Here is a 72,089-nt window from a genome sequence, read left to right on the forward strand (position 1 = left end):
GTTATGTGCAGTGAATAATAACTTCGGAGGCTTATTGTGCATTAAACTTTTTTTAATATTAATTGTAACTTAGTTTATTTGATATAGTGTTAAAAGTAATTTTTTATTTACCATTTTGCGTTATTTCGAGTACATGGTCCACACTTTTTTTTTTTTTTTTTAATTTTCGAAAAACGAACGAATCGTATTATGATGAAAATTGCGCGTTTGAAGCTACGTTCCTGCCGCCTACCCCCCACGGCAGGTCCAAGTAGTCGGGTTTCACATTTAAATTTAATTTATTAATTGAATAATTTTTGTTTTGTATCTCTGAGTGTATGGACCCCTGCGTTGTTTTCCCAGAAGCACCGCAACCCCATGCACATAATTTAACAATTAATATTATTTGTTTGCAATTATTATTAAATTTAATTTTTTAATTATTTCGCTAAGTGGCCCATGGAAAAAAATAATTTTTTTTTAGATTTATAAAATTCTATTATAATGTTTTCAACTTACTTTGATTACTTTTCGTGTCGTAATGTAATGAACACAATTTCAAGAATTAACTTTACTTTTACTGGTCGCACAATGAGTCTCCTGGTGGAAGATGCTGAATTTATAAGTGGTTGAACTTGGCAATTTTCAGGACATGGTAAGAAACTCTGAGCTATGTACAAATCTTTTTAATATTGATAGAATTAAATAAAATTTTAATTTTAGGTTGAACACAGAAGTTACCAGAGGAATAGATCCTAAAACACTATTACTAAAACGGAAGAATGTTTACCAGGACGTTAGTGATTACCAGTGTACAAGGATAGAATGGACCACTTTGCAACCAGGAGCGCACAAGACCAGAAGAACGTTTGTTATATTCAGATAAGTTTGTTACTTACTAAGATAGATCACTTTGCTAAGTAGGATGGACCACTTTACCACCACCAGGAGCACACGACCAGGAGAACGTTATGTTGATAAGTATCTTACTTGCTAAGATAGATCATAAGATATTAGTTTTTTGCGATCATTTTCTATATTATTTTGTTATATTAAGATATGTATCTTACTTGCATGCGACGATAGATCATAAGATATTAGTTTTTTTGCGATCATTTTCTATATTATTATTATATTATATACTATATTATTATTTTATCGGGGCCCCATTTACGTTTTCATTCTTTATATTTGATTCGTGGACGGATTTATATACATATTATAAATAAGATATATTTTGGGCAAAATCGTGTTAAATACAGTGCCAGACAGTGTTGTGTACAATGATATATCGTGATATATACAGTGCAAAACCTTAATATTTACAAATCAAGATCAAGATATAATTCAAGATCAAGATACATACAGTGAAACATCAACATCAAGATCCATACGAGATGAAGATACATACAAGATTAGAACCAACCAGAAAATTGACTACAAAATTGGAGGACGTACACATGGATATATTATTAAGTTAAAATTAGGTTAGAATACATTAGGCTGGTAGTTTACTATTTTTTATTTTAAAAATGGGTGGGGAAGACGGCAAGGACCTTCCAGTTTGCATAGATTTCGCGTTTTTTCACAATTATTTAAAATTAATTCATATAACAATACTTAATACACAATTTTATGACCTTTATAAATGCACTCCTCTATAAGCTTCATAGTGCTGGGAACCTATGAAGTTAAAGTATTTACATGGTGGATCTTAGGGGGGTACATCATGTAAATACTTTTTTTTTTTTTTTTTTTTTTTTTTTTTTTTTTTTCTTCATTACAAAATTACCTTTAATTACAAAAGTACATTACAATTTTACCTTTAATTTCTAGCAGGTTCTTGCATCGTCTACGGTTTTTTCCTAAAGAAGATCTTCATATACATTTAATCATCTCGCGGGGTATTTTTCATGTTACATTTGGGTCATTTAAGTTAGGCTTAAATTAGGTTTAGTTAATTAATTTAAGTTATTTTGTAAGTGGACTAGGGCTGTACTCAATTTGTACGGCGACACCACATTAAAAAAAGCGCGCCTGGCAACTATACCTCCTGGGTGGTGTGGAAAATAGTTGCATCTTAGCTATAAGTATAATGATTATCAATTTAATTATTTTATTAATTATATTTAATTAATATATAAATGTGTAATGAAAAATGTAAAATACGCTGATGTTAAATGTCCAAATATTCAATATAATAAAACTTTTAAAATAATCTTTGTTTTTCAATCTGAAAATGTCCAATTTTAAGAACGTCTATATTACGTTTTGAACAAGTGTATGGTTTGGATAATAATATTATCATATTATTATGGATCATAATATTATGTTCAATTGTATTTTTTTCCATCATTTTTTTTTTATTTTGAATTTTTATGTTACTAATATAGAACTGACCTGATTTTTAGTACTTGTAACATATGTTACTATTAGTAATAGGAATATTGTAATTGGACATAACATTATAATCCATAATAATATGATAATATTATTGATTTTGCAATATTTTGTCATAAAATATTGGTTCGATACCATAACAATATCAGTATCCCAATTATTTAAATTGAAACTTATTCAAAAGTTAGTTTAATAATTTGCTTGCTTTCTTGTACTGAGATTAGTCCTAAGAAAAAGTATTTGCCATAGTAATCGGTATTATTATTTTTGGCATTTTGGCCAGTATTTCCGAAACAGTTGGACCTGTCTTGGCCAATAACTAATCAGCACGTCTCGCTATCAATAGAAATCGAATTATTCAAATAAAATTTAATTTTAATAAGTTTAATAGATGAAACTTAATAATTTTCAAAAAATTTCGACATATAAAAAAAATTTTCTTTGAATTCAATTTTTATCATTTTTCAAAAAATTTTAAAGCTTTTTATAAAATGTAATTTTCAGTACGGAAAGTTTCAGTAACTTGCCGTAAGACACATAATTAATTTTTTTCGGCGCTATGAGCTTGGAAGTGCACAAATTCGTCATCTTAAGAGGTCTCGAGATCTGAAGAACATATTTTTCTTAAAGTTTCAACTCACTTACGAATCTTTATATTAGCCAAATTGCCAAATTTTGCATTGCATTTGCATAATGTTTTGTTAATTATATTTCTTGAAATTAAAAATGTTATTAAAAAAGTGAGTTAATTATAATTTTCTTCTCACTATCCAAATTTTGCCGCCCCCGAAAATTTGCCGCCCTGGGCAGTAGCCCCGACTGCCCCTACTGTAAATCCAGCACTGTATATATATATTATAAGTATACTTATAAATCTTTTTATCGTATTGAAGAGTTAAGACAAGGATATGATAAAAATGAAAAAATAAACTTAAATAAAAACTGTTTTTAGCAAAAACAAAATGAATTTCAAGCAAACAATAAATTGCAAGATACAGAACAAATAAATGTATTACAATAAATAATAGTCAAGTCAATTTACAATCATCGATCTATACTCGTTCAACTAGGATTTTATTTTATGTTCAATATGAATTTTAGAGAATATAGTACTTATAGAATATAATTTGCTCCTACTTTTACATTCAAGCATTTTGCTAAAAATCTACTTAAAGATTTAATCTGTCTATCATAATATTATAATTATAATTATGCAAAATCTTTTATTACTGCCTTTCCAACTAGCTATTTTAATATGGTCTATTAAATATTTAATAATATTAGAATTATTGCAAATACTTTGGTCCAGTAAAAGAAAATAATTTACATCAAATTTTTACATAGAAAAAATTAAATGTATTGATTACTTTCTATGGCGCTTCGATTCTCTAAAAAGATAATAAATTAATAATAGGATAATAAATAATTTATATTATCATAGATAAACAAGTATATTATATACTATTGATTATTAATTTTCTATTTTGCTTATTAGGACTGAAAAGGGATTGAAAAAATCCTTGAAAGGAGAAACTACTGATGAAGTCGACACTAAATGAAATGAAGCACATATATAGGAAGACTAAAATTAGACTAACTATCAGAAAAGAAGATAAGTTGATGTCAAGCACTTACACTTCAACTTACATCTTATATACATGGATCCCAAAGGTATAATTTAAATGATTATTATAAATTTTCGATTAATAATATTCAACATTGTATATCTTGCATCTAACAATATAGTTTATTATATTTATTATAGTAATACTACAATTAAAAGTTTATTATTACAACTCAATTTCTTTCTATTATAGAAGACTCTAATTCAAGAATCCAGAGCAACATGTTCATCCACATTACCTGCTTGCTATAGACCATCCTGACCTCGGAGCATCTTGAACCCTATAGTAGCAGACCACTTCCAACGCAGACTTTTGGGATTTCTCTCAATTTCACACTGGCCCTATACCCACCTTTTCTTTACCTGATTTTTTTACATAAACATCTGTTGATAAAGTCGATTTAAAACAATATGTCGACAGATGAATATTATAATGTAACCTCTTCGAGAAAGAGTGAGATAAAGTAGACTGAATTTTAGTTATTATTTTATATAGAATTTTTATACCAGTGTAACATTTTTTGAGAAGATTCTTTATGAATTGTTAGAAACTGTTTAAAACAAAATTTAATACGTGATATTTAATATACAATTGCAACGTTGAGATTTAAATCATAATTCATTGTAAATAAATTATAATATATATAATATTATTTGTTATGTTCAAAAGTGGCATTATGTTTAGTAAAGTTTTATATGCAATTATAATTGTAAGTCAATTATTTTTGAAATTTATATTTAAGTAGATTGTGTATGATTGAACAGTGCTTAATAAGGATGATTTATGTGATAATTAGAAAACAAGTGTATCTATATAAGTAATTTTAGTTATAAATTTTCACTGTATTCCTATTTAATTATATTTAAGTTTGTACTTAAAATGATAGCTATTTATTGTATACATACCTACAAACTTTGTTAAGTGATTAATAATTATTTATATCAAAGCAATATTAAGTACATATTTGAAGAATGTAAATGATAAAAGATAGATATAATTTTGTAATTAGTCGATTGCAATAACAAATGCACAGTTAATGCAATCGATTGTGATATAATTTATATTATAATTATTATATTATTATATTATTATAATATATATTATAATAGTATTATAATATATATCATAATATATTATATTATTATATTATTATATTATATTATTATAATAAGAAAAAAAGTTGATCCTTCAGATGTATTATAAATGTATAGGATATTATCTATTACTCTCATTAAATGCTAGAAGTCGTCCAGATGACTATGTATTTGTAATATTAAAAGTGATAATGACAGTGTAGACATGTAAAGACTAGTTTTAGTTATTGTTTATAATGACTTTTTATCAATTCAAATATTTTTTGTAAATGATCTTCATGGAATATTTCATGAACTGTTCGAAACTGTTCACAACATATATAAGTGGATTATTGAGCTTTAGAGTTTAACTGGCAGTAATTAAAATAAATTGTTAATATGGTTAATAATAATATAATAAGACTGCCATTATGTTTTGGCAATTAAAATTGTACATGCATTTCTATTTATAATTTACTTAAATCTAAAATTTTAACTTAGGATGTGACTGTGTCTAACAGTTAAAATATACATATAGGACAAATTATATTAGTTTTAAAATTATATATTATTTGCAAGTTATTATATACAATAATGTAATCTTATTTTTGCCTATAAAGACAATAAAATTTTGTGAATTAATAAATTGAGTTTGTATTATTAAAATTAAGTATTTAAATTATTACATGTGAATAAACTGTTCTGAATCCAATAAGATTCCTAGGCCACTACGGTGATTGCTTGCAGCGCCTCTATGCAAAATTGTTCCTAATTCATGAGGAACTACTGGGTTCATATAAAACTAAATCCGTCGATTCTCATTGGATTCTACCCATGGATTTTTACCAAAACGCTTAAACGACCAGTGAAGAATGGTATGGAAATTGAGTATATAAATTTATATATTGATTCATACATAATTATATGTGTTCTTGCTTTTATAGTTTAAATGAAAACAGGATATATAAATGTATATATTGATATTTCTCCTAAACCGGAACCATAATAATATATCTAGTAGCGTATAAAGCGATATATAAATATATATATTGATATTCCTTCAAAACCGGGGCCATTATTATAAATCTAGTGGCGTATAAAGCGATATATAAATGTATATATTGATATTTCTCCTCAGACGGGACCATGATTATATATCTAGTGGCGTATAAAGCGATATATAAGTGTATATATTGATATTCCTTCAACGCCGGGACCATATTTATAAATCTAGTGGCGTATAAAGCGATATATAAATGTATATATTGATATTCCTTCAAAAGCGGGAACATAATGATATATCTTAGAGCGTATAAAGCGATATATAAATGTATATATTGGTATTTCTTCAAAACCGAGACCATAATGATATATCCAATAGCGTATAAAGCGATATATAAATGTATATATGGATATTGCTTCAAAACCGAGACCATAATTATATATCTAATAGCGTATAAAGCAATATATAAATGTATATATTGATATTTCTCCTAAACCGGAATCATGATTATATATCTAGTGGCGTATAAAGCGATATATAAATGTATATATTGATATATCTCCTAAGCTGGGACCATGATCATATTTCTAGTGGCGTATAAAGCGATATATAAGTGTATATATTGATATTCCTTCAAAACCGGGACCATGATTATATATCTAGTGGCGTATAAAGCGATATATAAGTGTATATATTGATATTTCTCCTAAACCGGGACTATAATAATATATCTAGTGGCGTATAAAGCGAGATATAAATGTATATATTGATATTTCTCCTAAGCCAGGACCATGATTATATATCTAGTGGCGTATAAAGCGATATATAAGTGTATATATTGATATTCCTTCAAAACCGGGATCATAATTATAAATCTAGTGACGTATAAAGCGATATATAAATGTATATATTGATATTCCTTCAAAACCGGGACCATAATAATATATCTAGTGGCGTATAAAGCGATATATAAATGTATATATTAATATTCCTTTAAAACCGGGACCATAATAATATATCTAGTGGCGTATAAAGCGATATATAAATGTATATATTGATATTTCTCCTAAGCCGGGACCATGATTATATATCTAGTGGCGTATAAAGCGTTATAATTATAAGTGTATATATTGATATTCCTTCAAAACCGGGAACATAATTATATATCTTAGAGCGTATAAAGCGATATATAAGTGTATATATTGATATTTCTCCTAAGCCGGGACCATGATCATATATCTAGTGGCGTATAAAGCGATATATAAATGCATATATTGATATTTCTTCTAAGGTGGGACCATAATTATATATCTATTCGCGTATAAAGCGATATATAAATGTATATATTGATATTTCTCCTAAGCCGGGACTATGATTATATATCTAGTGGCGTATAAAGCGATATATAAATGTGTATATTGATATTTCTTCTAAGGTGGGACCATAGTTATATATCTATTCGCGTATAAAGCGAAATATAAATGTATATATTGATATTTCTCCTAAGCCGGGACCATAATTATATATCTAAAAGCGTATAAAGCGATATATAAATGTATATATTGATATTTCTCCTAAGCGGGGACCATAATTATAAATCTATTGGCGTATAAAGCGATATATAAATGTATATATTGATATTTCTCCTAAGCCAGGACCATGATTATATATCTAGTGGCGTATAAAGCGATATCTAAATGTATATATTGATATTTCTCCTAAACCGGGACCATAATGATATATATAGTGGCGTATAAAGCGATATATAAATGTATATATTGATATTTCTCCTAAGCCGGGACCATGATCATATATCTAGTGGCGTATAAAGCGATATATAAATGCATATATTGATATTTCTTCTAAGGTGGGACCATAATTATATATCTAATAGCGTATAAAGCGATATATAAATGTATATATTGATATTTCTCCTAAGCCGGGACCATAATTATATATAATTTCGTAAAAAGGAATCCACTAAGATTCCTACGTCCTTAAGGCGATAGCATGCAGCGCCTCTATGCAAAAATGTTCCCAATTCGTGAGGAACTACGTAGCGACATCATATAAATATAAATGCGTATAAAGAATCCAATAAGAATCCACTAAGATTCCTATGTTTCTTAGGAGATTGCATGCAGCGCCTCTATGTCAAATCGTTCCTAATTTGTGAGGAACTACGTAGTGACTACCGGGTTCATATGGTTCTGTGTTAGATGGCGCCACCAAAGCACTGTCAAACGTTTGACAGTTCTTTGACAAAGTAAATTTAAATTAATTTATACATTATTAGATGTGTACATTTATAAACAAATATGTAGTTTTATTTTTTATTTATACTTAATTCCATGTGTACATATAAACAAATATGCAGTTTTATCAAAAATCATCATGTATTATATGAAAGAAAAGAAAGAAATCAAAAATATCCATACAAAGTGGTACAAAAGCAAGTACAAATTGATTATAATTATATTTCAAATGAAATCATGTAGTTATATTATATTTTTTATGTTAATTTCTATATTTATGTGTTTTTCTTAAACTAAGCTTTTGTTTGGTTTATTATAAAATTTAGATTATCTATTGAAAATGTATATTATCTGTAGATATTATTTTGTTACAAATTGTATATTCTTATTGCAGGTTACACTTATAAAAAAAAACAAGGAACATAAACAATTTAACTCAAATATGATATACTGATGAATTATGTAATGGTTTTCTATATCCTTCTATTTAAATTCTAAACAAAACAACAAGGATGATGAATAAAGATCACAGCATCGTGTAAGTTTTGTTGCATGTAAGATTTATTTATTCAAGTGAAAACTGAAATATCCAACTGCGATTTATATTTTCCAATGAATCAACCAACTCACTCTAGTATATTAAACTTCAGTTTTAATCACATTACTATTGGTTGAATAACTTTGAAAATAATAAGGAATTCTTATAGTTTATTCTACAAAACCAATTTTGTACAAAAGCACTTTTCACTCACGAGTATCTAACAAAATGTCAAATATGAATTAGTATAGTTACGCAGAATTCAAAAACAAACTGTAAATGATACAGAAAACAATTCAGGAGATGAATAAATTGAATGGTTTACTATACGTGATTCTAGATAAATTCCTTATTGAATCAGCTTTATTCTTACAATTATTTCCTAGGTGTACAAAAACAATTCTTAATTATCAATGAATTGATAATTGATGTTGATGTACTTTAAATAATATATTGCTTTCAACTATTAGAATACTAGAAACAACCATTAATTCTAAATATTCGATTAATAGCCATTAACATTGTGTAAATTTAATATGAACATATTGCTAATTATTTAATTATGTGCTAGTGATACTACATTTTATTATTTATGATTAAATCTGAATTTTGTCCATTATAGAAACTTCTGATAATCCAGAGCAACATGTCTATCCAGATTTCCTGACTTCTGAGTAACTTCTGAGTTGTGAATCTTACAATGAACAGCCTCCAACACAGACTTTCCGCTAACTGGATCTCTCACAGTTTCCACAGGCCTCAATGACACCTTTTTCTCTGCCTAGTTCATTTAGGCAAGCATCTATTGATAGAATTGATTTGAAATAGTCTATCTACAGCTTGCAGAGGCAACGAACTATGAAAAAGGATGAAGAATATTAAATATGTGATCATGAATGTTATAATGATGTACAAAGTTGAAAGGATTCTTTGTTCCTTAGAGAAGAAGTGGGACAACAGTGAAACAAAATTATATACAATCTATATTTTTTCAATTAAATTAATTATAGATATTGTTAAGATAAGAAAGTGCCATCATGTTCTGGCAAAATGTAGATACCATGCTAATCGTAACTTAATTATTTATAAATTTAAACTTTGAATATGTCTGATCGAACAAATAAGCTTAGTATTTTAAGATAATTAAAAAACAAATATATATATATATATATATATATATATATATATATATAATTTTAGTCATAAATTGTTACTTTTCTTGTTAGACTTACTCTCTCAGTATTTAACTAAAAGATCCATAATTGATTTATATTACATACTTTCAAAATTTGCTATTGTTTCGGAAATAATTCTATGAAAACAAGAAAAAATGTATTTAAATTCCTAATTTAAAAGTTAAGTGCATCTTTAAAGAATGTATATGATGGTAATAATAATATTATGTATTTAATAGATATTTAACAATTGCACTGTTAGTGCAAACGACTGTGATGTAATAATAAAAAAATTTAATTGTCATAGGGATCGTTCAAGTGTTACGTAAGCAGATTTAGTACAATTATTTACCTCTCCATCCCCTTTGGCAGCAAAAGTAAGCAAAGCTGTCACCAAAATGTCACCCAAAATAAGCAAATCAATACCCCTCACCCCCTATAGTGCTTACGTAATACTTGAACGGCCCCATATGTAACTAATATTGAATATAGTTTATAAAAATTATATATTTTAAAGTTATATATTATAAAGTTATATTAGTTGTTAATTATATTATAATATTTTGAAATTATATAAATAAATGTATAAAAATTTAATTTAATTCTTTTATTTTAAAATATATATGCATTTTAATGAACTTTTCAGGTTGCTTTTGGCAAACAATATTAATAGCCATATACAAATATTATTTTTAATCAATTTTAAACATATAATTACAATCATGGATGACAAGACATGTCATTTTTACTGATTTATAAACATTCATTTTTTTGTTTTACTATATTTAATATTCAAAATAATTAAATCTAACGTTTTAGAAGACGGCCCTGTGCAATACTAGCGCTATTTCATTTTCAAATTTGTGACTGTTACCCTGGTAGTATGGATCGATTTCAGTACGAAAAATGTTCGGCAAAATTAGTTTTCATCGTCTCAATCGATTACTCTGCCAGGGGAACAGTCACAATTTTTGAATTTGACAGCGCGCTGATATAGCACAGGGCCGTCTGCTGAAATGTTGGGGGTAAATATTTTGAATATTTATTTTAATTAAAAATGGAATTTGTTATTTAGGTATATTTTAATTAGTTTTGGCGTTGGGAATATTATTTTAACATTAATATTATTGTGTAAACATTGCAAATAATAAAAATATACAATAATTACAAAGTTTGTGATTTTGTTGGACTTTTTGTCGACGTTTTCTTAGAAACTGCTGTACTGATTATAATGTTTTTTTTATAATTAGCAGGAGAGTGCTACATTTTTTGTCCGCGTTTTGGCCAGAAGGTTCATAGATTTGCCGGGCAATTTTGTAGTAATACAATTTTTTTGTTAAATAATACAAAACAAAATTTATTTTGTTATTAGTTATAATCTTAAAAATAATACATATATCAGTAATAATATAATAAGTGCAATTATTACAATAATTCCGTTTGTTTAAATATTTTTCATGTTTGTTCAAAATATTTAAAGTTGTTTAAAATGCGGTCCTGATTTCTTAGTAAATTCGTCCTGCTTTTTGATTGGTTGGCTCCGTTTTGAATAATATGAATGCATTCAATTCCAATATTATCTAGGAATATGACATTTCTGCGCGCCTAATACAATTTGACAGCTGTTAAAACATATCAGACATTTATTGTTTGGCCGTCGATGTGAATGCATCGCTAGATTAAATTATTTAAGTTTGTGTTGGAGTTGTGTGTGTTTTAATTATTTCTAATCTCGCATTATTTACAGTGCCAGTTTTTAAGAAAAAAAAAAGGATAAAACATATTACATATAAAAAAATAGAACCGCCTAAAGCGGATATTGATGGTTAATTCTTTTGGAAAATACAGCTTCAAAGGCAGTCACATGCTGCAGAAATGCCAAGGAGTCCAATTTTTAAGGAAGAATAAATATATTTTTTGAAAACATTATTTTATTATTCATGTGAAGCAAAAATCTTGAATTCACTCTCAATTTCAAAATGATTCAACCATAAAGTGGTTAAATTAAGAGATGATCTTATCCTGACAGTAAGTGACAAAAACTTTTAATATGTCTTCTGTGAATATTATAATTAATTAAATATTATTTAATTTTCAAGACAGAGATCTATCTTATCATAAAGCAGCTGCATAAAATTTGGCTAATGGTGCTGACTTCTTTGAATTATCGAATCCTACAGTATTAAACTTAATACAAATCATGATACGAGTTCACCAAAATGCCAAAATTACAAATGGAGCTAATGTGAAGTAAGTTTTAATAGACAAAAATTTATTTAATAATTATTAAATTCTATATGAACTAAATAATACTTCAGTAAATAGCAACTATGGAAAAATAAATATATCTTATGAATAACAGCTGTATTGTTAGGCCAACTTGTGACTTTTTAATTATTTATTCTCAGAGGTGAAATACTTTATTGTGATATAATTACAATTAAACATCTTTGTTTGATGAAAAACATCTTTTAATAATATCGATACATAAACTTACATCATATAGGATGTACCTGTTTATCTGGAAATGCAAAATAAGAATAATGAATAGAAGGTCATTAGCATCGAGTAAGTTTTAAAACATTATGTTGTGCTCTTGAGTGTGCAAATACAATTATACGCCTGGTACTCATAAGTGTAATAAAAGCCTTTATTTATTTTGTTACACTTGAAAAACATAATTAGGTGGTTATGATTTTTATTGTGTATTTACCAATTCACATTTTGATCAAAACACAGATGTTTTGATGATTAATTTTAATTGATCAAGTAACAGATGAATGAAGGGATATTGGCATATGAAATTGTGCTGTTTCAATTATATAAACCACCATGCAATTCATCTTTAGATGAATCATATTTACTTCACGAGCATTTGCTTGTAGAAAAGTACTTTTCACTTACAAAAACTCAACGAAATAACAGTTATGATATGCGGGACATAAAAGCAAACTATAGATGATACAGAATTTTTCAGAATAAAGATAAATCATTTGATTTCTCAAAGAACTTGCATAAGTTCTTTATCGAATGGGGTTTCTTACTTACATCTCTTTTGTTGAACAAAAATTCAAGATATAATCTTACCAAAAGTTTGAATTTTTGTTTTTTTGTTTATTAATGTAACAAATAAAAGGAAAACCTTCTTCAAAGGAACTTGGCATGAAGGCATTTGAGAAATCATAACTTACACTTTCATCGATAACGTAAAAAGCATGTTTCTTTAAGATTTCATTAAGTAATTTGTAAATTTTTTTTTTCTTTTTCTAATTACCTTGAAGAGAGTTTATTAAAAAGTTAAATTCCTAGTTCATGTAAAGTATTGAAGAAATTAGAAAATTTTAGTGTAGGGCCCATTTGAAAGTTTATCTGTTGTAGCAATAATCGGGATTAAGATTTGAACCCAAATCATATTACTTGAAATTAATAAACAAATCATTTAAAGTAATTAATACAAAAATGCAAAAAGTGTTAAGATTTTTTATTTATGGAAAAAAGTCGACAAGAGCTTTATTTAAATCTATGTATTTTTAACTTTCCTAATTAAGGAGAATTTTACGTTTTTGCCAGAAAATCCGACTAGATAATTTTATGTTCTTTCGACGTTTTAAGCCATTCTGATTTGAATGATACCAAATTTAGAAAAGTATATTTATTGTGTGTATGTGATTCGTAAAATTTTTCGTCCACGTTTAAGTTCAAATTCTTAAATCAATAAAAATTCAAAGACTGTTCAAAAGAGGTAATCGCGTTGATTTAGTTTTTCGTAGAGATAGGCAGGACCGTTTCTTCAAAATTAAATGTTTAAACAGTTCTTTGATGACTTTGATGAAACTTTGTATAACGACAGATTTCCTAGTATGAAACATACAAAAAATATTATAAGCCTATGATAAGCGGTTGATAAAAATGTATCAAAGTTTATAACTTCGTTGCTAGCTTGAGCGATTCTAATAAGAATCTTTGCTGAAGCTTATGTACGGTCTTTGGTGTTTCGTAGGTAGCTACTGATTGCAGTTGACGTCTTACAGATGACGTTAAATGTTTCAAACACATTAAATTAATATACAATTACATGTATTATAAGTATGTTTGAAAGACATCAGTTGGAAATCTCGTATTGATTTTTTTCAGTGAAAGCGAAAATTTTATTTTTGAATTACCAGTTGAACATTTTACACAAATAGCTGAATCTCAATTTCTATTAAGTTGATTAAGGCAAAATCTACTTACAACCAGTTCATCAGTTCATTATTTCGAAGTACAAGTCCATGTGGTCCATTATTAAGGCGAACGTCGCCGCAGCAAAATTGCAGCTGACATCGTAATAAATGCTGCTCTCAATTTTAACATATACTGAGCAGTATTTAGCGGTTGTTAACAAGAGCAAAACTGAATTCATTTAGTGCTTTAACATACTGACTTAATTACACTTTAGGTGGAAACTTACATGCTGTAATTGATAGTGCACTTTAGTTAATTTTATTAGAGGGAAAAACGAAGTAATGATAATATATACTCTGCAACTTATTTCTTCTTGGTAAAGACGAGATCTTTTAAGTACAAAAACGAAGTACAAGCTTTTCGTTGAACAATTAAAGAACAATCAGGAATAAATTAATTGGGAGAAACAAACTACGAATGTAAAATTTTTAATAACTTGACAATATGCTGCTGCTTTTATTATGAGATTCACATTTTGATCGTATTTATGCAAAATCATAAATCTTTAATAAGCTCTTATAAATATCCTACTTAAATATTATCTCATAGCCGGGTATTAGCATGTTCATTAATGTGAAGAGCACTTCATAAATCTTAATAAGTCTATCTTTCTATAATATAAGTAACTATCGATTTTGCTAATTCCTTCTTATATGTAAGAAAAGTTTATAATGCTCAAGTTTAATCTTATTATAATGATAGAAAATGCTTTTTGCATGTAAACTTGCGATTTTTCATTACTATATTAATCTCTCTAAGTACTTTTGTTGCACTTTGTTTAAATAGTTTAATGGATTGTAGAATGTATAATGAAAATGCATATTATTATTTCACAGTAATGTTTTCTGTGCTGGATTATGAGAATCAACATGGTTTTCTAATATTTAGAATAATATTGTAATTATTTATATAAAAAAGTGGGTTTCTAAGAATTTATTATTGAGTTCAAAACTGCATTGAAATATTTTTTGTATAATTGAAAATGAACTATTGCAATAATAGATTTGAGAAATTGCTTTACATTTTCTATCTATCTATAATTGGGTTTAAAACTATACATGAATTAATTACACATAAATATATTTTCATACTATGAGATAAATTTTATCTCACAAATAGCAAATTCATTACTCATTTCCTGGGCTCTATTTTTTATGCAACAACATTTAAATGAAAAGAAGCATAAATAGTAATTTGTAAAGTAATTTAAGTATATAGTTTGCTAACTGCATATTTAGAATTATTTATGAATATTTTTTGCATAAACTTTTTAAAACAACAAATTCAGTTGATTGAATTTTAATGCAATGGTTAATGTTTTTATTAAACAGTAATGTTTTATATTTTGTAAGCAAAAACGTATAATATCACTAATTTTAATCAAATCTATATGTTTTCATTAAATGTATCTGAATATTATTTGTAATGTCAAGTTTGTGCGCTCTTTATGAAGTGAATGTCGTTATTTCAGTTACATGAATAAATTTATTCTTTATAAACTGTTGTAATAAGCATGATTAATCAACAATTATAGCAAGAACATATGTACAAATTTATATTGGAAATATCCAACAAAAATAATTTTTATTTATTATTCGCCAATTTAAAAAAAAATCTAATGTTATTACCAGTGATATGTTCGGAGGCCCTGTTATATTCCTGGAATGAAATGAAATCATATCACTAAGCACAAATATATTAGATATTCAAAAATAAACGTGTGTAATTAATTTTTATAAACAAAAAGGTAAAATTTTTTGAATTTAAACTACTTTTTCATTAGCGGCCATTTTAAACGAGAGTAAAGCAACTGACGTCTAATGTGCTATTATTTTGTTGGTAGCGCTGACAATCAGAACCATATGAAGTTGTAGTTATTGGCCTCCGAGTTGTCAATGTCAGACTACTGTCAAATTATAGTACTTACAAATGTATTTATTATATTAACTAAAAATATAATTTAGGGCAATTGTTTGCTACATCAGCTTAATGTAGTATTTTAAGTAATTCTAATTTGATAATTCAGTAACTTAATAATTAAGGATAAGAATCACATGTGATATTAAATCAGTGGTACAGTCAGAAATTTTGCATTGATTTTATTTAGTTTTGATATAAAGAATTTGGATTAAAAACCAATGCCGCACTTGGCATTTGTGATAAATAATTACAAGACGAATTTATTTTTAAATAAATTAATATTTTAAGGTAAGTCATTTACATTATTTCTTTCATTTATCATATTTATATAGATGCACTTAAAATTTGTGCTTTGTTATTTTAAAGTGTAATGTTTAAGTAGATATTTGATTTAAGTTTAGTATCATTTTTATATAAATTTATATCTATAATATGTAAATATCATCATTTTCATAGAAGGTCCCTCATTCACCTTATGTTTCTTTGTGACTCATGTCCACTTCATGTTAGAATCATTTCATTCTGTATATAAAAGTATATAATTTGAATTAATAGTTTATATATGGTTATGTACATAAGATTGTCATTTATTTCTATCTTGTCTCATTTGACTTCTTTTAAAAATTATAGAAAATGATAGGAATACATAAGAAAGAGTTAAACTTTTGTGATGAATTATTGCTCATCGTGAACATTTAAATATGAATTTCAAGTTACTGGGCTACCTTATAATATTGTGTATTTCTAATACATTTCTGCAGAATTTTAGGCACATTCACAATATAGTGATTCATGATCACTAAAGTATACAAATATAATATTGAAATATAACCCGATGACTTTCAATTACAATCAACACACAGACTTTATTAGAAAAAAATCTAATGAAAGGACGTGCAATAAATATAAAACCTTAATAAAGGAATAATGTACAAAAATATAAGTAATTCCTATATAAGATTTCAGTACCATTACTGATTCCTTTATACATTTTGAAAAATTCTAAGATATCACATATCTTTCGATTATATGTGTTGGAAAATACTGAAAAATTAAATACATTATCTAGCATAAATGAATTCTGAAAATAATACACTTGGATATTTATTGATTTCGATACACTATATAATAAAATCTTTGATGCTATACTCGAAGCGATATTGTTTAACGATTAAATAGATTTTGTTATTGACCAGATAATTTACAACTGTCCTTAATGAACATCTATCAAATATAACAAAGAAAATATACTATGTATATAAATGAAAATGAATAGAAATTACCAGTATTACTTGAACTTCAAATAAATTAATTAAGTAAGAGTAAGAATAAATTTCTATATGAAAAATAGAAAATAGGTTTAAGATTAATTTCTATTCGTAGCAGAATTTTCGTGGATGTCTTCTTTAAGTCGTTTTAGATGGTATTTTTACAGCTGTTAAGGACTTTTAGCAAATTTGATAATTTACAATTGTTTGTTGGACGAAAGTCATTGTTTTAAATTAATGCCATGTTGAAAAATCAACTCAACAGTTAATTTTCCATTTGATAGATATAAAAACACGATAATCTATTGATTGTAATATAAAATTATAAGGTATTCTTTCAATTAACGAAATAAAGATTGATTAAGAAAATTGTTCCAATAAAATATAAATGTTGGCTTAGATCGAGTGGTGATTTTCTATTGTAGACTTCTGTTAATAGAGAATTGGATGACTGCTAGGAAATTTTGATGACTGTTAAGTTTGTCTCTGATTTTTTGTTGATTTGATAGATAAATTACAATATGATTACATTACAAAACTGATCTTTTGGGCTTAGATCGAGTATTGGCTAGGATTTTTTTTTTAGATAATTAACAGAAAGGTATTTGGAATGGGAAGTCAGTCTTTCTAATGTTAACCTTGTTTTATAATCTTGCATATTGACCTTCTGGTAGGTTTATCATTGAAGAAAGTACTTGACTTTTATTATAAGCTGGTGATCCACGTATCTAGATTTGAAATCATTTTTTTACCAAAACATAGCATTCTTAATCAAATAGTCTATAGATGCATGCGTCAACAGATAAGGTCGAATGATAAGATGCGCGTCGATGTCTCTCTGTACACATCGTGACATTCTTAAAGTAGTGTGTAGTTTGTTCTCATTTATTATAAAAAAAATTAAAAAATCAGTTGTTTATAGTTGTGAAACGGTTTATTAAAGGTTCAGTGTGATTTTCGCTAAGTTCTAAGTGGAATCCTAAATGGAATAATAGTAAAAACCAAATCTAATCAGGATAAAGGCACAACCTTAAATAAATATAAACATTGAGCACTAATGTTTGATTTAGCTTATTTTGTTTTTATATCATATAATATAAATTAATTTTTCAATAATTGGTAAACATTGTATTGTGATTTTTACTTAAAATTAGTTTCAAGTGGCAATTTGAATAAAAATATAGCAGAATCCTAAATCTAATCAGAATAAAATCGCAACGTTAAATAAACGTAAACATTTAATTTTAAAGTTTCTAAAGTTTTATAAATCGAACAGACCAATTTATTAAATATTACTGAATATAATTAAGATAATTTATACTGTATTGTATAAAGTAGTTCAAAGTCTTTTTAACCTATAAATATAAATATACAATGTTTAGAATAACGATATGATTGAACACAATTAATTATTATCAATTCATTGTAATTCATAATAACCGATTGATGGGTTTATTATACTATATTAATTGCAATTAATTACAATGAATTTGCATTATTAATTTATGGGATTTTCAATAAATCTTTTAAAGTTCATTACTTTACGAATTTGTTAGTAGCAAGTCATACTTCTTTGTTATCCCATTTTAAATAAGAATTAAATTTGTATATATCAAACTGAATGCATATAATAGTCATTTATTAGTGCAACAATGTAGCTATTTATTTCGTAAACAAGATTAAAATATTAATAAATATAATTCTTCTGTAAATATGAGTTAAAGTCTTCGTGCAACGTTCTACGATGTGCTCGCCATGAAAAAAATATATATGTTAATTTGATTTCACATTTCAATACAGTTTTACTGACAAAGTATTTACCTTTCTTAACACAGTTATTTTCCGTAATATATCTATAGTGTTATACAAATATATAGAAAAAATCTCTAGGGTTGTTTGGACTAAAGATATTTAAAACATGAGTGATCAGTATAGTTATAGTGTTGATGTGAAGAGTTCGGGAGTTGTTATATTAAAATTATTAACTCGTTCTGTGATCAGTTAATTAATTTGGCAATTTATTATTAAGTGGCAGTGTAAATATTTTGTAGTTTCAATAAAAATGTTTTCCGGATGTAAAAATCACAGGATTCGCGAAGAAAGGACACCTCTTGTTTTAGGATCAAGAAGAGGTTATGGATCTGTTGCGCACTACTATAATTTCTTGAGATTGTCATCACAAAGATTTTCCCTCATGAATTCTTCCGCAGTGGTAAATAAATTATTAAATAATAATAAATTGTTCGAGACATTAAATAGTGTAAAAATTCACTTGAAAATATTCCTTAATAGTAGTAACTGATTTTTGAGCAAACCATTATAGAAGGCGTGATTTAACAAATATGGTGAAGAAATTCTGATCCACGAATATAAAACGTACATTATGATATTAGGTTGTCAAATATCTCCCTTCCGCTTTTCTGCTCTTGGTTTAAAATACAAAAAGGCGGAAGGGAGATATTTGACAACCTTATATAATTGATTGAATATAATTTACATTCGTGCTTATATCGAAAACTATATTTCATCTGATAATTTTCTATATAGATATTGAAAAGAACAAGATTTTTTAAATTGATACCAGTAGTATTCTAATATTTGCAAAATTCATGAGATATTAGGATAAGGAAGGTTTATGTTTGGCAAACAATTATGGATCTTGTTGCTATCTGCATATCGGTATTATAAGCTTGTTCAAATCGACAAAAATTGTAAAAAACAATCATCTCAAAAAATTTTGTTGTATATTAGTTTGAGGCAATAAAAAAGTTTCAGAACGATGATTGTACAACATTTTATTTATACTAAAAAGCATGTGGTTTTTTTGGTTCATTGCTTGTAAGGAAGGAAAATCAATGAAGAATACTTTTTATACATTGTACAGTTTTTCAATATTGATAGACAAGTACAAATTTAATCGCTGAAATATTTGCATATCATATTAATTGTATGGGGCTCTCCGTGGCACAGGGGTTAAAGCTTTGGTCTTGCGACCACAAAATATCAGGTTCGATATCCAACTCGGACAGTGATATCAACAAGTAGTGATATATGTTTTCACTTGAAACTATAGATCTCAAAAATGTTTTCAAATGAAAATAATTTTATTGTATCACTGACATTGCTGCATAAAATTCAAAATATATCATTAATATTAGTGAAATAGAGGGGGAAGATTCAACACAACACCTCGTGGAACTGTTGAAGAAATCAGTAATTAATTAGATTGTGGTATTACAAAAAGAATCAAGTAGTTATCTATTCTAGTTGTGACATATTTGACTAGCATTTTGCTTCTTATTCTTTTTGCAACAATCCAACTTTTTCCAAGGGCAATTTCCACTTGATATCATATTTTGGATATATAGTCTCAAGTAAAATTCTGATTAATATCAAACTGATCGAAGTGGTTTTCCAACCTGAGACCAGTTGTTGCTGACCCACAGTTTTACCACAGAGGCATACTTCTTCAGAAATGTCGATAAATCATTGGCATTATTGGCATTCATCTGAAATACGTTTTTTCTCCTAACATCAAAATTGTGAGTTTTCACGTACAAACTTCTAGTTTGTAAAATAAAAAAATAATGACGCAGGAGTACACATTAAATTGATACTGAACCAAGAGCCAGTGAACCTTTTAAATAAAGTTCCTGCAAAACTAAAAAAAAAAAAAATACTAGTGATTCTTAGCTTCATTTAGTCATTGGAAGTCCTATGTAAGTTCTTCTCCCAAGTCTGTAAATTTATCTAATCACTTTTATTGCATTAATCATACTCTTTTGTATAAAGATCAAGTGTAATGCAACATATAATACGTGCGATAATTTCTTATGTACATTGTTCATGTAGCATTTTAAATTTTCATAGATAATGCAACTCCTGGCACGTGGATATTTTGACATTTCGATAGGGCAATACCAACTACATTCTTGTCAGAAATGTTTATTTTCGACCATCAGTTTCGGTCTGCTTCTCTAATTGAGTTAACAACAAATTTTTCTGCAGTAGAATTATTTGTTTCTAAGTGTTGTGTGATGTTTATTTTGTGGTGATTGTTTAGTGCTCCGGCCATGTCTCTGTACACAAGACTATGGAATCGTTGCGAATTTATCTCGGTAAATATTTCGGACAATATTTGCACTGTTTTCGTCTATGTGAAACAAAAATGTTTGCCTTGGAGCTTCTTTTATGTGTTACTAATGGATTTAGATAATCCCTTCGTATTTGTTTTGGCTTGGTGTATCATTAATTGAATATATTTTGAACAAGAAGTAGCATTTGCAGAAGCGAGGAATTATATTTATTTATTTACATATTTTTTTTGTTATACTTTTAATTGCAATTTGTCATCCTAGAACATTCAGTAATTGTTTTTTATGTTATAATATGGCTTCTTGAATGGATGGCAACCCAGTAGTTGACCAATTCATTTGTATGTATTAGTATAGTATTAACTATACTCGAAGTATTTATTAACATTTTACTTATTTTTTGAATATTTCATTTTTATATTTCATAATTGGTATATAACAAAAATTGGCAAATATTGTCATTTGCATAAAATTCTTATAAATCATAAATCAAGAGCGAGAGTTGTGTGATTATTGCATATGTTATTGGTTTATTAATTACAAAGCATATTATTGTAACAGAGATAATTTTTTTTTTGATTACTTTAGGTTTAACTGAAATTCTAATTTTAATTTAAAAAATCGCAACATCGAGTATTGAAGAATTATATAAATTGAAATATCTAATAAAAAAAATTCTTAAGATTTTAAGGATTTGAAAAGAAACATTTGGAGAGTATTGGTCGTGGAACTGTTTATGGTTATTAAAATTAAAATTTGCAATAGTTTCCGTAGTAAATTTTTACTCAAATAATAACTTAATTTATTAAATAAATTAATATTTTAATGTGTTCTTGACAATATCATGATATAATGATTTATATAGTTTTATACAGTATAGTAATTTTCATGTAAGTCCTCGGTAATCGTATAAAAAACTGAATTATTTAATAATTTATTCACATTAATGCACATGTGCAAAAAATAAAATCCATCATTTTTACCGTGTGGTTATATGCTAAATTTATGCAATTAGTTGTCGATAATAATGGTTGTTAATATATGAAAAAAGTTGTATTTTATTGTACACCGGTTCACAAGATATTCGAAACTTCTTAAATTGCTCCAGGAGCATTAGATTCGTAATATTTAATTAACAAAATATATGTTAAATAAAAACCAAATTAATTAATAAACTTTATATAAACAAATATTATGCTATAAATATTTAAAAAAATTTATTATTTAACCAATATTTAATTAGATATCTATTATAAAATAATGGTAAATTAAACGCAAAAAACATGGGAAATATAGGGGACTAAAAAGTTCTATCTACCGAATAACATAATTGTAAGAAATTGCTTAAAATGCATTCCAGGATGAATTTGAAACGTTGAATTTATTTTTTTTAAATTTATTTCTTCTACAGCTGAAATTAAATTTATAGCTAATTTTATTAGATTCTTTGATATAAACAAGTAACTCTTGTGTACCTTAGCAATTATTTTCGTTGGCGGAATCTAATCAGAAAATTAAAGTGACCCTGATTATTTGGTTGGCTAATATGGGCAGTGTAATCATAAAATGTAAATATGCTCAGTAAACTCACAGGTGAATTATTACTGAAAAACATATTGTTTTTAGAGTCGTTTAGGCTATTCAAATATTCGCAAAAGGTAAACTTGAAATGCATCTTTGGAAATGTAAATCTTTGGGTACATTATAATGGAAAATGCGGAAGGATGAATCAGTAATTCGATTTACTGTAAATATTTGTCAAGGATAATAAATTCTTGGTCGTATAATTAAAAAATAAAAAGAAGACTATGGTGTAATCTGGTAAAACGAATACAGAATTTGGATAATTTGAACAAAAATAAAATGATTTTTTTTCAAGATGCTAAGGATTTCAACAGAAACAATACGAGGGTATTAAAATAAAAAAAAACAGTGATAATACTAAAATGAAAATTTAGAAATAAAACTTTGATTTTGAAAATTAAGAGTAGACTGTCATGCAAGAAAAATAAGGATCAGGGATTTTAAAATAAATTTTGCTGTTGTTCCATTCATATATTTTTTTTATCAAGAAGAAATGATAGCCCGAAAACATATCGTGGATATCAATTTAATGGAAAACTTAAAACTAAAATAAAATTGAAACTTGAGACGTAACTATTAGTTGCATTTTTCAACCAACTTTTAGTATTTCTGTGATTATTGAATCGGGTACTAAACAATTTAAAAAGAAATCCAATATAATTATCATTCAAAATAATTTTATATGAAATTATTTTGAATAAAATAAAAATAAAAATGTGATATTTATTAAAATATTTCATTATTTAATTAAAATATAGTTAAGCTTTTATGAGCATTAAAGCTAGAGAGCCAGGAGATACATAAACCAGAGATTATTTCCAATTGTTAATATAAAAGACTATATATATTATAGCTATTATAATTGTTACTATGATGAATCAAATAAAAAAAATTTAAAAATTCTTTTTATATTTTAATTATATGTATGATCTGTATCAATAACTATAGATCAACTGTATAAATATTAATTACTCTTCAAATTTAACTTAATCCTGTTATCACGAGATAAAATCTATATTCTTACTGTTGACAAACAGTTTGAGAATTACTTACATAATTAGTAACTTATAAAAACCCCAAGCAACTCCGATACGATTTTTAATAGTTCGTGACTCTTGCACTAGTTAAGACGTGAAGATGTGACAAATCTTAGAAAATTTGGTTAACAATTTTATATCAGAAATAAATTAAATTGAATTTTTTAATTTTAATTATTAATTTTATTAAGTGACAATGTTTAAAGCAATGCGAAGACACCACAATCAGCATGAGCTACAGGTGAACCACAGTAGAGTAGTTTTGACTAATTTGCACTAGGTTGAAAACATTTTTTTTAAAATTTTTTAAAATTAATTAATAAACACATCACTAGTAGAACTGTTCACAACAAATATTTTATATATTACATCAGATTCGAGTAAACTTTAAATTATCTTCACTGGATTGTGTGCCTTAGAGTCTTGTTTCCAGTATTTGTTAAACTGTAATATGGAAAGTACAAAGGGCGATCACCATATCTCTCTGAGTAAGATCTGTGTTACAGAATTTTTATTTTGATTTTATTATTACCACAATTTTTGGTAAATGCTTTCACGAGAAAGTATAAAAATTAATAAAATCAATTTTTCATTACAAAATTATTTAAACATATAAATAATCATTATTGATCTCTGTGAATTAGCAATTTTTTTTTATAAAAATTTGACTATTTTATTTCAAATTGATGTTTTTTTACATAATGCAATGCATAATGCAATTGTAATTAAACAATTAGCATCGTTATATTACGAAGTGCTAAGCATTTTATGTCATAATATATTCATTAATTTTATGCATAAAATTTTGTTGGATCAATTTTTATTAATTTAACAGAAAATATTCTTTGTTTTTGGTAATGCTAGTGTTTTTTTTTTGCTAATGCGGTTTAATTCTTATAAAACAACTTGACCACAAGTAAACATTCCACTAAGTTTGAAATAAAGTCATCCATAAATTTAATCAGAAAATGAATAATGCAAATTTATTTGGAGTTTTGGAACATGTACTATGACGGTATAACATAAAAGAACTTTTCACTATCATTGCTTTCAGTAAATTTTTATATTTATTTATTTTTTGACGAAACCTCAGTAGCTTACTGTTGCTCTAATTGAGCCATAGTTTTTAGAAGACATCCATTAAAAAAGATCACCTAAGTTGAGTTTAATTTTTTTTAGTATGACATCTGTAGGTTTTGAGACCCAGTTTGACCCTTCTTCTGTGGACAAAGCTCACAAATTACTTAAAAAATGAAAAAATCAAAACAATAAACGAATGACATCATTAACAGTCATTTACGTGGGAAACAAAAATAATTATTCTTTGATAAAGAAAAACAACAAATTGAGTTGAACGATGTGCCTGCTTAAAATCGATTTCTGTAAAATGATTTTATTATTACAGTCGTTCTCAACATAATTTCATTCCAGTATATTTTTATTTCTTTGGTATTTTAATTGATTCCAATTGTCCAGCTCGTGTTTGAGAATCATTTCGAAGCCATTGTGACATAATCTGTAATGTAACTAAATTAAAAACGTGCTTTATTGCCAAACAGTTTGATCAATATAATAACCATGTGATCGTAAACGTTCTCAAGCTATCGTATTATATATGAATACTTTATATACTATGTCACTATATTTGGATAGTATTATCATGAATGATGATTAAGTTGAATGTTTATTGTTATAAATGTCAGTAAATTTTTATTCCGAGAATTATATATCAAATATTTGCGCCAAAGGGGAACTATACACAACTATCGATAGTTCTCATGGTTTTCTTCTACTGATTATAATTTTAATTATAACCAGAATCTGTATCATTTATAACGTTTACCGGAACCAGAATGGTGTAATGGTTAAGAACGTGGGCTAGCACAAACTAGTCCTGGGTTTGATCCCAACTTCGACAAGCTCGATATCAAGCAGTATGATGTCAAATTTTCACTTGAGGTTATAGATTTCAAATATAATATCAAGTGAAAATTGCCTTTTGTGGACATTGCTGCAACATAGAGCACGTAATTCTGATCGCTGTTACTGGCTTAAATCAATAATTTTTAACGTATAGCAATAATTCTAAAAATTTTGCTACCCCTTCGATATTATATTTGATTTGTAGTTATTATACTACTGATACTAAATTTTATTTGCAATTTTTAATAAACAGTAGGTCTGATGGAAAATATGCAAGAAAAATATATATTCATATCAGTTGATAATTAAGATCAATTGAGAAGTGTATTTCTGCTGATTATTTCTATAAATTGACCGATTAGGAAGCACGTATGCTTCGTATAAGATTATTGTTATAAAATCAAGTAAGTTCAGTTTGTTTTGTATTTTATGTAGAATAAAAGAATTTAGTGTAAAAAATATAGCCAGAGATAAAAGTTGATGAGATTAAATATGCTATTTGTATATTAAATATTATGGTGAATTAATATGTAATTTTATTTATGTGGATTACGAAAATTTATGCCTTATGAATTTTTTTCCATTGAAATATTTTCCAACTAATCCTTTTTGGTTCAATTAGTCAAATAAAAATTGAAAACCAAAGTGTAATATTAAATATATAGAATCGTTAACACTGCGAATCGATTAAAGTAGAATTAGCAAAACCTTAAACTTGTTAAAGGTGATATAATTGATTTAAACGTATATAAATAATTCTCTTAATTTAGTTCCTATCTTATAGTGATTTTTTTGAGACTAACGATTTGAAATGAAATTGTCTTTGAATCGAGTATCCTATGCGTTTTCTAAAATACTTCATTTAAACAATCATTGCATAACATCAGCGTCCCAGTATTTTTCTACATCTGTTATACACAAATATTGCCCATAAATCATCAGTTTTACTATGCCGTCTGGTGCCCAAAGAAGAGCAATTTGATCACGTTCGGGCTCTTGTTCGTGGTCTGCACGGCCCGACACGCAATGTGGCACGTCCAGGAACGCCAGTGTTGCCCAATTGCCTGCACTTCCACAACCGACTCAGGTTTATAGGCCTCTGCGTCTTGAGATACCAGAAAGGGGCACCAGGTTCCCGCCCTTGACGGTTTACGGCACCAGCCAGCGATGCGCAGAATAGGCGTTTTTCGTTCGGCCTAAGAAGGCAGAGCGCGGTTCGATGAATTAGCTATTTGATTTGATAGCACGTTGGTTTTTTTCGCTGTGTGCGTTTGGTTATTGTTTTGTTTGTTTTTTTTTTTGTTTTATGTTTTTTTTTTTTGTTTTGTTTGTTTTGTTTATATTCGAATACTTTTGTATGGAAAACTTGCATGAGATTTTTTCTGGAAAACTTGTTTTTGTACCAAAGTCGTGTCCAACGACACCTTTTACATTCCAAATGCTAAAATAATGTTAATAATAAAATTTTACACAAATATTTTTTTAGACTCATGCAAGTTTTCTGTTATTTTTGAAAAATTGAAAAATTGTCGCCTGATCTTCGATGTTGACGAGCAGCTACTGCTGCTTGAATAACATGCGTACCTAATTTTGTATTTACTTCTATGTTTTTGGTGATGCATATGCGAAATTTTTACAATTAAGAAGTTAATGCTTTATTTATATATTTGAAGAGTTAACAATATTTTTAAGCATTTGTTTTAACTCTTGTTTTTATTTCACACCAGTCAAAAAAAATATTGTTCCGGCGAAAATATATTATCTTGTATTTTAGTATGTATATCTACGAAGTCTTCTATACTTGGATCATCAAAATATTTTTTCACTCATTATTTTTTTAATACACGTATTGTCTAAAATAAACCAATATTTAAAATTTATGTAGTCTATTTGTCAGTGAGATAATTTTTAACTCAGCACTAGAAGTAAAAAAGTATTATTTTTGGCAGCAACGTTTATTCAACAGGTATGTTTTTGAAGTGCTTTTAAAATATTTTTGCTTGCCAGAATTGTCAAACTTGATTAGTTAGTTACCTTACATTAGGATCATTCTCAATTTTTTTTTTTCAAAAACATGAATCCAACGGTTTTACAACTTTAGTAACTCGACAGGTTATTTCTTCTAAAGAAATGAAATTTACTTGTTTTTATTGATTCACATTATATTTTCAGTTTTTTCTATATATATAGCATAATGAAAACGTGCATTAATAATGCTTTTTATCCACTCCTAATTGATGTAAAAAATATAAAGAATGTACTTATAGCGTTTGATTCATTTTCAATTGTACAAAACTCTGTTTGCCTTGATTGAAAAGTTTTTTTATATCATTAAATTTGAATCTACAATACAACAAGGCTCTTATTAGCAAATATCTTTTGTTTTTTGACTTACTATGTTTTCATCAGATTGTTTAAGATCTGATTCAGTGTGACTAAGTTTGTTGTTATGCATGGCCACAATTAATTACAAATACACTTGGAAAATTTACTACTTAGTAATAAAGCGCTGAAATTATTCTCGTTTCTAAAACATATAGACAAACGTTTTCAATTGTTTGTATACAAATGTTACGAACATGTCGAAGAATGAGTGATCTTGATTATGGCAACTCTCAGCAACAACGTAAATTTAATACTAATTTAACTTTGTGCTATTTGATTAATGAATTTTTAAATTTGTTCTTAATGTTTTCCGTGGTTCTGATCTTTTTATTCTATTGAATGGATGCAGTAGTATGCAGCAACCTATTTAACACATTCCTTTTTAGATTAAAACAATAACAGCCTTGCCAAGTATTTCTAAAAGGTAATTTGGCGCGAGAGAAAGGAAGCCCAACGTCGGGGCATTGCTTTAAGAGCAACAGCATTTACGTATCTAGTGCTTCTCTTGTTCAACTTTTTGAAGTGTTTTTATTGAAGTTTATTTGAGTAAAAACAATCGTGTTTCAAATGGAATCGTATTCTAAGTGCGATTATAGCATTGTGGCCTATTATTTGGAAGTTACGATCGCTTTGTTCTGAGTGGAAATAACTATTTGTCTGGACAAACCATAATATTGAACTAACCAGGTTTGCATACGAAATGTATTAACACAATCGCTTTAACAACTGGGAATATATTTATAAATTTTATGTACCAAATATTTGTGCCGTTTATCTTTTTGATCAAAATTAAACAAGGGTTAAGTATAAACCAATCATATTATATTTTATTAGCATAAGTTACAACCAGCGTTTGCCAAAGTCACACTTAGTATGCAATCAGAAATTATTGAAAAAGTAATGTTTCAAGCTTTGGTTGCATTTTAAATTTGTTTCTCTTGGTCCCATTATTCAGGAACATATACTTGATGTGGGGAACTATAAATTATTACAAAATGTACATTTATAAGTTCCTTCTTCTATAAGCAGATGGTGACATCAATAAAAATATTTATTTCTATTGTTTTTGTTATAATCATCTTCTTCGTGATGTATCAAGCATATCGTAATGTAGGATTTAGATGACCTAAAATCTTAAAAATTCATTGAAGATTCTTCAAAAATACTATTTTTATGATTGCTTAATATAGCATAATTGAGTGAAGGAGGTGGTGGTAATAGAGTTAATGTTTTTTAATATAATTTATTATTTCCAATTAATGAATATTTCCAACTTCAGTAAAACGTTTTGAAATCTCTGCGCGTTTTTATTAATATACGCTCGTATAATTCGTTCGATTGCTACATATTTGCCAAACGTCATAACAGAAAACTAATCCAATAATCATTTTCCTCTAAACGTATCAGTTTGCAACATAAAATTGTATTTAATTTTAGTACTATTTAAATGATTTGTGAGAATTCCTGGCAACGAAGACTGCTGAATTTTGTATATCTCGTTTTAAATTTCGTGCGTTTCATTCTCATTTGATCTCGTTTTAAACGGTTATGGTTTCAGATGTTGTACGTACTGAAACTTACAAAAGTGGGTAAAAACCAAAAAAAACTAAAAATCATATTGTTTTTATTTGTGAATTTGTACTAACGGACTGTATGATTGTGTCATGTGCATTGAACATTACCAGCTTGCTTTGCGGAATATTGCGGATTGCTCGGCAAGTTTTTGGGTGTGAGAATGAATAATAGATTATTTGAAAAATAGATTGATTTTGTATAACTAAAACTTATTTTTTAATCTTAAAATTGTTACTGCTTTTGAAAATTAATCCTTGATTCATGTTTTGAACAAAATCTTGTTTTTTTTAACACATCTCAAATATAATATGCCAATGATAATGCATATGCCTATGTTTGTAATATTTTATAAATTCCAATAAAAATATTGACAATTATATCGAATGCGATTTGATTCTAATCGTGTTTAAAATACTGTGGAAATTTTACTGAATTTACCATGGTCAATATATGTGCTTTTTTATTTAACAGAACTAATGCATTTTTAAAGTTTGTGTGTAATAGCCTCTAATTTAATCTAGGCCATCGACCGTTCGGACCTGATGTGTTCGTTGGGTCATAGGACACTTCTTTCGTACCTGGATGCCGGAGATGCTCAGGCACTACGAGATTTTTTATCCAGTAGACAACATCAAGTAGATGACAGGGACGAGGTAATGATAAAATTTACAATATCTATATATTTCTATTATTTACCTTGATATATTTTTATTTTTCAGAATGGAACCACCATTCTCATGTTGGCAGCCTCGAGGGGTTCATCGCCTTTCTGTCGCGAGCTTTTATCTCTTGGAGCAGATGCCGCAGCCGAAGATCATGATTCCTGGACGGCGATGCACTTTGCGGCCCGCAACGGTCACGCCGCGCCGCTGCGGGCCCTAATTGAGCATGGGGCGCCAAAGGAACACCGAGACATGGGTGGTTGGACACCATTGTTGTGGGCTTCATACAGGTAGGAGGAATGGAATCTAAAAATAGTAATAGAGTTGATATATGTTAACAACAAACGTTTAATATATTTAGTTTGACTTTGAAAGCTTCATTATAATTTTTATTTTTATAGGGGGCATACAGAATGTGTTCGCATTTTATTAGACGCAGGAGCAGACGTGCAAGCAAGAGGTGGATACAACTTAAGTGCATTGCTTTGGGCCGCAGGAAGGGGGCACACTGAAGTCGTCAGATTACTTGTTGAACGAGGTGCCAAAGTTAATGTGGCTGATAAAGTATGTATAACATAATATAATCATGATCCTTCATATATTATATTTACTTTTTCAAACTTATGAAATTAATATTCATATTTATTTATTTTAGTACGGAACCACAGCATTAGTATGGGCTTGCAGACGTGGGTGCTTAGAAATTGTGGATATACTTCTGAAGGTAAACAATATATATTTTTGCAATGACTTCTTGTATAACATAATGCAACCATAATATTAAGCAAATATATAAATGTGTAATATTATGTATTTTAAATTCAAACTGGTGTCTAGAGAATTAACCATTAAAATCTTTCCCCTTTCTCTTAGGCGGGTGCTAGTGTTGATTCTTCCGGAATGTATTCCTGGACGCCATTGTTAGTGGCTGTTCAAAATAGGCATCAAGAAGTTGTTTCACGTTTACTTCAACATAAACCAAATGTGAATGCATTAGACTCGGATGGAGCCACAGCACTTGCCATTGCCTGCCGGGAAGGCTTAGCAGAAATTGCTCATATGTTAGTAAATGCTGGTGCTTATGTTAACTTGCAGGTAAAGTTAAATTATATATAATTGTAACTGTAACAAATTTAACGAATGATTTATATTATATTTTAGGACAGGACCGGTGATAGTCAATTGATTCATGCAGTAAAAGGCGGCCATCGTGGTATTGTGGAATCGCTCTTGAAACGACATGCTGATCTAGATGTTCCTGGTCGGGATAGAAAAACTGCCATATATACAGCGGTAGAAAAGGGTCATACTGCAATAGTACGGCTCTTGTTGGCTGCTAATCCTGATCTTGAGATACAAACTAAGGTATGTATTTGAAATATGTCATAACATAAAATTTAGAATTTTTTTTAAACTTTATATTTTAGATTTTTCTATTTTTTTTTTTTTTAGGATGGGGACACCGCACTTTTAAGAGCTGTGAGAACTAGAAATGTAGAAATTGTAACATTGCTATTAGATAAAAAAGCTAAAATTAATGCTGTAGACTTCAAGGGAGATACATGTCTTCACATTGCAATGAGAGCGAGATCTAAAGTATTTCGATTAGAATATGTTGATAATAAACTTAATAACTATTGGTTACTATGTTCCAATTTTTTTTAGGCGATAGTGGAAGTGTTGCTTAGAAATCCTAAGCATAGTCAGTTGCTATACAGACCAAATAAAGCTGGAGAAACTGCATATAACATTGATATGCATCATCCAAAAACAATTTTAGGACAAATTTATGGAGCCAGTATGTTTATTAATCATTTAATTAATAATAATTAATTAAGCTATATTAAATTGATATTTCCGTTTTCAGGAAGACTCAATACAAATGAGGATTGTGAGGGAATGCTTGGATATGAATTATATAGCAGTGCTCTTGCAGATATTTTAAGCGATCCAGGGCTTACTATGCCTATCACAGTTGGATTATATGCTAAATGGGGTTCTGGAAAATCATTTCTGCTTTCCAAACTTAAAGGTAAAATTTATATAAAGGGGAGAAGTTTTTATTTAAACAAAAAAATTTAAAAAACTAAAGAATAACAAAATTTAGCCTATCCTATAAAACTTTATATACATTGAGTATATAGAAGACTTTAATTAATAATTTGCTTTATCTGTTATTTCTCTAAATGAAAATTAGTTTAATTCAATTTTTAGAGGAAATGAAGAGTTTTGCACGTCAATGGTGTGAACCAGTTGCTGGTGCTCCTTGGTTAGCAGTATGGCTTTGCGCTCACCTCGCATTGTTAGTTGGTCTTGCTACTGGATTGGGTACATTTTCTTGGATATGGGGACTTGCTGCTGGATTGATTACTGTTGGAGTGTTACTTAGCGCTTATTTATCGCTCAGAGTTGCCAGCAATAGGTAATAACTATGAAATAAATAGTACTTCTATTTTGCTCTTCAAAGATTTTTAAAAAATCGTATCGAAATTTTCTCTTGATTTAAATTTTTCTTTAATTTGTAGATATGATTGCTATTGGCCCTACAATCTGAACGTGTCAATAAATCGACGTTTGAATTCTTTGAAATTGTTACTGCAAGTGTTATTCTGTCACCCACCTGGACCAAGAGCATCGTCAGCACCATCGGCTGACCCAGTACATTTTTACTTTGCAGATCAAAACAAAGTACGATAATATTATTCTTCATTATGATTGATATAAATTATTCTAATATTTTTTATGTTTTCAGGGCGCAGGCGCAGACGGCGAAGGAGCCATGGTACACATGTTAACATCTTTATTTGAAGTGATAGAACGCGATTATGGTCTTATTTCAACGCGCTTATTCCGAGCATTTCGACCACGACCTTTTAAATCCAACTCTGGCTGGCGATTTCGTCGTTTTTGTTGTTTTCCTAATATCTTATTGTTTGAAGTCACTCTGCTTGCTTTTATAGCGACCGCAAGTCTTGGATTATACTGCTTGCTGGATGCAAATCAATCGATAAGTGATTCTAACTTAACAGTTGTACTTATGGCTCTCGGACTTGGGTTGGCTGTTATTTTGACGGCTAATATTCAATCACTAGGAAGAGCCGCTGTTTCATTGATCTTTGGCCCTAAACACCATCTGCAGAATGCAATTAAGAATAACAGCGATCCAATTACTGGACTAGCTAACGAAGTTGCACTTATGAGTGATCTGGTTACGTGTTTGGATGCTTTTACGAATCAACAGAGCAGACTAGTTGGTATCATAGATGCTTTGGACAGTTGTGATGTTGAGAAAATAATTGCTATGTTGAATTCTGTACATCAACTGTTATCGGAACCTAAGAGACCGTTCATAGTACTCTTAGCAGTGGATCCGCATATTATTTCAAAGGTATATTTGATAATTAGCACCATAAATAGTATTATTATTGAACCTTAAAGTTAAAATGAACACTTGCAATATATTTTTAATTTCAGGCAGTCGAATCCAAGAGCAGGCGTGTTTTCAGCGAAGGCAGTATAGGAGGTCACGATTTCTTACGAAATTTAGTGCATTTGCCAGTTTACTTACAAAACTCTGGCTTGCGTCAAGCTCAACGCGCCCAAAGTACTGCTTTGGTACATCGAAGCAGGAATAAAGAAGATGATGGTGAAATGTTAACTGGATCGGTTAGTACTATTGTTTTATTCAGATTTTGTTTGGATTTAGTTTATAATTAGGATCATAATTTATTTATGTGTAATTTTATAGGTATCCAATCGTCGTCTATCTTCGGCTTCAGAACTAATGGCATCTCAAGAAAAACTTCGACCGCCAAGAGGATCTCGTAAACTACGTCTTTCAGATTCTATTGCAAGTTCCATAGGTTCTAATTTGCATCGCGTTGGAACTGCAGGTGGTGCTGGTAGTTCTACTCAGCCGCATTGGGATTTATCCAAAATGCTTTTGGCGGACGATTACTTTAGCGATGTTAATCCTAGGAGTATGCGTCGTCTGATGAATGTAATATACATCACAGGTCTGTAATCATTTTTCTAATATCATACATTGAGCAACAGGTTCCGGTAATTATTCATAAACTAATAATTTGGTTTTTGTTGCAGGTCGATTGTTAAAAGCATTCCATATTGATTTTAACTGGTACAGATTATGTTCTTGGATAAATCTCACGGAACAATGGCCTCTGAGAGCAAGCTTGATAGTCTTATATCATGACAACATGGGAGATAGATTAGATGATAATTCTTCATTGCACAGTTTATATGACAAGTAAGCATCAAAAACTTAATTTAATATAATTATGATCATCAATTTAAATTTACTTACTGTTTCTTTTTAGGGTTCGGGCACAAGTACCAGCTTTGAAAGAAGCGGCGCCTTTATTGGAACTTGATAGGGATGAGCGCAAATTAGATGCCTTCTTGTCTCTGCATAAAACAACCTTGCAAGTTGCTGATTTGAGAGTTTTTATGCCGTTTACAATAAATTTAGATCCATATTTGCGCAAAGTACTTAAAGGTAAAAAGAAACTCATATCGCTTATATATTATTTTACTGTAGAATATCAAAAATTTACATCGATTAATTTTTAGAGGATCAACAAAACATGGAAGACGAATCGGTAGTAACTAATGTTCGATCTCCGCCGACTGGTATTTGGCAACCGATTCCCAATGTTCCTCAAATGCCGTGGATGCCACAACAGATGATCAGACCGACTTTGGTACCACCAATTATTAATGCTCCTCAGCAACAACCTAATATGCAACAATGGTGGCCTGGACCAATGCAAAATGATCCAAGAAACTACGAGCCGCCTTTTAATTTACCGGTAATTAGCAATTTTATAACATCAAGAATATTTTTAATTGTTATTTCTTTCATTCTTGTCCAACATGTTTTATTTTTAAAATTCTGTATTTTTTTCAGATTGACATTCCTCCTTGCCGTTTGTCTTCATTGAGTTGCGATGATATAGAAAAATTGATGTTGCAAGTGGATGAATTAAAACCATTAGTACCGAGTGTTGCTCCTAAATTACATCAAAATTGTGTAACAGGACGTGTACTAGCAAACTGTGATCTTAAGGTAAGTGTAATAGAAACAATGCAGCTCAACTGAGACAAGCTACACAACAATTTACTATATGTTTGCTTTTCAGGAATTAAAAAGCGTTTTAGGCATTACATTTGGACATTGGGAAGTTTTCCGAATGTTTGTTGAAGGATTGCGTGTAATGGAAATGACCCCACAAGCTCCTTGGAATTGTCATCAACGACCCCATCAAGAAGAGGAAGAAATAGCTCATACCATTGTCCCGCCAAGAATCAAGCCTGATACTATTGAGAAACAGGTTAGTGTTTTTAATTTAGAAAAAATTACAGTAGTGTATTAGGAAACAACACATGAATGAATTGATTTACTGAAGACATTATAGAACAGCATTCACAAAATTATGCACATGCGTTTATTTGAAGAAATTTCTAAATAATACAATTGGTGACTTGTTGAATAGTTAACATTTAAATTATTTCAAAATTGAAATATTCAGAGAAAATTGTAATTGTAATTCTCCTTAAAATTTTCATCAGGCAACCAATTTTATCATTACAATTAGATTTTTGCTAACATTTAAACACACAAAATGTACTTCTGCATTTAATAACATTATGCAAAAATGTTTTGAACACAAGAAGCTTTTTAATTATCACTTTCTACTTTTGCTATCAGTTTACACCGCAGGAATATCAAGTAAGTTTGGTAATGAGTGATTAGATTTTTTTCTTTGGCATGTGGTATATTTTGATCAAAAAGTAGGTTTGTGATAGATTGCATTTTTTATTAAATATTGCTAGCACCTTTCTTATGTGATATATTCCAAATTTTTAGCATTTCCAGCTTCGAATGTAAAATTTTCAGCCTTGCTGAGTAGATTTAGAGGAATTCCATTAAACAGATTTTCGATTAAACTTTTTGCACGATCTTCTTATATACTATTCTACTCCTTATGCTTGCATGTTATTAAAATATTTCTTTAATATGAATGATTTTTAGTCATATTTATATGGTTAGAAACGCATGCAACATCATGAGACAACATTTGCTCAATTTGAGTATTTTCTACTCAATCCGTCGAAATTTTCAAAATTATATTTTTGAAAAAACATTTATTCAAAAGGCAAATTTTATTAAGTTCAACTTATTTGTTTCTTTAACGAGTTTCATTAAATGGATTATAAATGTTTGAAATCGGTGCAGCTCTTTTTTCGGAAGGTCACACTATTGCTCAAATACACATACTTATTTCAAATTTGGGGAAAATAGGTTCTAATTGACTTGAAACATCCAGAAAACATAACTATGAAGTTAGATATCTGGAATTTTTTTTTAAAAAATCGGAAAGCTAGTAATTGGATTAATAAGAAAAAACGGTTTTTATTAATTAATCGGCCATTGGTTGATTGTCTGTTATATTACCGAAAGCGCATGCATAGCACGTTGGTCCATATTATGCTATTTTTTTATTTCAATCGTTATAAGAAAATTCTTTATTCTATCAAATACATATTTTTACTTTGAGATTTTTTTTCCATTCTGCTTATTAATATTTTCCAATTTTCAATTTCCAGGTGACCCTAGAAGAGCAAACAATATGCGGCGCATTGCAAACTCTTAACGAGGAAGCATTGGAGGATGTCCTCAGCGGCGATTCTTTGCCGAAAACAAATGGAACCGGCAACGCAGGTGAGACAACAGGGGTGGTCAATCCGTTTGTGGCGGGCCACCAAAACTCAGGATACAACACTCATCTGTTGACATCGCCGATATCGCTAAATGTGTTCACGGATGACGCACATTTGTAAATCTGCGAACACATTGTCGACCGATGATTTTGTTTTCTTTTCATATTATTGCTTTTAGATTTTATTTGGTTTATTGGGTTTTATTTTAATTTTTCTGCTATTTGCTCACGGTTTGGATTGATTTGGTAGAGAGTCACAGTTTGTGGTGCGCTGCAGTGATTTTGTGAATAAATGAGCTTTAATATTTATCATTTTTACTTATTAATATAGTTTAAAATAATAATGAGTTATAAAGCCAAATTGGAATAATATTCAGATACCCTAGTATATTTTTATTGGGCATAAATACTGTCCAATGTAATTATACTAGTAAGCCAAAGTTTTAATACACGAATTTAGCATGTGTAGTCTTTTACAATATGTACTTAAGTAGACAATTAATTCATTCGAAAATTATTACTACTATTTATTATGCAATCAATTTGTATTTTTATTATATTTTATTGTCAATTAAATTGATAGAAAATTTGTTCAAAGTAATCTGCGATATTAAATTTGGCTTCAATAGGATATCTTTTTAAAACTGCTTCATATTTTAATGCTACACTTGTACTTGCATTACTTTCGTATATTAAATGCACGTTTTATTTCTCTAATGTAGTTTTATGAATATATTTGATTATGCAAAAGTATGTAGGCTACATACAATTATTTATATCTATATTTTAAGTCAAATGTGATTGTCCGTAGTTATCTCTATTATTGCATTTTTGATATCGATTAGTATATCGTGATATATTTTGTGATTTTTTTTTTAAATTTGCATTTATAGAAAATTTATTTAAAGTATGGTACTAGTATATTTATATATCAATTTTAGATTTTTTAATTATGAATATGATTATATTTTTAAAGTAGGTTCTGTATTAATTAATATTTGTGATTATTGACCACCGAAATGTCTAAATAATATTGCATTTATTTAAACCTTATTTATGATAAATAGTTATTTTGTATATTTTACATTGCATCTTAGGCAGTATTTTAAAGTTTGAACAAAAATAAGATCTATTTGTTTTTATATCAGTATAAAGTTATAAATGTACGTATGTCTTCCAAATATATATTAAAGAAAATCTGCAATGAATTAAATCTAGCTATGCCAAAGTAAATAATTGTATGCCATTAAAATTTGTTCGAATTAACAATTTTGCGACTATGTATCAAATCTTAAATTTGCGTTCATCTTCGTTTTTATTCAAATTGGATTGTTCATTTATAGATGATTTTTTTTCATAAATAAATGCGGCAGAATATTTTAAAAATTCGTACAACAAATAAGTTTTCTAAGTTTTAGTTGAATTTGTTAGATTTTGTTAGACAGCTAGATTTTAATACGTAAAATGTTATATAATTAATAATCTCATGTTTCTGGCATATTCTTAGTTACGTAAAAAAGTCAATAAATAACTAAAATTTGTCAATTAGTAAATAAAAATAATTGAATCTTATTGCATGGAAATTAAATTTCAAATTATGCTATTGCTTATAACTTTATATCTGAAGTTTGGTGCACATTTTGTTTGCTTATATGAATGGCAATCGACTTATAAATCCTTTCATACTTTGTATCTTAAATTGTACTTACATTTATACTTCTTTTTGTGATTTAGTTTTAAATCGCTGTAACTTGTATTGTACTTATATATATTTAGAAATCTGTCAAAGTATTGTCTCAATGTTAAAAACAAAATCTCAAATAAATCTATATAATTTTTTGATGTTTTATTTATTCTTTTACTTCTAGACTAGATTTTTCTAATGTTTATAAACTAATAATGTAAAAGTCTATTTATATCTATAATTTTCTGGTTATAATGGTGGTTGTATACTTATTTATTTACTCATGCTATCTTTAATATAAAACGAATGACTGTTTGCATAAGATTTGCTTTCACTTGGTTGTGGTGAGTTTTGTTTGTTATAACAGTGGAGGACTTTTGGGTATATTTCTTAAATAAAATAAGTGGTTTTAGTGGATAAAATACTATTTAGTGCTTTTTAGTTATAAACTATGTTTGCCAAGTAAATATCACTATAATAATAAGAATCAGAATTTTTTTCTTTTGCCTGGTTAACTTTTAATACGTCACTGTTTTTCTTTATTTAACATACTAAAACTTAATTAATTTTGAACTTATTATTTACATATATTATTTTTCCTTTACAGATGAGACTTATGCCGTGCCTGTGTCAAATGGAGGAAGATCAGCTCCCAGTACACCTCCAAATATTAAGAGAGAACTCTCAATTTTAAAACATTCCGGAAGCCTAAAGATCGGACCAGGAAAACACGTCTCTTACGAGTCCAAAACTACTAATGGCGAAGTATGATTTTTGATATTTAAATTTCGTATAATATTAAATCATAGATTACATCAAATTATTAATATTTTATCATAATCACACGCGTCATTCGGAACGTGTTTTGACGTCAATAAACTATATAATTTTGTTTCAATAAAAAATAATCGTTTGTAATCTGCCGGTTTTTATCGCGTTGATAAATTTAATTAGCTATAAATTTTGATAAGTGTAGGAAATCGATTTTGATATATTATTAGTCATGAGATAAGTTACTTTTTTACAGATACTATTTGGAACACTTAAAGATTTTGGAACTCCCGAAAATTTAAGAAATTCCATCACTTTATCGTATAAAATAAACGCTTAATTTAAGAAAAGTTGTATTTTTCTATATATCATGAAAAAAATTCTCAGATGTTGAGTTTAGGTTATATAATTTTTTTTATGTCAGTAAACGAATTTGATAAAAGAAAGTTATCATTTCTATGAAATTTGATATATTTTTATATATAGAGTATCTAATTATTTAAGTATATCAACATGTTTAACATACTAATTGCGACGATAATATAAGAAAAAATTTATTTGGTAACTTTATTAGATAATTTAGTAAAATTTTATTAGATAATTAAGTAAAAAATGTATAACTTAGAGTAGTCTTAAACCATATTCTCATTAATAATTTAATTTCTTTATTTTTGATAAGCAAATTTATTGTTCTACTGAATGAAGGCTGAATCGTAAGAATTTTAGAACGATTTTGCTTAAAAATGTTTTTAATTTACGCTACAATGTATTATAAAATTTATTAGACTTTGTTAATAAAGATGTCAACGTCAAATTGTAAAATTGTCGGGCGATGTGAGTGAAAATTAGTTAGTCCATAATCTTCCTGGTCAAAAATAGATTTTATACAATATTGCAATGCATTCACGTATATTTTATCATTTCTATCAATTTTCTGATTTTTATTTCCTTTCCTCTATTTCAGTTTTCCGAGGATAAAATAGGAAATTCGCACCACGGACGGCCAGCTACCTTAACGTTAGTTGTTCAATCAAGGCGCGACAGGTCGCACGATTTGGCCTCAGACGACGAATCGGCTCCGCTTGTCACGCCTTTGACGACTGCCTCATCGGAGGCTCTGGAACCTCACATAGTACCCACTGTCTAATTAGAATGTAAGATACAAATAGAAGAGTTTACTTTGAGATTATAATTGCTTTGGTAAGTTATTAGATACGTACTTAAATCCAAAGATATTGAAGTATAGATTGTTACTTAAACTATGTTGAAGCTGGTTTTCGAGTGAATTATTTCGATTAGTGTGTAATGTCGCCATGAATTTGGTGAGATGAGGATTGATATTGGCTTGTTTGTTTATGGCATTTTATTTATTTAAGTATTTAGTTAACGGTTTTTATATAAATATTTACCAACCAATTATTTGTTGATTTATAATCCGACTTCAACAAAAATATTGAGTTGAAGAGCATTTTAATTAATGCTGTTGGGGTAGTTACATATTTGTTACCATATAGCTTTAAATATATTTTTTTATGAATCCGTATTTATTTTATATAACTATAATTATAAATAGTTTAGTTATTTTATACTGTGAAAGTACATAAACATTATTTAGAAATCGGTATAATTTTTACATACTTAATCCGTAAATATTACTATTTCTAAGATTTTAGTTTACGCTGCATAGTTTTTTTATGTATTTGAGCTAATGTATTTGATTAATATGATGTAGAAAAAATATCATAACTAACGTTCGTCATATGTACATGAATTAAACATTATATTTAGATAATGTTATAAATTTTAAGTCAGGTAAAAATAGTTCATAGAAGTTTTTAGCGCACAAATCAAACTTATACAATTTAGAAAATATTCGCGTATATATCTCAACATTCTTTCTTTAACTTTTTTTAATAACATATTATTATTAAAATTGCATTATTCTTATATAATATTATCGTTAGAATCCAAAACTACATAAAATTTTAAACTTAGTGTTTTTTATCATTATTGTTATTTTCTGATGAACGTATAGTTTTAATTATGAATGTTAGTAGGCCTAATATTTGCTATGAGGCCTGTTCTTATATTATTTAGGAAAACATGTGTGATTTAATGAGTCTCTTGACCTGTTAATTTAATTTAATAAGTTATATAAAACATCGCATAATTATTTAACAATGATGATGTTCATATTTTGTTAATAAATCACATACAGATACATATACAAATGTTTTAGCATTCGCGATTTATTTGCAGCTTTCCCTTCATTACTTCAATTAGACCAACATTTGCTATGATATGTTAAAAATATTGTTTTGACATTCGAATTTCTTTTGTATGCACTTATAAATTTTTCTGTCATCTAAGAATAGAATATTTAAGCTTTCTAATGATATAATTTAGTATTGAAGTTTTCTATTTTATAGTGAGTTTTATATTTAGCGATTCCATTCGCAAATATTTGCATAAGCGTGCATAAAATTAAATTAATACTCATCAACGCAAGTAATTATCACATTACAAAAACTCTTAATGTAAAATATTGAGTATAAAAATGTCTCTTTTTACTATATGCATAACCCGGCATTTAATAGAACCATAATACTATGAAATAACCAGTTACAAATTCCATTGCGATTTATTCATCTCATTTGTTCTTTCATTAACCTTGTCATTGATGAGTTTCTCGGGTATATAGAAAGTGCTAATTATTGTCGTTTTATTAATATCGCAAATGGTAATTGAATAATCATCAATTTGTATTAAATGTACGTGGAATAAATTAGTGAATGTGGTTTTATTTTACTACGACACATTCGGAGAAAATTAAATAAGGGGCGTAATAGGAGGAAACTAAATTAGAAAATTAGGATTCAAAGACAAATTTCGTTGTGAAGAATATTTATATAAAATTATGCTGAAGCTAATCTGGATTCAATATTCATCTTTGAGGATGCACCAGGAGAAGTAACACTAATATTCTACGAAAACACCAAATAAAAATTTGACTTACTTGTTTTTGGATAATTTACCAAGAAGCAGAACTTGAGAAAAAAGCGTTGGCTATACAGAAGAAAACTTCTGTATTGAGGACAAAAAGAAGATATAAAAAATAGTTATAATAAATTTGCTTTATTATTATTACCTAGTGTGCAAAACCTAAAGCCTGCCTAATAAACAACATTCGTTATGCAAATTTACCTCATTAATGATGGATATTTCAACTGGCATCTAAGAATCTAATAAAGCAATAAGGATTATCAACGGCCGCAAAAGTTCAAATGTGGATATACCCATAGGTATTAGTTCACCATAGATATTTCCCATAGCAAAAAATAATTAATATTCAGTTAAAGTAATGCTTTTATTTATAATCAATTTGTGCCGCTAGTAACTGGGAGTTCTTAACAAGAAATATCGAATCACAGAAAATACACATTTGAAAAATAATTTACAAAGTATAGATAAATTTTTCCTGGTGTCGAAAGTTATTACAGATTCTACAGAAAATTCTCTATAAGATCTGGCACTAATTAGAGATTCAAATTTATTAAGTATTTATTAAACTACGACAGAGACTAATTTTATACTGCCAAAATAAAATCGTCAACGTGCTTCTAATTTTACATATATTATCAGAATATTATGTGAGGTCTCTCTGATTTTATATCACGAAAAACTTGATTCTGGAAATAACATTGATAAATCAAATGGTCATCCTTGAAAAATGCGTGAATGTTTTCAAACATGTTAATTTATTTTACGTTTATTGGCATTTTCGTTAAAAAAAAACTGCATAGAATTTGTTTAAAATTTGTAGGTGTTTTATCTGGTTTACACATCTTGTCTTTGAGCAAAATAAAAACTTATCTGTAAATCTTATTATCTTTAATCTTTATAGTATTGAAATGAGTATAAAAACGAATGAGAATTCATGACCTAGTGAAAGTATATTGAAAATCTTTAAAATTATGTCGTAAACCTTGGCACTATATCGAAATAAAGAATACTCAACGAAAATAAAAACTTTGAAGTAAATATAATATATATATTATATATATATATATATATATATATGAAATTTTTTAGGCAATCACCTATCCAGTTAATAAAATTGTCTTTTGTATGTTTTGGATCCTAGTTTGGCTCCTTATTAATGATTTGTTATTGTAGGTTTTGTTTTATTTTGATTATGCCGGGGGTAATAATAAAAATACTTTGATTTTCTATTTCTATTTCCTACAATATCATAAATAAAAATTAATTTATTATTCCATTATTATTTATGAGCTTCGGCACATAAACGATAATTGTAAACACATAAAGTTACATCTTTGACATTATAAAGTTTAACGCTTAATTTTTAAACTTGATTTTGTAAAAAATGTAAAACTGAAATCGACCTTGAATCTTTTTTTGTATTTTATGGTAATCGTTGTGATTATTTTATTGTATTATATACAAACTTGTTATAAAATCAAAAATATTCAGTTTGAATAAATTATTATAATATATCCGCGAACATGATGAGTTTATGGAAAGTATTTTTGTATTCTCGAGTGATACTTATTTGCTAAATTTGTAAATAACTGAAGTATTGGCATTAAAATATAGGTCGTGCGTAGGTTTTGTACTTTATTACCTAATAATGTCTGGAAAATAATTGTCATCGGATATTTATTCGCATAAAATTGAATTAACGAATAACAAAATTACCCGGATTGAATTTTTATTCAAGCAAATAGATGTAATATTTTTTTAATTTTAAATATTAACTAGCTGTAAGTGGAATTCTATCTTGAGGCAATTATGGCATCGTGCCTTAAGGCAAATTGCTGGAACTTCCCGTACCGTAACGAAATGTTCGTGGAATACTGAATGTTTTCAAATAGATTATTCTAAATATTGTAACATTGTCAATATTTATAAGAATTATATAAACTGTATTGCAGAGTTGAAATTATTTGTAAAGTATATTAGAACTATAGTCAGAATTAAAAATGGAATCTGAAATATTTTCGATATAAAAAACTAAAAAAAAAACTAAAAAAAAAAAAAAAAAAAAAAAAAAAAAAAAAAAAAAAAAAAATGAACAATTTTTTTTTTTCCAAAATCAATTATTTTGTTAAGACAAGCAGAAAGTTCTTTGAATCAATTGAATCGGACGCTTAGTTCTCTCAAAAACTGCAATTTTTTGTACATTTAGCTCTGTATCTCCGAAATGGCTGGGCCTGCCTTTGCGAAAAACTAATAACCCCTTCTCCCAATCATTACTAATTGAATGTTTTTTAGATCATTCAAATCGGATGCTTCGTTCACTCAAAAACTCGATTTCTATTTTCTGCACTCTTTGCTCCGTATCTCCGAAACGGCTGGACCTGCCTTCGCCAAAAACTAATCAGCTCTTTTCCCTATCAATAGGAATCGAATGTTTTTTAAACCATTCAAATCGGTTGATCCGTACGCCCGAAAACGTGGACGAAAATTTGTATCCATACATACATACACACACACACACACACACACACACACACATCCATTTTTTCTGAAGTATGCCAAAACGTTCAGAAACCTTCAAAACGTCGAGAAATGTAAAAATTTTCAATTCCGATTTTCGGCCCATTACAATAACTTACCCTACGGGAAGTTAAAAACTCAAATGTATTTTGTATTTGAAGTAACACTGACTATTTCTACTATTGTCATTTAGTTATCATATGTGATTTAACAATCTTATCTTCAAATTTACTAGATGTCGATTAAAAACAAAAACAATACAATTTTCGGAAATTAACCAAAATGATGGAATGATATAAAAAATGTAAGGATAGCTAATTACTTTTATGTATATTTTTACATAACATTTCATATTAATTTATAATGTGATATTTATATCATTATATCAGTTGAGTATTTTTGAAATTAAATTGTAAAAAAAAATTACAGGGTCGCAACATTTTTTTTTTTGTAACAACGGGGGGCGCGGTATGAAAACTTTAGAAACAAGTGTATATACATAAATACAAACATGTTAAATAAGTAATTAAACAATAAATACAATAAATTAATTATCTTTTTATAAAAATGGTTATAATTACTGTGTTATTAAACGAGGTTAGACTTTTTTGCAAAAAAATTCGAGGTCAAAATATGCAAAAATAAATTTCATTGGACAATTTTGCTTTCGCTGTGATATGACCCGTAGCATCACAATGAGAGGAGATTACGAAACTCGTACATCTCTTGTCTAATGCATTTTGTACGTGGGTTCAAAGAATGTATTGGTAAATCGCAAAACATAGTGTATGTCATGCTTTCTATCTTAAGCTATGACAATTAATGATCATCGATAATATATTATTATTAGCATCCTTTGTTAATGCCGCGGTTTATTAAATAAATGTTGTTTATTTAATACAGGGAAAATGTGCGATAGTTTGTTCTGATGTCGATGCTGTAATTCTTTAGATGTCTCGTGTAAGAAGGATAATTTATTTTTACTCCTTGCATTTTGAAGAATAAGGCTTTATAGGTTAAGGCAGTAGTTTCCAACCTTTTCGTGCCGCGCCCTCCGTTCTTTTAAAAAAACATTGTTGCACTCAAACAATTCAATATTCGACTGATAATATATTTATCAGGATCAAATTATTATTCAATATTATGTAAAAATATACATAACAAATGATTTCTTATTCATTCATTTTTTACAGCCTTAAGGCAATTGAAAAATAGTATGAAAATGGATAATATATTAAATGTGTACATGGGTGAAGCTAGGATTTTGGATTCAGAAAAAAAACATTCGAATAATCAATTGCTTTACAATGCCTTTATAACAAAACAAAGAGGCATCCACCTAGATTTAATTTAATTACACATACAATTTAATAGTCAATACGTTTTGAATCCTATAGTTTGACTCTTTTCTTTGCATTAAAAAGACAAATTATTTGAAAAATAGAAAAAAACCTTAAAATATTATAAATAAAAGACTTAACAGTCATATTTTTTAAATATATATATATATATATATATATTTATAAACGATCGACCTAACGACCATTTGGTTAAAGATAAATAAACTCTTTTTCACTGGCAGTGATGTCAATTTTCCTAATTTTAGAAAAAAATAGAGAAACGTGTTAACCGAGAAGGGTGTCATAAATAAATATTGTTAACATATAACAATAAATACCTCTTATAATATTAGTCCAATTATCATTTCTTACAACAAAATTTTCTATGATTTTTTCCTTTTTTACTAGCATTAAGCGTTTTGATATTTAATATGTCTATAAGTAAATACCAAAGTTCATTAAAATTGTATATTGAAGTCTAAGTATATTACTTCTACAATAAATCATACCGTAATTTATCATCATTCGCTTTCAATAACATTGGTTTCTTAACCAGAAGTCACAAATAATTTTAACACCCAATATTTTATAGGTTTCGTTACTAGATTGAGAAATTGCATGCAAATTAGAAGTCTACGATAAATTTTATCAGATATTTTTCCATGAATTCGATGGATAAAGAAAAGAATAAAATTCCAGTTGTGTAATATATGATATAAATAATATGCATAAATTATTTCTATTATTATAAATAGAAATAAGTTCAGAATTGGGTAGGAATAGAATTAAAATTTTTACATAATTTAAAAAATTTCGTCAATTTCGCCAAAAGATATTTTAAGTATGTTATTTTATAAATTCCCAAATGAGAAATTTGTTTTGCCGAAAAATGCAATTTTCTTATTTTAAGGTTTCAAAAATTTTAAACCCATCCAATGAAGCTCGATAAGGATTCGTGATAACTGATAATTAAAAAATCATGATTTTTTGAACATTTAAATGAATATCAGTTGGTTGGTCGTTCTGATTAGTTTTTTTAAGATTTTTTTGGTCAGATCTTAAGATTTTAATGGAGTTTCTGATCTATGAACATTCGACAATACTATAGACCTACGCCACGATTTTTAATCATAAAAATTCATGAATGTTTTGAAAATTAACATTATTTTTGATTTTACACTTGCCTAGTGCAAATGATTTTCCAAATTTTACTAGTAATTCATTTGTTGCTTCTTACTACACATTTACTTCTAAATAAAATAATTCTCGTCTACTACAAGATAATTTATGTCTCTCCTCTCCGCGTGTGTTTAACGACACATCTATTTATTGATTAATGGATCGTTTCCATAAATATTATACAAATTATCGAAGATTTATAAATATTTTTTAATTAGCTCTACAAAAAAACTGAAAGGTAATTTGTAGTCAAGGTTGACATTCGAGAACCTCACGTGAATATTAACATCGGGCAATATCAGGCTAAATATTGTGAAATAGTATTCTGACATTTTAAAAGTCATAAATTTTTAAATATTCGAATGAACTTATCAACGCCGATAAATTATACAAAAATCCAATCCATATGAGAACGATGTGAATAACATATTCACGCACCTGTAATTTATTCTTAGAAATTTTGATGTTCAAAAGCTCACAATTAAGTAACAGGCAGTAGCGGCGGATTTGAGATGAACCATTTTATTTTACAGTGGCGTAGGATAATAAAATAAATTAAACAATCAGTAGACATGAAAGCTTCTACTTTATGCCCACTATTGACCACTTTTCCTAGGCCTGTGATATTTTTGGGATGCTCGATAAGACTATGCACATTATCACTATGCATGCTAAGTTTTCTTTAAAATCGTCAAAATGATTTAACAATTATTTACGAAGTAAAAGGCTTATCTTTACCAAAAAATTACGATACTCAGCGGAATATCTTTCAAAAAGTTCTTGAATTTTCAAAATCGGTTTGGTAATTTTACCTTTTTTGCTATTTACCTGAGAAATTTATATGTTGGTAATATTTGATAAATTATTATCAAATTTTTAAAAGATTATCGTTACAGCAATATAAAATTTACAAATTCATAAAATATATCCGATTGCCGATAATGAAATAAAGAAATATGAAATAATTCGATACTCATTGTTCACATCTTCGGTCATTCCCAATGTACAATTATCGAACCAGCCAATTATTTCTTAATAATTTCTTTATAAGTTTAACAAGAAAGGCAATTGTTCCCATTGCACAGATAGAAAGATTACATACGTACTTAATTATAAAATTGGTTACAGGAAATACTAAAAGTCTGTAATCTATCGAATGCTATATCGGCCACCAGTTATTACTTCAAATGTCAGAGTTAAAATCAATGGAAAATAATTCGAAATAAAAAGTTCATAATAAGATTACAACATTTTATTTTCTTGATCGAGAATAGACACATAAATTTATTATTAATGCAGTTGCAAAAGAATTGTAATCAAAATTTAAATACTATCTCACGAGAACTATGGTGATATGCAACATGTCAGGTGAATAAGTTCTCGGGCATTCAAGTTTGCATAAATATGAATATAAATATATATATATATATATATATATATATATATAATGTTATGATTCTATTTTTCTAACCTAAAAGTCTATGTTTTCTGGGATTATTAACTTCCCGTAGGGTAAGTTATAGTAATCGCAAAAAATCGAAAATGAAAATTTTTATATATTTTTACGTTTCAAAGGTTTCTGAATATTTTGGCATACCTTAGAAAAAATGGATGTATGTGTGTGTGTGTGTGTGTGTGTGTGTGTGTGTGTGTGTGTGTGTGTGTGTGTGTGTGTGTGTGTGTGTGTGTGTGCGTGTGTGTATGTATGTGCGGATACAAATTTTCGTCGACGATTTCGGGAACACGGATCAACCGATTTGAATAATTCAAAAAACATTCGATTCGTATTGATAAGGAGACGTGCTGATTAGTTTTTGGCGAAGGCAGGTCTAGCCGTTCCGGAGATACGGGGCAAAAAGTGCCAATATCGGTAACTCAGTTTTCAAGAGAACGGAAAGTCCGATTTTAATAATTCAAAAAACATTTTACTTGTATTGACAAGATAAAGAATTGATCAAATTTTCATAAAGGCAGGTCTAGCGGTTTCGGAGATATAACGAAAAAAGTAAAAAAAAAAGCCATTTGGCGGTCAAAAATGATCATTAGACATATGTACATCAAATTTTCAGATATTTTATAGAGATTTTAACAATAAGTATAAATTTTGTTTATTTTCCTATGGGTTCCGTATCAATGTTTACCCGTTAGACAGCGACGCCGCGCTTACGCGCTTTATATTTCATCTCTATGCAGTTAAAGCAGTACGATTGCTCTGAAAAACAAGTTCAGATCTTCCAAAATATGTCAAAATAAAGAAAACATTTTTCTTAAAAAAAAAAAAATTAAAAAATTTTTAAAAAAAAATTTTTTTTTTTTAAAAATTTTTTTTTTCAAAAAAAAGTAATTTTTTGTCCAATTTATAGTTTCTCAAAAATCTTATTTTTTCGAAGTAAATTTTTTTCAATTTTTCAATTTTAATCGTTTTTTAAAAAAATAATAATTTTTGGTACGGGAAGTTCCAGCAATTTGCCTTAAGGCACGATGCCCTAATTGCCTTAAGACAGAATTCCACTTACAGCTAGTTTATAAATATTTTTACATTTTGGGGATAAATAGAATATTTATCTTCAGTAACTGATAAAACGAACAAACAAATTGTACATCTTTTTATTTTATTTTTTAATTTAAATTTTACCATATATTTGCTGGTGTTTGATAATTGCTGAAGAAAAGGACTCGTCATATCCCCGAAAAATAGTTATAATTATAAATAAAAATTAAATACATTTTTAGCACCATTTCATAATATGTATAGAGTTCAGAATTCTAATAGTGTTCAAACTTTTTGATTCTAAAACACAAAATATTTATTTTTTACTCCTCAATTAATTTGGTTGACAAATAAAAGTTTTAAATTTATATTTTCATATGAACCCAAGATAAATATTTTTGTACGTGTGGGTGTTTCAATTAATTTACAATAACTAGAATTAATGTATTTTAATTCGATACAAAATTATATTAGTTCAAATTGTTGTAAATTAGTTGAAGTACTTACACAAAGGATGTATTTTTTAGTACTTATGAAAATTAAATTTTACAATTTTGATTTGCCAAACAAATTACTTGATTAGTAAAAATAATTCCTTTAAAATCAAAAAATTTCAGGGCTTAATTAATTCAATTATTTGTATATTTTCATATCTCATTTATTGTATACACCGTTGCAAAAAATTTAAAATGGTCGATTTTATATCATTCCTAGCGTCACCAAAAATATGGATCAAATTGATATTATAAAAATATTAAAAAAATATTAATAGTGAAAAAATGTGGACATATAATAAAATCTGAATAAATGATATATATTGCATTTATTTATTGCAATTTATTGTTAATTATTCTCGTAATGATAATAATGTGTTTTTGTAATGGCTCTTGTAAAACTAGATCAGTTATTTGCTTTTCTTTCTTTTCAATTACAATTAATTTTTTAAAAATTGAGTTACATTGAAGTTTTATAAATAAAAACCGATGGCTTTCATCAAATAGATTATTTAAAGTTCTCTACACATAATAGTGATTAGAAATAATTTAGTGATGTATATGGTGTTATATCATATTATAAAATAAACAATTAAAAATATTATTTAATACGTTATATATTGAAAATATACGACTTCGGTATAGAAGTGAAATTCGCTTAACAAAACGCATGAGAAAATGTCATCATATCAAGCGACCCAGCATCTGAAGACGACTACCAGTCACTCGAGGACGTCACTGTCGAATATCAGTATATAAACCGCATCTTCACAATATCTTCATCACAGTTTACCTTTAGAACTCATCCCAGGTTCACGGAATAACCCAAACATTTCCAAAATGAAAATGGTGAGCTCTATTGAAATATATAATAAACACAATTATTCAAATATTAGCAGTGGAAAGTGTTAATAAGAAACTTTTTTGGATTGCTTATTAGAAGTGGATAGTGCAATTTATTTTAAAAGTGCTTTAGATTTAATGTGATGGAATTAGGATCTTTTTACCAATGTGTTGATATAAATTCGAGAAGGATTTTTGTATAATGAATGAATGATTTTTTTCAGATCATTGTTCTCGCTGCCCTCGTGGCCCTCGTTGCTTCAGCCCCCCAACACCCCAAGGATGCCGTAGTAACCCGCTACGAATTCGACAACATTGGAACTGACGGATATAAATTCGCTGTTGACACCAGCGATGGAACCAGCCGTCAGGAACAAGCTGAACTTAAGAATGTTGGAACCGAAAATGAAGCCCTCAGTGTCCGTGGATCATACACCTTCGTAGGAGATGATGGTCAACAATACACCGTCAACTTCGTCGCCGACGAGAACGGTTACCGTGCCGAAGGTGCCCATTTACCCCAAGCCTAAGACACACCCCCTCCAAACCACTGATAATCTAGTTAAACCAATTTCCGGAAAACCAATTTGATTCAAAAATGTTAAATTTTTATTTTTATTACTTTTATAAGTAAGTTTTCGTTGTACATACAATTTATTTTAAAGTGCCATAAGATAATATAATATATTTTAAATCCAATGTTATGTTTTATTTATTTCTACTGAAAAGCAACATCAAAAGCGATACTTGGAATACAACTTGGAATACAGCCGATTCCTATTTTTATTCCTAATCGTTATAAACGTGAATTGGCAATAATCATTATTTATTAATGATCAACTGAACTTTTAAATGGCAATTGTCATATAAAATGCGTTTTGAAATGAATGAGGAATGAGATACAGTTGAATTATCAACTTTTCTCTAATCTATATTTAAAGAGAAAATATTAAGATGATTTAATAATAGGTGTTAAGTAATCTAAGGGGGTATTCTAGTGTAGAAATTCAAAAAAATCGATTTTTTTTTTATTTCATATTTTCAAAGTTTAACTATTTAAGATTATGGGTACGAGAAGGTTTTTGATAATTTGAATTATTTTCGGAGAGCATTTTACTAACTCGGTCTCCATACTGGTTTGGCTTCACGCAAAACTTTAAATGCGTTTTTCTCATAACAGACTTTTTCAGTACTGTTGACACGATTTCTCGAGTTTTAATCGACCGATTCACTTGAAATGTTCAGAGAGTCTTGTTTATAGACCTATCTATAGTCCGAACTAGGATTATCCCGAAATTCAAATTTTTACTATTTCTAAAAAATTAGAGAAACTCAAAAAAACAGTAAAAAAAACTTTTTTTCAAACAGTCGCCAATTTATAAAAAAACATCATTGTAGATTAATAATCATTTTATTTCTTTTATTTCGGATGGCTGGGAGGGCTGAAATCATGTCAAGACTGAGGGGCCAATTTTTTGAGACCCCCCACTTTATCAGCTGCCAGTTTTAGTATTTAATTTCATATTGGAACCAAAAAAAAAACACGAAACAAACTGTTACTTCTTAAGAATTATTAACGTCCTTTCGGAACTATGTATATTTTATCCTCAGGAGACATGTTATTAGTTAGCAGATTCACAAATAAACTTTAATTTTTAAATATCCAAATAAAGGGTCCGCCATCTAATATTTTTTTTTTTTTGGAGCCATTTAGATTTTTTTCGCAGCCATTCAAGAGTTAGACAGCTTTTTGAGCGTTTTCAAACAAAGTTGGTCCATTATTAACTGGAAAAATTGACCTTCGAATAAAAAAAGAAATTTTAAAAAATATTCAGTAGTTTTTTTATAGCATTTTAAAAAACATATATGGCGGACCCTATAGAAAAATAATTAAAATGAGAAAATAAAAGTTGAGTTGTTTTGTTTTTCTATTATTATTTCAAACTTCTGGTTTGAAGCAAAAAAAATACGATTGATCTTATGTACTATAGTATGAAAATCAATCGACTGTTCTGTCTATATTTTAATAATTAAATAACTAATTTGGTCGAAGTATTAAAATTTGAGAAGATCAACGTACAATTTACGACTGACCAAATCATAAAAAAAACTAACTTATTTTAATAGATTGCATAAAATATTATTATATAATTTCCAAAGGAGTAGTGTCGTAATAGGATACATTACTCCTGCCAAAGGTGTGGCAAATCTCAACAATGGTTCGGTGAATTTTTAAGCGTACATTAATCGATAATAATATTATTATTGCATTAGGCAGACGTTTTACGATCTATACAATCATAAAACATGCATTAGTGTGATATAATAAGAATTTATTAATGTTTCTTAGACATGTGTCTTATTACATACATGCGTGTGCAATTGAAAAGGTTATTGCATGCCGGACCGGGTTATACAGCAGTAAGTAGATATTTAGCAAGAATTATTTGTAAATCTTCTTAGAATTTGTCTAATAGTGATGTTGTATTTTTAATTTGAGGTGGCAAGAGGGGAAGAGATATATATTTTCAAGGAATACCACTACTGCTTGATATCAGTCTGGCCGAGATGAATGCCGAACTTGGAATCTTGGAAAATCGTTACTGCTGAGCTACGGTAAGTCCTTATTAATTTTATCAATTTATTTTTACTTGAAGATCAGTTAATTTGATTATAGAATCCACAATGCTGTTTTGGTTGGAATAACGAAAATGGTTTAATTTGAATGTTATGAGATTAATAAAGCATTAATGTATCGTTTTATTATTTCCTTCGCTACTCATTTATATAATTATCTAATTATAAGATGTTTGATAACTTTGCATTCGAAACAGATTTCTAATTCAATGAACCGTCGAGATCCGATACTAAAACGTTTTTAATAAGCTCAAAATTAATGAGTTAATAATACGTCTCCGTTTTCTGACATGTGGATTAATAACCTTTGAATAATGTTTTTTTAAAACAACGACCTTAAACATTATATGGTGTTTCGATATTTCGAAACCCAATACCACAAATTTGAAGATTTGAGCGATTGCAAATACCTGTCTGGTAAGTCGAGGGATTCATATCATAATACTTTTCTTGCAAGACTGTAATTCGAAGAAGATATTATTCAAACAAATTATAAAAAAAATATTGGAGTGAAGCAATTCTGGCAACTGGAGATGATCGCTGGACAATGTTTGATTGTGGACGAGGCGACCGTGACATTTTCGAAGAGACACGCGATTAACAAAGTAGCGATTCCATATTTCACGTTTTATAAAAAAAAAAGTACTAATTAATCAATCGTAAAATGAATGTAAACATTCGAAAAACATATAAGCCAATGTCGGCGAATTTGATTTCAACTCCTACGACAACTACTGAAGTTGTCATTAACACAAAACGAGAAAAATGCAATATACCTACTATTGTGTTGATTTTTCGACGTATCTCTTGATTATTCATTATAATTAAAGACGTTTAAATCCACCATATAACTCAATTATATATGAACTAAATTTTAATTGAACGAAATCATTTAATTATGAATCACTTAAAGCAACTTTTTTGAGCAAGTAAAATCCTTTTCCTAATGTTTCAGAAATACTTTCTGATGACTATTGCTCTCTAAAGATATTTCCATTCTAAATTCCCCATTGCAGAAATGTGCAAAAATGATATGCCAGTATATAAATAAAATAATAATCACACGGGAATAAATGCAATGAAATAATTTAGATTACCCAAGAATATGCAAGTGTTTGAAATTCAATTGATAAGTATAGATGATATGTTTAAAACTGCAATTCAATTAACTAATAATTAAACTACTATTTGTATTATTTCATTATATCGATGTCTTTGTTTATTAATATTTTATAGGTTGTCTATAAAATAATAATTAAATTCATGTCATAAATATTATGATGGTTCTCTTAGTTAATATTTAATTACTCTGGTGATTGAATGAACAGTAATATGAAGGTACATATTTGCATTGTATAAAGTCGCCATAATTTTAATATTTACACTTTAGAACGTTTATTTTTTAAATTAATGTTCAAGATAGTATTTTAACTCTTGGAACTTAAGTCAAAAAGTATAGATTTACTGGGCAAAGTAAAGGATGGAGAAAATAATAAATAGTAAGCAAGCTTATTAAAATGTTTGATATTTGATAGGCCTGCGAATAGTCTAATAAACAGACAAATTCATAAGGTGACCGTTGGGTTGCTTTTTAAAAAAGCGACGTTGTTGAGAAAAAATACTCGTAATAGCTCATAGATTGAAAATTGAAAATCACAAAAATAGACCGCATCAATTTGAATTTGAAATTGATTTTTTTATCATTCGATGATCTGCCAACTATTAACTGAGCTTGTTATCCTATGCTAGTATATTGAATTATAATTTATTTTGATTATTAGGTAGGTTTGAAAAGATATTAGTCATTACTAAATTGAAATTGCCAAACATATTCTTGACCATCATAACATACATCGCAGCAAATCATCATTCACAAAAAGTAAAACGCTGATCATCGAATTGACCTTGTGACCTCAATTCAATTTTAATGATATTTCCATACACTCGGAGAACATCTTTTCATCTGCGGAATTTTCAGATTCTTTTCCTTGTTTTATAAATTCATCGAAACCTGTTTATGAATATAATTCTAGATAATTAAAGGATGCAAACCGCCTAAGTGGGTTCAAAACCGAATGATCGTTTCGACCGTATGTGAGAGAGCATCATAATGTCATGTGAAATTGCGTAATGACGAAAAAAAGTGAAAATGAGCATAATATGTAGGTGAGATTCGTGGCGCAACCAAGATGAACGACGACGACGATGACTCGAGACTTATGATTATGAATGAATTTGGGTGCTAAGATCAATAGAAAATCACATATAACACGGTGACAGAGATGGACAGAAATTGTTAGACTGTTGCAAATTATATGTGTGCAATGGTTGATTTTATGTTAATAAATGCACTTAGCACTGGCACTCTAATAACTATATCTGAACTAGTTTGAGTTTGAATTGTTTTGAGCACTAACACTCTTGTTCCGCAGGACCATATATAATTTTGTAGTAATTAGGACCTTTAAAAATCTAGTCTCTAGTGGTTCCAAGACTGGGTTTATGTTTACTTAAAATATGATTGCTGGTCTATGGATGAAACACAGAATAAGATAAGAATAAGAATAAGATTTAATATAAAACTGACTAACACCCTCTGGTATTTTTTGTTTCTTTTAGCAATATAAAAATGTTAGGTATATTTGGGAGCTGCGATGGTAAAAATTGAAATTAAGAAAACAGTTCAAATCTCATAAGAGAAGCTTGCGTTAAAGAACATTTATAATTGATGAACAATTCATAATAATTACACGTGCTTCTTATCTTTTTTGATGATGAGTTAAACAATTGTTTAACTCCAATTTTACCAAATCCAATTTTATGAAAATATTGTTTCATTAGCATAATATGCTAATGAGACAATAATTTTTATAAAATTGTATTTATAAGTTTTTGATAGACGAATAAGTGATCTACTTTTTATACCTCAAGCAATTTATTGAGCTCCTTCTCTAGATTTCATTACTTTACCCTATTATCTTGTAAAAATTGTCGTTTTCGGTTTGACCATTAATTTTAAATATAAAAGTTCTAAAAATCAAGTATTAAGTATATTAAATATTCAATATATAGTGAAAATATATACCTTCACATTAAAAATAAAATTAATTTCCGTTATATATGTTATATATTTATTTTAAATTATATAAAACTTATATGTTATTTTCTATTGTTATCTTCTGAAGAAGTATATGTTTTTGCCAAAAAATCCGGGCTTGTTAGTTTGTGTTTCTGGGCCTCTCAAGTCATTCTGAATTGTTTGAGACCAATATTGGAAGAAGTATATGTATATAAGAACCAAAGTTTAAACATTCATCGGCGTTTTGTCAAAAAACGGCCTCAAAGATTTAAAAAAAAATAAAAAGCATTTAATGGAACTGGATAAGGATTCGCGTTGAATAGTTTTGGGACAAGATTTTATATAATTGCAGATAATTGTTTTATATAATTTGCAGATAAGTGCAAACAATCTCAACATTTTTGTTAAAATTCTAAACTAAAATCAATTGGAAATCGTGCGGATTAGATCTTTGTAAATAATGGTGAAAAAATAAAAATTTGTGTAGTGATAATAATATAACATACTATAATAATAATTAATTGAGCATTACATTTAAAATGGTTCCATTATAAATATTTCTCGAAGCCCAGAATTTTTAGATGGGCTTTTATGAACACCGAAGACTTCATTTCCGAAATTAAAAATTGAAAATTTTATCAAAATAGCTAAATCTCAATTCTTATTGATTAAGTTCGATTATTTCAAAGACAAGTTTGTGCAACTTGCCTCAAGGCAAAATGCCACATGCACCTAGTCTAAGTTATTAATTTAAATTTGCCGGTCGTTGGTTTGCGCAATATTTTTAATCAGGCGCTTCGTGTTAGTTCGGGCAACTCTACTCTCTACTGTCATATCACGACTGTCAAATTTTGTTTTGGGTTGTGTCCTTGTGTCAAACGCCAAATGCCTACGTTTGCTTTTTCTAAAATTACGTTATAAATTGTAAATATTTATTCCCTTTTTAAGGATATGGCCAAATTGTTATAGCATTTACTAGATTTAATAATAATATTAAATTCAACCATGGACAATTCACAATCTTGTGGCAATGTAAGATAAATAGCACCATAATCTGTTTGAGTCGATAATGGTTATGTATTATTATTTTCAATTCTAGGAATCAGAAAATACCTCAAAAAAGAGCCCATTTGATAATTTAACTCAAGCTGAGCTAATAAAAAAATGTAAAAATTTGTTGGTAATTGCTCAGAAGGCCAACAAGCCAGGGACGGTATGTACAATTAAATTTAATAAATTTTATTAATCCGCAGGTATAAATAATATTGAGTTCATGTATACTCTAAATTAGCTTGTCTCGAAGAGAATAAAACTCTCAAAGATGACATCATTAATTTTGAACAACAAAGAAAGTCCGATAAAGAATGTCTCAAGACAATGCAAGAAATGATTGAATCCCTAACTGAGCATAAATTAAAATCATAACAAATATAGACGAACTGAAAAAGCAGTGAAGACTTTAGAAAGTACAATGACTCGCTTACTAAAAAAAATATTTCAATTGAAGAAAAGTTGTTACAGTTTGACACAGAAAATTTATCTCTAAAGAGGCAAATTTCAAGATTAACCGATGATAATGATAACTTTTACAAGAATTGGAAGTATTAGAAAATAGGCTTAATAATGATAATTCACAAAGTGATTTAGAAATATCACAAAGTGAGTTAGAACTTAAGCTGGACTCTTTGATAAAAGAGAATGAGGCTCTCAAAACAGAAAAATTAAAATTGAGTGAAGAAATTAATGCCATAACTAGTGAAGTTGAACTAAAAACGGAGAAAACGATGGATAGCTAAGAAATATATCCAGAAAGTACAATGACTCGCTTACTAAAAAAAATATTTCAATTGAAGAAAAGTTGTTACAGTTTGACACAGAAAATTTATCTCTAAAGAGGCAAATTTCAAGATTAACCGATGATAATGATAAACTTTTACAAGAATTGGAAGTATTAGAAAATAGGCTTAATAATGATAATTCACAAAGTGATTTAGAAAATATCACAAAGTGAGTTAGAACTTAAGCTGGATTCTTTGATAAAAGAGAATGAGGCTCTCAAAACAGAAAAATTAAAATTGAGTGAAGAAATTAATGCCATAACTAGTGAAGTTGAACTAAAAACGGAGAAAACGATGGATAGCTTAAGAAATATATCCAGAGATAATATTGGTTCCAGTAAAAATAAATTGCATGAAGAATTATTTGAAGAAACCCAGGATCCTCATCAAAATGATGCAGGCCATAAAAACATGAAATCATATTGATTTGCAAAATCTAGAAAAATTATTAGAGAGAAAAACAAGAAGAAAATAAAGCTCTAGTAGATGAAATAAATAAGTACATTTATGAAAATAGTGAATTAAATACTAAACTCACTCAACTAGAACAGTCTGATAAACAAAACACACTGAAAATAAAGTTTTAAAAGATAAATTGAAAAATATGAGCATGGATTTGAAGAAAACAAACAAATTAATACAAAATTTGAAAATAGAATTGGATTTTCAAATTGGTAAATTAAATGCAGAAAAGGATGAAGCTGATTCTAAGGAAAAGAAAGCTCAGCAAATCGCTGATAAAGAAAAAAGAATGTTAATGTACTAAAGTTACAAATAAATGAGCTAAATACAACTATAAAAGATAATAATAATAAAATGGAATGCTTTGAAACAGAAGCATCTGAATTGAAACAGAGTTTACAAGCAGCGCTTGCTAAAAATGCAAAATTACAAGATGATAATAATTACTCTTAAAAAATATTGATGACTTGAAATTCCAATTAGGTGAAAGTCTAAGTAGCAAAAATCTTCTTGAAGAACAAATTAATAAGTTAAATATACAGTCAAAACAGTTTGACGATGAACAAATCCAAGAAAAAGATGAAATTATTAACAACTTGGAAAGTAATCTTAGCAATGCCAAAACGCAAGTAACTGTATCTGAAGAAGAAATTAAAACTGTAAAATTGAATTATGAACAATTAAATCAGAATTATAATGAATTGGTGAAAGGCAGAGAAAAGTTAATATCTAAACTTAAAATGTACCATCAAAAATTAACTGAATTTGCAAGCAATTTAAAACATTAAAAACAGACAAGAATGAACTTTTACAGACCATGAAAGATTATTGCAGTACAATTTCTGATTGGCAAATCAAAATACTACTATATCCTCACAGCTTTGTGATAAATTACTAGAATATGAAAAAGAAATAAAAGCACTGCAAGATAAATTATCATGCATTGAATCTGAGCGACGGAATATTACACCTGAATATATTGAAAGTTTAGAGACATTAGGAAATGAAAATCTCAAGCTAAGTGAAGAACTGAAAACTGTTAATGCCGAGCAAATTGAGTTTCTGAAAAATAAACTCGAGAGTTATGAAAAGGAGAAAAGGTTCTCATTAACTCAAACAATGATTTATTGAAAAAATTATCAATTTTATCAAGTGATAATAGTCAGATGTCTGAAGAAATTAAAAAATACTAGAAGATAAATCAACTTGGAAAGCAATATACAAACTCTTGAAGAGGAGATTGTTGGAAACAATTTACAGAAAACACAATACAATTCCCTGAAATCAGATAATGAGAAGTTAATCAAAGAACTTAAGGAATCCAGGTAAATTTTTAAACTCTTTTCACTCAAAAGTATATTTTCTCATACTTTATTATTTAATTACATTTTTTTAAAGGTATAAATGCTCTGCCTTAGAGGATATGGAAACTGATCTTAATAATTTACGTCAACAACTATGTAATAAATCTATTGAAAATAAAGAATTGCTAAATGAAATGAGGGAAATAAATGAAGTCTTAAAACAAAGAGGTGAAACAATATCTAATCAACAAGAATATTGTGGTGAATTAGAAAAGAAAATATTTCTTTAGAAAATGAATTAAAAATTTATTATTCAGTTAAATGATAAAGATTCACAATTAAACGATAGTTATACTCAAGTTCAGAGAAATGAACAGGAATTAAAGATCAAATTCAACAATCTGATCAAATTAAAAATATCATAATTGAAAAAGATTCATTAATAGAGTCACTTCAAAACGAAGTTGGAAAGTTGAAGGATAAATTAAATAATGCCGGTAGTTTAAATGAGTATTTTATTTATATAATATTAATTTTGTTTCTAATTTATTGTTTTAATCATTAACAGATGCTCAAAGTGATGTGATGTCAACTTCTACAATATCTAGAGCAGAAGAAGCATCCCGATTAAAAGATGTTGAATCATCACTTGAAGAGCGCTATACAAAAATGAAAACGCTAGCATGTAAATATAAAAAAATAGTCACAGAAAAGTGTTCTCAATTGGCAGCCCTAGAGGCAGAAAATAAAGCTTTACTTTTGGAGAAAAATGAATCTACAGGGAAAGTATCATCAAATGCAAAGAATATGCAGATTTTACAACAAGAGTGTGATAGATTACAAGATGAAATTGAAGAAGAAAAAAAGAAAAATAAAGCATCAGATAAAATTATAAATTCTTTGAAAGATGAAATCACAAAGATTAAATCTGAACTCGATTCAAAAGAGGAGAATGGCAATAAATCAAAGTCTACAACTGAATCTAGTACTAAGGACAGACGATCAGTAGAAGGTTCGAATAAAGAACAACAAAATCTTATTTTAAATTTAAAGAAAAATCTACAAGAAGAAATTGAAAAAAGTAAAGGTTTTGAAAAAGAGATTAAAAAATTAGAAGAAATTGTAAAATCAAAAGAACTGCAGTTAAATGAACAGATTAATAATGTTAAGTCTATAAAAGATGAACTTGCAGAAAGCAAAAAAGAAATCAAAAAGAACAGTGTCTTAATTTTAGAAATTGATAATTATGAAAAGACACTAAATGAAATCTCAAAAAAACTTGAATTACGTAATGGAAGAATTAAGGAACTTGAATCTGCAATTTCTTCAAATTCAGACACTATCAGTTCTTTGAAAGAGCAAATAAAATTACTAGAAGCAAATTTAGAGTCTGAAGTTCAGCATAGCAAAGAAATAAAAGACAGATTAAATTCTACTCAAACCTCTTTGAATGAATCGGAACATAAAAATTCTTTGCAATCAAATGAGATGTTACAGCTTAAACATGAGATTGAAAAACTTACATCAAAGATTGAAGAACTAGGTGTTGAATTTACTAATGTCGTAGCAGAGAAAGAAAATATTATCACTAATTGTAAAAGTGAAAAAGATAGCCTTCTAAGGCAAACTTATGATATGGAAAATACTATTAGTAACCTCACCGAAAATCTTAGTAAATGCAAAGATGAATTAATGGATGTTAAGACAGAGTTTTCAAGTTATAAGGTAAATTTATACATTTACATGTATGTAACAAATGTAATTGTTTTTTTTTTTTTTAAATTTTATCAGGTCAGAGCCCAATCAATTTTGAAGCAAAATCAATTTAAAGATGTTAGCAAAGAAGATGAACTTATAGAAGAAATTAAATTATTAACAATGAATAATAAAACTTTGACAAATGATTTAGAACAGATGAGGTGAATTATGAAATATGATAGAAGATGTTTAATCAATAATAAAATATTAAATTTATATTTATTATATATTTGCAGTAAAAAATATGATAATCTAAATAAGGAGCACATGCAAGTAAAGGAAGAAAAAGACAAAACAGTTGAGCATTATAATAAACTTGTAGCAGTTGTGGATGAAGTACGTGTCCGACATGATTTGCTATTAGAAGCAAATCAAACCTTAAACATTGAGCATCAAGAAGCAATAAAAGCCCAGAAGATACAAAATGAAACGCTTATTAAGTGCTACAAGCAACAGATATCAGAATTACAAGAACAAAATAAAAAGCAATTGGAAGATTTTAGAAAGCAATTTGAACAATTGAAAGGATTAAAAAAGTCAACAAAAGATAAACATATCAATGAGCTTAAACAACATGAACATTTATTTGCAACTGTTCAAGAAGAAAATGAAGTTAATATTTCGATGATGGAAAGAGGAGATGGAGAAGGTTCTGAAAGCACAAATTCTATTTCTCCTACATTCATAACACAAAGAAAAAGATCAATTACAAATACGAGATCAAGTAGAGATATAATACCGCTTGACGAATTATTGAATTCTTCAATAACTGATTTTAATACAAATGAAAGCTGTGGAGATTCAGTTTCACCTACTACTGAATTACTTAATATTAGGAAAAATTTAAGTATGGAACAATTAAGGTAAATTATGTTCTCTTTTAACTATAGGTATAATTTATATTATTCACATTGTATTAATGTAATTTTATGTTTGTATCGATAGAGTAAAACACTTGACTAGTTTATTATCTGAAAATGAACAAGATTTGGCTAAATTAACCCAGCTCAACGAAGTACTTAAAGAGGAGCTTAGAAAAATTCAAAGATCAGAAGAACGTGAAAAGCATACACAAAACTCTGAGTATTTGAAAAATGTCATATTCAAGGTATTGTATTATATAATTTAAAAGTAGATATGGGATTTTAATGATTTGTTTAATTTTAGTTTGTAACTTTGAATACTGGCGATGAGAAGTCACATTTAGTACCTGTTCTAAAATATGCTTCAAAGATCAGAAGAACGTGAAAAGCATACACAAAACTCTGAGTATTTGAAAAATGTCATATTCAAGGTATTGTATTATATAATTTAAAAGTAGATATGGGATTTTAATGATTTGTTTAATTCTAGTTTGTAACTTTGAATACTGGCGATGAGAAGTCACATTTAGTACCTGTTCTAAATATGCTTTTAAAATTAAGTCCTGAGGAGACTCAAAAGTTACAAGATATTGCTAAAGGTAAGTATTAATTATATTTAACTTATTTAATACAAAGTATTCCTAAATATATTTGAAAATTTTAGGAGTTGACTCATCAGCTGGGGGACGTGGTTGGGGTAATTATTTACCACGGTGGTCAAATAATCATTAAAGTGCAAAGTTTAGTTGTTATTATTTATATAGTTAGTTATTTATATGTGTATATGTATATATTTTATGCGGTTGTAAATTTATAATATAAATATATGAATTTTATAATTGATTTCACAACAGAACATTAAAAATTGCGTTTTGATGATTAGAGTATAATAAACTGCAATTATAAGTTAAATGAAAAGCGAAAATCAAATTAAAAACTTACCATGCAACTGCTCCTGTATGAGAACGAAAATCAATTAATAGCATAACACTATTTGTCACTTTAGATTAAGAAAATGCACTCTTCATTATTTATAGTCAACAAAATTACAGTTAATATTTTTTATTTTTATTTTTATAGAAAGACGTAATGGAATAATAATTATACTACTATATATATAATCAACAAAATTTTGCGTTATGAATACAATTGTTTGGGTTCAAATTTTGTCAAAACTTGTATAATCAGTATATATATATAATCAGTATAATAATATTAACTTACATTCAAAATTTTTGACTGTAGATTTTGAAAATTTGAATCCAAATAATTGTATAAACAAAATATTAAAATTTTTGTAATTTATTTTCCGATATTTATTAATTCTGTTGATTATGTATAATTTGTATTATATATTTTGACTTTTCGTTTCTCTTCGGTTTTCGTCGTTTTTCACACTATTCAAATTTTTAGTTTGTTCGGCTTCGCCAACATAAAAAAAACAAATGACCCTGATATACTTCCTGACTCTATATGCGTCGCGAATTCCATTTGATGCATCTTCCCCACCAATGAGAATGCAGTTTACTCATTGCATATAATTAGCTAATTCTGTCGGCACATTTAAATATAGAGTTTGTGTAATAATTCCATAACAATCGTTATAAATAGTGTTTTAATTGAAAATAACGAATATTATATTATTTTATTGATCGTCAATTCCCGGGTGGGCCAATAATTCGCTACTGCGCAGGACCAACAATTGTCCTTTTACGTCTCTTATCTGGTAAGTGCATCCATATTATTTCATTGCATAAAGTATTTTGTAATTATTACATTACACTTATAAAACGTGTGGAATTATCACAAAAACTATTCTCTTGGTATGGGTACTTGAATTATATAGTTCTATTTGTGCTAATTCCTGTAAATTAATGTCTAATTCGTTTTTATATGCGGTTCAGCCTTGCGGTGCACGCCGCATGTAAATTTGATACTTATAAGCCGCATATGATTCTAATGGAGCATTTATTAAATGTAATTCTTTATATTGTGATAGAATTATAATCTGTCGCGACTTATATTTCATTAAAATGTAATCTTATTTATGTCAAATTGTTCGACAATGGATTAAAATGCCTTTGTAGGTATATCACAGCGGCGGCGGCGCTATAAATAAATCAATTTTTATTTGAAATGGATATGTATATTATATTGCATAATCGAATTATATAAATTCCTTATACAACATAAAAAGAACCCAAAGGAGATTTTAAATAATATATAACACTTAAAATAAAAATGTTTCTGAACTTAATTTTATATTGAATACTCTAAGAATTATTTATGAAATCATTGCTAAATTTAATAATTAACATTTTTTTACATATAGGTTCCATTACAAGTATTCTTATAATATGAATATATACGCTATACAAGGCTCTCAGATAAAATTATTATCAATCGATGAATTCTACTAATGATATTTTTTTACAGTGTTTGTGAAAGATAAAAATGGGTAAAGAAAAGACACACATCAACATCGTCGTAATCGGCCATGTCGATTCTGGTAAGTCTACAACAACGGGGCACCTGATTTACAAATGTGGAGGCATCGATAAACGAACAATAGAAAAATTTGAAAAGGAAGCCCAAGAAATGGGCAAGGGCTCATTCAAATATGCTTGGGTAATATCATTATTTTAATGTAAATTATGATTTGTAGAATGTATATTGAATTAGAAATTTATATCTGTTCGATTGTATATTTTGAAAACAAATAATTTCATCGATGGTTTCTAATGGTTTTAACTATCTAATATCTAGAGCAGAAGTAAATCATATTATTAATTTTTTTATTCAAAATTTTTATTAGGTGTTGGATAAGCTGAAAGCTGAACGTGAAAGAGGTATTACAATCGACATTGCACTTTGGAAGTTTGAGACAGCTAAGTACTACGTCACAATTATTGATGCTCCTGGGCACAGAGATTTTATCAAGAACATGATTACTGGTACTTCTCAAGCTGATTGCGCTGTGCTTATAGTAGCTGCAGGTACAGGTGAATTTGAGGCTGGCATTTCCAAAAATGGTCAGACTCGTGAGCATGCTTTGCTTGCTTTTACACTTGGTGTAAAACAGTTGATAGTGGGCGTGAACAAGATGGATTCGACAGAGCCACCTTACAGTGAATCTAGATTTGAGGAAATCAAGAAGGAAGTTTCTTCTTACATAAAAAAAATTGGTGAGAAAATTATTTTATTAAAAGCTGTAAAATTTTACTGAACATTTTTTGGACTTTGAGCAATTAAGTTTTAACTCACTTTTATAGTTATTATATGAGTACTTAATAATACTATATTATTTCTGAAAGTGATAATACGTTACTGAACTTGTTATCAGAATTCTCTATGATATGGTGATTAATTTATATACTGTACAAATAAACTTTATTTGCTTTATCTACATTGCTGGGAAAGTCAACCTTTTATATAAATTTGTAATCATTCAATGTTTTAACATGGAGCGTATATTACTTACAGGCTATAACCCAGCATCTGTTGCTTTTGTTCCCATTTCGGGTTGGAATGGAGATAACATGTTGGAAGTTTCTGAAAAAATGCCATGGTTCAAGGTAAATATTATAGCACATAAATCTATATATTATATTTATTCATTCATATTATTTATATCAAATTTTTATGATATCAGGGTTGGACAGTGGAACGTAAAGAAGGCAAAGCTGAAGGTCGTTGTTTGATTGAAGCTTTGGATGCTATAATGCCACCTTCACGTCCGACTGAAAAGCCTCTTCGTCTGCCACTGCAAGATGTTTACAAAATTGGTGGAATTGGTACTGTGCCAGTTGGAAGAGTAGAAACTGGTGTTTTGAAACCAGGAATGGTGGTTGTGTTTGCCCCAGCAAACATAACTACTGAGGTAATTTTATTATTTATTGTAGATTTTATTATTTATATTAAAATAGCTGCATTGCTAAATTAATATTTTATTTAGGTGAAGTCTGTCGAGATGCATCATGAGGCATTGCAAGAAGCAGTCCCAGGAGATAATGTGGGATTCAATGTGAAAAACGTTTCTGTCAAAGAACTTCGTCGTGGTTATGTAGCTGGAGATTCCAAAAATAATCCTCCAAAAGGAGCAGCAGATTTCATTGCTCAGGTGATTGTTTTAAATCATCCTGGACAAATTTCTAACGGATACACTCCTGTGCTTGATTGTCACACCGCTCACATTGCTTGTAAATTTGCTGAAATCAAAGAAAAATGTGATAGACGTACAGGTGAGTACTATCAAAATAATCAAATCTTCTGCATGATTAGGAGCTAATAATTATATCATATCATTAAAGATGAAAATTGTTTTTATTTTGTGAATATAAGTTTTAATTTATTTCATATTAAAATTAAAAACAATATGAATTTAAAAGAATCTTTTAGATATAGAAATTTTACTATACTTTTTATATTGATCTATTACCAGATTATCAATCGACAGTAAAAGATCAATACTAAGAGTATGATTTAATTCAATGATGTGCTATATTATTTAGTTTTATTTTTATCAATTAATAAGGAAAAACCACTGAAGAAAATCCAAAAGCCATTAAATCTGGTGATGCCGCTATTGTTAATTTGATTCCATCTAAACCCATGTGTGTTGAATCATTCTCGGAATATCCTCCTTTGGGAAGATTTGCTGTAAGAGACATGCGTCAGACAGTTGCTGTTGGCGTAATCAAGGTATATTAGTCATTGATTATCTATACTAATTGATATACTTATTTATTGGACACTTTACTTTAATTAATCTTTATGAGCTTATAGACAAACTTTCAATAGAAAATTTAATTCATCAGACATTTTTTAATGATTTTATTTAAAGTCACATTGCTTCCTTATCTTAGTTTTCTAATTCGTGAAGCGTTTATAAAAAAAATCTGTGTATTATTAAATTCAGAGTGTGAACTTCAAAGAGTCCACTACGGGTAAAGTCACAAAGGCCGCAGAGAAAGCCCAAAAGAAGAAATAACTAGAGAGACTCCTTGTAAAAGCCATCATCACGAAGCTTCTTACCAAACCCACTAATATAATGTTATATCTTCATCAGAATTTCGAAATATTGATTTTATTGATTCAAGAGCAATTAGAAATAGTATCTTTGGTATTCTCCAATGTTTGGACAGCTCATAGCAGTATTATTTGTCACAAAACACTTTTTAATATGATTGTAATACCCCATATGATATTTGTCAACTGTTTCTATTCATGTGTGAATGCTTTAAAATCTTTTTTAATTTTTTGTTGTATGTGTAATGAAATTAATTTTGTGTCAGAGGATAGTAATGGAACGGATACGAATTGTAAAGAAAGCTTAAGAATGTATATTCATCGAAAGGCATTTCGAAGAAAAAAGCATATATTGGAAAAGAATTTTATTAATGTGTATTTATTAACTTTACCAAGTTTCATAATAAATTTACTATTAATATGTTTATATAAATTAAATGCTTCTAATTTAATATCATAGCACTTGTGATTATGAAATTATTTTAAAGTTTAACTATTGGTGATATAAAAAAAGTATTTTTATGTATAAAATATTTTATCAGGTCTAGTCAAAGTTTTATAATTGGAAACGAGTGATATATTGAAAAATAAATATAAGGAACAATGGACTGGTTATAAATGTGATTAGTTATTTAAGAAATTTGTTATTGATATACAAAAATTATTTATTTATTTATATTGTTTTTATTGATGTTTAAATTATTATGTTAAATTCTTAATACATATGCTAACTATTGAATGTACTTGTAGTGAACACGAATCCCACATTTCTAATTGCATACTGTAATGTTTTTCCTATCGAAATATAATAAGAATCCCATTCAATGTATGGAGACTGTTTAATCGTCTATGAATAAAGCAGCTTCGAATGTGATAGTGATTTTATTTTAATATAATTTAAATTCTATATAATATTTGTGAAAAAATATATATACTCATCCCATTAAATATCCGTTAATAGTCTCAAAATCGATATTTGAATTTTAAAATTTTTAGGCGTTATGAATTTTATTACCAGGTTTCGGAACTAATTTTATAAACTCTAATTTTATATGCTAGTTGAGATTAATGCATGAATTTTGTTTGCATACTGTTTTTTTCATTTTTTCGTGACGATGTGAAATATCAGTCGAGTAATATGAGTTTTAATAAATTCCGGACGGCACATTTATTTTTGCAAAAAAGGTTAGTAAATTTTCAATAATATACAAACTTAATATTGCTATATTTATATAATTAAAATCAATTATTTTTAGGTTCATGCAAATATTTTGCCCGGTTGTCGAAAGAGCGAATTATATCTTTGGAAATCTTATTGGAATTTCGGCGAATAGTACAGGTGAATTTTCTTGTAAGAATCTAATACGTTCCATACATTCCTTGTCTAGAAGGTAAGTGAATTTTAAAAATTGAAATTATTCAAAAATTTATATGCTTATAAATTTAGTAAACAAGTTTAAAACAATATTTCCAACTGAACAGAGCAAAACTTCTACGGATATTTATTGGAAATCGTGATATTTTCATTATTATTGCGTTCATTTTATAAATGCATTTATTTAGTCATCGTTGAATCTAATTTGATTCAAAGCAGTACCACCCACACTTTTTATTATTCATTAAAATTTGAATATTCATTAATACTAAAGAACATTAAAACTAAAATTACGCAAAGCACTGAAAATAATTTTTTTTTTGCATTTTGGAGATATGAAATTTATTTGTAAATGTAATCTAGTGATAAGTACTCGTATTTATAAAATAAATTTAATATATTAGTATTTAAAATTTAGCATAGGTAAAAGGATTGTTTTTGGAAATGGACTAAATTAAAAATTGTAGTTAAAGAATATATTTTGTTATCCCACTAATATTACGATATGAAACTAGCAAAATCATCGATTTTTGCACCATCGGGTTATTTGATGTGATTTTTCTCGTTGGTATTTCAAAAATGTATTTAACGCGCTATAATCCCTTCGCACATCATTAATTGCCCCAGGGAGCCTCGCATAGTATCATCTCGAACGCAAACATTGCATCGCGCCGGTCGCTCAAGAAGACGCTCGTGTTAGAAGAGTGGAATTGTAACGGCACTCTCGCCGACCACCTTCTGTACCTCTACCTGTTGTACCTCTTCGCAACAGACTCTTGTGTTAGCGCGCGTCAGTCTGTGACCATTATTCACCTTGCGAGCATCCCCCCGAAACTCGATTATGTGACTATTACTATTTTGTTAAATACCATTTAAAGAAACGCATCCCGAAGTACAATCGGAATCTAACCCCAACCTTTCCATGGATTATTTTGTGTTTAGGGTTTATATTGCGACCCAGTGTTTATTAAAGTGTTTTAAGTGAGTTTTGTGTCATGCTTATTCAATGATTTGCATCGGTTTTTTGGTAATCGCATATGGTTTTGTGTTTGTGTATGGTGCCGTGTGATATTGATAGCCCGCATATCTCTTTTTTCTTGTGTGAATTCAAGTGAGTGACCCCATTTTCAACCGTTCTGGAGTCCGCGAACTACAAAGATGGCTGCCACCGCCGTCTTGTGTTTTAAACTGCTGACGTTTATGGCAATGTTCTTACTGATCGCATCTCATGCGTCACTTTCACAAATGTCACCCAAATCGACATCCGTCCAGGATTTTGTGAGTTACAACATCGACAGAACGGATATGTCACACGAAATCATAAAACGTTCGGCTAATCCAATCTTAGGAAGTAAAAGGTCCTTAAACGATGATGTCAGGATATTAGATTCTAATTCTGTAGAGACTACCAGTAACGGAAAGTTTAATAATGTACGAAGTATAGATGTGCCGTCTGTCAAGAGTCGTGCTATTGAGTTTCCTGACAAATCAGATAAATCGCCTGAAACAGAAACAGATGCTAGGTCATCAACTAGTCAAGAAAGACAAAATAATCCTGATATTAAAGATATAATTACTGGCATAGTTAAATTATTAAATGGAAATGTTAATGTTCAGGCAAATACCCAGCCGGCTTTATATAGACCGCCACCTAGGCCATACAATACGCGAATTAATAACAGAGGGCCTCCGCGAATTTCTGAAACACCATCTTTACCACCACAACCTACCAAAATTCCTCCACCTTATCCATTTTATAGACCAGATACATCTATGCCATTTTTAAATGGTGTTCCTATCCCAGAACGAATTGTACCTCCATTTATAGCACCACCTCGAGCTCCTAGCCATCCTGTTCGAAGGCCACCCGTTACTGTGTCATCACCACCTAGCGAGACACCACCAACAACTACTGAAAATGTAGTTGAGGTTCAGAATAATACAGAAATTACCTCATCTCAAA

At 28.3% G+C, this 72,089-nt stretch overlaps 4 protein-coding genes, 1 long non-coding RNA gene and 1 pseudogene across 8 annotated transcripts; all 6 read left to right on the forward strand.

The window, feature by feature from the left end:
• Positions 1 to 431: 431 nt before the first annotated feature.
• On the forward strand, positions 432 to 1,057 carry LOC113370105. Its single transcript, XR_003366555.1, has 2 exons — positions 432 to 634; positions 703 to 1,057. It is a non-coding gene; the product is annotated as an uncharacterized LOC113370105 (long non-coding RNA).
• A 15,298-nt stretch (positions 1,058 to 16,355) lies between these two features.
• On the forward strand, positions 16,356 to 41,347 carry LOC113369887 (kinase D-interacting substrate of 220 kDa B-like). 3 transcript variants are annotated; one of them, XM_026610495.1, is made up of 23 exons: positions 16,356 to 16,480; positions 30,580 to 30,711; positions 30,778 to 31,010; positions 31,122 to 31,284; positions 31,376 to 31,444; positions 31,594 to 31,815; positions 31,882 to 32,085; positions 32,173 to 32,316; positions 32,386 to 32,518; positions 32,588 to 32,752; positions 32,935 to 33,142; positions 33,246 to 33,408; positions 33,473 to 34,108; positions 34,195 to 34,386; positions 34,469 to 34,736; positions 34,822 to 34,987; positions 35,058 to 35,236; positions 35,311 to 35,549; positions 35,648 to 35,806; positions 35,880 to 36,071; positions 37,348 to 37,462; positions 39,752 to 39,909; positions 40,880 to 41,346. In XM_026610495.1, exons 2-23 carry the CDS (start codon positions 30,601 to 30,603, stop codon positions 41,060 to 41,062), a joined length of 4,302 nt encoding a protein of 1,433 aa, XP_026466280.1. In that variant the 5' UTR covers positions 16,356 to 16,480; positions 30,580 to 30,600; the 3' UTR covers positions 41,063 to 41,346. The 3 variants fall into 3 exon arrangements, with proteins under 3 accessions (XP_026466280.1, XP_026466278.1, XP_026466279.1); XM_026610493.1 differs by lacking the exon at positions 16,356 to 16,480 and adding an exon at positions 19,307 to 19,672 and having other exon boundaries at positions 40,880 to 41,347; XM_026610494.1 differs by lacking the exon at positions 16,356 to 16,480 and adding an exon at positions 21,448 to 21,578.
• A 10,336-nt stretch (positions 41,348 to 51,683) lies between these two features.
• Positions 51,684 to 52,312, forward strand: LOC113370583 (endocuticle structural glycoprotein ABD-5-like). Its single transcript, XM_026611271.1, has 2 exons — positions 51,684 to 51,788; positions 52,007 to 52,312. Exons 1-2 carry the CDS (start codon positions 51,780 to 51,782, stop codon positions 52,310 to 52,312), a joined length of 315 nt encoding a protein of 104 aa, XP_026467056.1. The 5' UTR covers positions 51,684 to 51,779.
• Positions 52,313 to 58,503: 6,191 nt separating this feature from the next.
• LOC113370286 (GRIP and coiled-coil domain-containing protein 2-like) lies at positions 58,504 to 64,574 on the forward strand. Its single transcript, XM_026610959.1, is given in 17 exon segments — positions 58,504 to 58,530; positions 58,598 to 58,711; positions 58,966 to 59,077; positions 59,080 to 59,258; positions 59,493 to 59,736; positions 59,993 to 60,095; positions 60,256 to 60,565; positions 60,678 to 60,898; positions 61,013 to 61,123; positions 61,197 to 61,381; positions 61,480 to 61,599; positions 61,671 to 62,827; positions 62,894 to 63,021; positions 63,097 to 63,723; positions 63,806 to 63,968; positions 64,214 to 64,322; positions 64,388 to 64,574. Coding segments are annotated over 17 exon segments (3,978 nt in total). The 3' UTR covers positions 64,456 to 64,574.
• Positions 64,575 to 65,237: 663 nt separating this feature from the next.
• LOC113370212 (elongation factor 1-alpha-like) lies at positions 65,238 to 69,153 on the forward strand. 2 transcript variants are annotated; one of them, XM_026610888.1, is made up of 8 exons: positions 65,238 to 65,449; positions 66,160 to 66,351; positions 66,539 to 66,908; positions 67,207 to 67,298; positions 67,376 to 67,603; positions 67,679 to 67,964; positions 68,258 to 68,424; positions 68,642 to 69,152. In XM_026610888.1, the coding sequence occupies exons 2-8, from the start codon at positions 66,178 to 66,180 to the stop codon at positions 68,711 to 68,713; spliced, it is 1,389 nt and encodes a 462-aa protein (XP_026466673.1). In that variant the 5' UTR covers positions 65,238 to 65,449; positions 66,160 to 66,177; the 3' UTR covers positions 68,714 to 69,152. The 2 variants fall into 2 exon arrangements, with proteins under 2 accessions (XP_026466673.1, XP_026466675.1); XM_026610890.1 differs by lacking the exon at positions 65,238 to 65,449 and adding an exon at positions 65,517 to 65,546 and having other exon boundaries at positions 68,642 to 69,153.
• A 2,131-nt stretch (positions 69,154 to 71,284) lies between these two features.
• LOC113370288 overlaps positions 71,285 to 72,089 on the forward strand; it is a 10,174-nt pseudogene continuing 9,369 nt past the window's right edge.

The sequence above is a fragment of the Ctenocephalides felis genome, unplaced genomic scaffold (genome assembly GCF_003426905.1).
Source record: "Ctenocephalides felis isolate EL2017-DRISC unplaced genomic scaffold, ASM342690v1 CF-g0.4_SCAFFOLD_01492, whole genome shotgun sequence".
NCBI classification, from domain to species: Eukaryota; Metazoa; Arthropoda; class Insecta; order Siphonaptera; family Pulicidae; genus Ctenocephalides; species Ctenocephalides felis.

What these genes read in the sequence shown, in the direction of transcription:
- LOC113369887 (XM_026610493.1), top strand. Translation starts at nt 19,523, where the DNA reads ATGTTTTCCGGATGTAAAAATCACAGGATTCGCGAAGAAAGGACACCT. An exon ending in CTCAGAGTTGCCAGCAATAG is followed by an intron (nt 33,143 to 33,245) that starts GTAATAACTATG and finishes TTTAATTTGTAG; the next exon opens with ATATGATTGCTATTGGCCCT. An exon ending in GAATGTAATATACATCACAG is followed by an intron (nt 34,737 to 34,821) that starts GTCTGTAATCAT and finishes TTTTTGTTGCAG; the next exon opens with GTCGATTGTTAAAAGCATTC.
- LOC113370212 (XM_026610888.1), top strand. Translation starts at nt 66,178, where the DNA reads ATGGGTAAAGAAAAGACACACATCAACATCGTCGTAATCGGCCATGTC. An exon ending in AAAATGTGATAGACGTACAG is followed by an intron (nt 67,965 to 68,257) that starts GTGAGTACTATC and finishes TCAATTAATAAG; the next exon opens with GAAAAACCACTGAAGAAAAT. An exon ending in TTGCTGTTGGCGTAATCAAG is followed by an intron (nt 68,425 to 68,641) that starts GTATATTAGTCA and finishes TATTAAATTCAG; the next exon opens with AGTGTGAACTTCAAAGAGTC.